Source organism: Hyaena hyaena, unplaced genomic scaffold, assembly GCF_003009895.1.
Source record: "Hyaena hyaena isolate Hyena2069 unplaced genomic scaffold, ASM300989v1 scaffold_539, whole genome shotgun sequence".
In the NCBI taxonomy this organism is placed as follows: Eukaryota; Metazoa; Chordata; class Mammalia; order Carnivora; family Hyaenidae; genus Hyaena; species Hyaena hyaena.
The window spans coordinates 654390-715337 of record NW_024081169.1 but is presented as its reverse complement, the minus strand read 5'-3'; the positions used below and the strand labels follow the sequence as shown (position 1 = coordinate 715337).

The window sequence follows — 60948 nt, the reverse complement described above, 5'->3', positions numbered from 1 at the left end:
GGAGGGGGAGCGGAGGATGCATGACCAGGGAGAAAGGAATGTCATTATGGCCTCTTCTCAGACTTTGCGGATCTTAGCTGGGAATGTGCAATTTATCCATTTCAATCTAGGCAATGATATGTAACAGGAATTGGCTAATTCAACAAGTATTTGTTGAATGCCTGATCTCTTATCCTTTCTCCCTCCTCTGTCTTCACCCTCTGCCTCTCCCCTAGACCTTTCCCATCAGCATTTAACCACCCCCAGGGAGCTCTCATCTTAAAAACCAAACAAAAAGCCCACAAACAGAAACTGCCTTCCCCTTAGACCCTACTTCCTTCTCAGCTACCACTCCTTCACAACCAAATTTCACACGCTAAGAGTCCCTACGTACTGTCTGCATTTCCTGGTCTCTCTTGTTCCCTCCTCTGGCCACTGCCTGATCTTGCTGGAACAAAAGAGTTTATGGAAAGAGCACCAATCTCTGAGAACAAAACCTCGGTGTTAGGGCTGTGTTATAGCACTAAAATACTATATGGTAATTGTGGGATGTCAACTGGAGTATGAACTTCTGGAGAGTTAAGACAGAGTTTGTTCTTAGTAAATATCTTATGGCTGAATGTTAACATACTATCTACTGTAGGTATGGTGACTAGCATGTAGTAAGTGTTACATAGATCTCTTTTGAAGTAATTAATTAACCTGGGTTGGCAACAAAAGACAGGGGCAGGCTTGATATGGGATGGAGAGGAGTGAGATTTAAGGTATCTTGAGCTAACTTAGAAATGTAGGGGGAGGGGCCCCTGGGTGGCTCAGACTGAGCCTTCGGCTCAGGTCATGATCTTACAGTCTGTGAGTTCGAGCCCCGCATCTTCAGCTCAGGTCATGATCTCACAGTCTGTGAGTTCGAACCCCACGACAGGCTCTGGGTTGACAGCTCAGAGCCTGGAGCCTGCTTTGGATTCTGTCTTCCTCTCTCTCTTCCCCTCCCCCACTCATGCTGTTTCTCTCTCAAAAATGAATAAATGTTAAACAAAAAAAGAAATGTAGGAGAATGAGGAGACTATGCTATATTAGAAGAAAGGCAGAAAATAGCTTCACTGAGGGCGTAGCAGGCAATGTTAAATGCTACAGGCAAGGGTTTCATCTTTTCAAACTGAACACTAAGATGGGTAGCTGGATTTGCCAAATGATGATCAATTATCTTTTTTTCCCCCTTGGCGGTAGTGAAGGGGGCAATTTTAAGAGAATGTTACCAGATTGCAAACCTATAGGAAGCTGTAATTTGTAGGGCCTGGCAAATGCCAGGCTCACAGTGACATATGTACCTCAGGGAGGTAGGTGACCCTATATGCACACTTCTCACCAATTCTACACCTTAAATGGCTTCAGCCCATGTTCTCCCTGTGGTCAAGTACTCGGAGAGAAAGAGAACTACAGCAGAAAAGAAAAGCGAATGCACTTTTCTTAAATGTACACTGAGTCCCCCGTGCCATTGTTCTAATTCACGTGCACATGAAATGTGAAAGGCCAAGTGGATACACAGGGCAATTATGACCTTCTGATTACCTTTCAAACACACTTCAGAGCGTGCTAGAACTCTTCCTTTCCTAGCTCGGTTTATCGCATGCTTCTCAGTCTCCTGAAGGGAGAATGCAACACTCCATCATTTAGTCTCCAAGTGGCCCTTCCTTGATTTCTCCCACAAGGGTCCCGGCTACACAGTTCCAGAACTAGGCGAGACTTTGTGGAGGATGCTGTAGACTCTGGACAGGCTGCAAGTGGAGTTCTCCGTCCCTAAGCCCCCTCTACAGAAGCCACACAGTGGCCATTGTGTCTGTTTGTAGGACCCAGGAAACTGAATCCTAAAGGTGAACGAGTAGACATTCCAGCACGCTCCTAATTCAGCAGCGGCACACGGGGTTTTTACGTGTCTTGGAGCTACTTCACATAATTTGTGTTCAATCGCTTAACTTAATTACTTTCTTTGAAAAGACGCCTGGGACCACGCCAGCATTGGAGGGAACAAGTCACCAGGTCGGGATCTGGAAACAATCAGCTCTTATGGTCTGAGGGATGCAGCGCCAAGATCTTAAGGAACCTGCATTCCTGGTGAGCAGTCAAGTTCTTTAATCCACTCCCAGCAGGATTCCGGCGGTTAAAAAAAGACCAGGAAAAAGAAAAAGAAAACGAAAACCTATTGGAAAGACAAGTCAACTCAAAGCGAACCCACCCGAAACTTCCTCCTTTCCGAAGAAAAGGCCGCTCCCACCGCAGGGTCCTCCCGCATATACCGCGGGGGCTCGGCTGCAGTCCCCCGGATCCGCGATCGCCGCCTCCGCCGCGGGCGCGGTCTGGGACGCGTGGACAGGCGCCCCGCCGGGTCGCACGGGGCGGGGCGCGGGGTGCAGAGCAAGACGGCCCCGCGGCTCCCGGCCCCCAAGCGCTGCGGGAAGGGGCGAGCGCCGCTGCCCGCGTGCCGGGTCCCCGTCCGGCCGCGGTGGCAGGAAGTCTCCGGGAACTACAAATCGAGGCATGCTGGGAACATTCCCCTGCTCCTCCCAGGAAATGTCCTTTGTCCAGCCCCACAGGAAACCCCAGCGAGGAGTCAGCCGGGCGGGCAGCCAGTGTGCCAGCCATCCCGCGGCCGCCGCCGCCGCAGCACAAGGGCTGACGCGCCGCGCCGCGGGGCTCCGGCCGGGACGCGCGCTGCCCTCGCTCCTCGCCGCGCAGGTAGGAGCGTGGCTGCGCCTGGGCTCACGGCCGCCGGGGGACGCGGCTGATCGCGACCCTAGCCGACCGCTGCGGGGGTGGGTTGTGAGCCCGCGAGCGGGTGGCGGAGCGGCTGGGCGAAGTTGTGCCGCGCAGACCGGACCGCTGTCCGCTCCCCCGGGGCGCAGGGGCCCCGCGCGCGTGGGGGGCTCTGGCCGTCCCCCGGAGCCGGGGCTCAGCTCCCTCCCGGGGTCCGTGGCAAGGGGCGGGGAGGAGGCGGCGCTGCGAGAGCTGGTGGGACCGTCCCGCCGACCACCGAAGGGGGCATCCGAGACCCTCGGAAAAACGAAGCCCAGGGAGGAGCTTGGAAGGCAAGGAGAAGGTGAAGGGCTTTGTGTGCAGCTGCGGACAGGGACCGAGCGTGCCTCCCTCCCCTTGTCTGTCTGCGCCCCCATCCCCACTCGAGGCTGGAGGGGTGGGGGTGGGGCATTCCAAGGAGGGGCAGCGGGTCATCTTGGGTCCTTGCGAAACGCGTTCCTTCCTTTCTCTCTGGGCTGCATTCTAGCCGACTCCCATCAGCGGCTTGGGCTGCCATCAGACTGGGCAAATGGCACAGTAAGGATTCAGTGGGTGGGGAGATGGGCAGTAGCTCGTCGCCCCGGAGGGTCGCCGTTTTGCCCTGGTAGGCTTCCCGAACCCAGATGTCCCCTTGTGCAGGTGGGTGGGCGGCGGGGCAAAGCTGACGGGCTCCCCCAAGGTTCATGGTGTGCGTGGAGGCATGGGGTGAGGCGCGCGTTCGGAGGACAGAACGAGGGAGAGGTGGAGTGGGGTGAGGGCAGCAGCGGCAGCAGGGGCGCCCAGTGTGCCTAAGGCCAAGTGCGCGTTATGGCCAGGCTTCAGAATCGGGTTACCACTTCCTCTGGGACTTTCCACGATTTTCCTTTTTGCTGACTGCCCCTCTCTCCCCAGTGATGAATCACCCACCCCTTGCAACAGGAGCGCCCGGCTAGATTCAGGGCGGTCGTGTGTCCCTGCCTTTATAGCGGGCCTGTGTGCCCTTTACCTGTGGGGTGGCGCTAGCACGCTGCAGCCCCTCTGGCGTTATCCTCGTCCCGGGGGGCTGCGGGTGTGGTAAAGGCGGTTGGATGATGGCTAGCAAGTTAATAGTCTTTGAGGAGCTGTGATGGATGAGGTGGGCAACTTTGAACACCGCCCAAGCGCTCCCGCAGCGTGGGAACTCACTTGCCTAAGGGACCTCGGTTTCTCCTTATCCCCCTTCCACTGTCTTTTTTTTTTTTTTTTTTTTAATGCTGTAGCCAGATGGTTCCCTCTGCTCTTAACACCAGCATATAGATATTAGTTAACGTGGAACATATTTTAAAAGCCCAATGAACCTTGGGCTTGGTGGCGAGGCCAGGGCTCCTGGTAAGAAGGATGTGGTGGTGAGGCACAGAGCGCCCCACCGCACCGTATGTAGATGGTTTGTAGGGGGAAACAAACTGTTGACACTGGTGTCTTGAAGGGAAGAGTGGAGGCGGGGTGGGGCGAGCGGGGGAGGGGGAGGGAACCAATTTGTCCAGGCCCAGGGCATGAGGATGGCGATATAAATGGGAAACGTATGTCCGTTTGGAAGATAATTTCGAGTTGGGACATTTTGGTGGTGTGTGTGTGCATGTGTGCCTTTGCACGCGTATGTGTGTGTGTTGTTAGGTGGAGGTTGTTGTTGGCAGAGAACTTGACGTCAGAAGTTCAGCCGGTCCCCCACACAGAATAATAAGATGGCACTGGAGTGAACCAAAGTCATAAGTGGGAAGTCAGGCCACCCTTTGCCTTACACAAAAAGGAGAGCGTCCATGGCCTTCAAAACACCACTGGGCTTAAGGAGGTGAATGGAAACACATCGGACCTGGGGGTAGCAGCTGATGCACCTGGAGTGGGGCGGTCAGGCTGACCTCACCCAGGGCTGTATGACTAAGGCTGATGCAGTTGCACTGCATTTCCTCTCCTTCCCCCCAGAGAGCTTTGGATTTCCTCAAAATCTACATGTTTGCCTAATTTCTAGCATCCATTTAAGGGAAGGAGGAAGGGTAAAAGTTGATTATAAAGATGATAAATTAAGACAAAGATACTCCCAGCTCCTATAGAGTTGGGGGGGGGGGAAGCCCTCAGCACACTGTGGTGACATTTAGGAGGTCTGGAGCCTGAGGCTGTGCCGGTGCTATGTAGGCTTTTTAATAATTAATTAATTAAATATTTTATGTAGGCTTCACACCCAGTGTGGAGCCCAATGTGGGGCTTGAACTCAAAACCCTGAGATCAACACCTGAGCTGAGCTCAGGATTCCAAGGCTGTACCGACTGAGCCACCCAGGTGCCCTTGTGGGCTTTACTTTGTGTCTAAGATCTTGCTTCTTTTCCTTCTTTTTTGCCCTTTCCTTTTAAGCCCCCTTAACAGATTGCCTAGCGCCATATACTATGTAGTGGTAATGTAATGATAAAGGTATCTCCTTAGTTTGGCATTCAAGACCCTTGACAAAGCTGTGCCAACTTACCTTGATTACCAGATTCCCTACCCATTCTTGCAGCAAACAGCTCCCCATTCCCAGATGCCACAGATACTCTTCTACCAGCTGAACTCCATGCTCCTTAGGCATCCCTGCACTGCCTCTGACTATTTTCTGCAAATCCTAGCCCAACTGATAGAGCACCCTTCTGGAAGCCTTCCCAGACTTCCCAGCCAGAATTCATCTCATCCCCATGGTACGTTGTGTCTTTTGGATGACTCACACTTCGGGTCTGTCTTGTGAGAGTTAGATGTTTGTCTTCCTCCCCTTCAGACTCTAAACCCCTTGAGGGCAATGGTCACTCTCGCCTGTGCTTTACCCAGCAGTGCACAACACACGTTTATTTGAAAAGCATGAGTAAGTGAGGAATGAGTGAAAGAATTGAAAGAATGCATGTCTTTTTTTTAAACATTTATTTATTTTTGAGAGAGAGAGAGGGGGAAAGGAAGGAGGGGAGGGGCAGAAACAGAAAGAAAGAGGCAGAGGATCTGAAGCAGGCTCTGCAGTGAGTGCAGAGCCCAATGCGGGGCTCGAACTCAGAATCAGGAGATCATGACCTGAGCTGAAATCTAGAGCCAGCCGCTTAACTGACTAGAGCCACCCAGGCTCTTTTCTACAAAAAGGGATGAAGGCTTTCTTATAGACCCGTGAGGATTCATTGCAATTGGGAATCTAAAGCATCTGGTGCATAATAGTCTGGAACTTTCCCTTTTGCTCCTGGATTAAGAGGCCCTGCAAGGATCTATGGCAGTGTCTCGTACAGACATTCATTAAGAGTTTGTTGAATAGGTTCGTTGCCAGCCCGCATTTTCAGACTCTTATAGACAGGGTACAAGTGCATTAATCAGTGATTTTTGGCCTGGCTCCTGGATGGAAGGAGGTGACTGTTCCCTCTCAGTTTTGTGAAGGTGAGATGTGCTTTCTAGAAAGCAGCACCACAGAGGCTGTCCTGATGTTTGGAGTGAAGGCACTGACATCTCTCATGTTGCTTTAATTTTTTAAAAATGTTTTTTAATGTTTATTCATTTTTGAGAGAGAGAGAGACAGTGTGAGCAGGGGAGGGGCAGAGAGAGAGGAGACCCAGAATCCGAAGCAGGCTCCAAGCCCTGAGCTGTCAGCACAGAGCCCAGCGCGGCGCTCGAACCCACAAACTGCAAGATCATGACCTGAGCCAAAGTCAGACACTTAACTGACTGAGCCACCCAGGCGCTCCCACGTTGCTTTGATTTTTACAGCCCAAGCCATCTATCAGGATTAAAATGTAGTATATGAAAGTACAAGGCAGATCAGACTCTCAGATGTCCCCCCCAAGACGCTGCAATTCTGTAGTCCCTCACTTAGCTCTAACTGGAAAGCTTTTCACGTTTCCTTTTTACTTGATCACAACAACGGTTACAGTTTATTAAACACCACGTATCAACTATTGAACTAGGTAATTTCCATGCTTGCCTATTATGATCTCCATTCAAAACTGGAGGAAATGGGGGATCCGAAGGAAGTTCAAGAAACTTGCTTCAAGTCCCAGATTCCGATCTGGAGACAGACTGGAATTTGGGTCTTTTGACTCCCAACCCTGGTCCGAAAGTGTGGCTCTTTCCTCGTTCTGGGAGAAAACTGCCAGATCTCTATTCCTTCTTCCTGCACTTTCCAGACTTCCTGCCAGCAACACTGGTTTTTCAGTTCATGCTAGTGGATCTCATTCTGAGAGGTACTGGGTTTTCATAAATTCATTACTTTTATGGCCTTACACTCCTAGGGCCATCGGTTGGGAAGCTCAAATTCAGAATCCCTAGTAAGGCCTTTTAGTAAAGAACTGTTTGCCTCGAATCCTTTTCCCATCTCTCCCAGCCTATCAGAATTCTTTCTGTTCCTCCCTCTGGGCCAAGTCTTACCCCTTCAAGCCTTTCTTGACACTCCAGGTCGCACTCAGCCTCTCCTCAAATTTTTTGCATTGTCCGAAATACTGGGAGCTCAGTGTCTTCCTAACGAAAGCGAACCTGAATCAGCCCCGCGGTGGAGGGAAGGTTTACGTATTCCCTGCACATGGCAGGAACTGTGTGGACCTTCAGGAACTGAGTTGAGTTGACAGTAAATTCGTAATGACTGAAAATGCAAAAATGGAGGCATGACACATTATTTGCACATTGACAGTTTGGGAGAGAGGTCAGAGGGGTCATTTCCTTGGTTAATTTTCATCCCTTTCACATGACTGCCACAAGAAATAAACACCTTCTGGAAATGTGCCAGAGCCGACCCGTGTATTGCTGAGTTTCATGAACTTGACGAACATCACTGATGAATGATTGTGGTGTTTTATGGATCATTGGGTAGCGTTGAGTGGGGCCATTGCTTCAGGACCTCCCGCCTGCCTCCATGTCATGACCACCTTCTCCGTTAATCTTATTAGGAAGGGCGTTTTTGTTGCAGGTCTGAGAAAATCAGAAGCGTCCCTGCTTCTACAGATATGTTTGGGCTGGGGGAGGTAAGGCAGGGGTGAGGAGGGAAGAGCATTCATTCCGTTTTTACCTCTGAGAGGAGCATCATCACTTGTGTGTGGGGTATGGATTTGGACTTTATTGCATCATGTATTAATGGCACTGGTGAAATAGATCAGCGGCCTCTCCTCTTCAGGTGGAAAAGGCTTTTACCCACCACAAGATTGAATCCATCTCCCGAGACCAACTACACTTCCTTTTTCCCCTGACCTCACGGCTGCACAGCACTTTGGAAGCCTGGGTATAAACACAGTGTGCTCTGGGGTCCTTTTAAGCACATGAGTCATTTTAAGGCAAATAGAGTTCTTGGGATTCCTGCATTTGTTCAGCAAGTCATTCACTGTTCATCCCTAGGTTAGCAACAGTTTTCCAGCTAGGTGTGTAGAAGGGCTCCATGCAAGTCTTCAAGTTTCCCTTCCTGCAAGGGGTAAAATAGGCATCCCGTATGTGCTCTAATTTGCGAAAAGATGCATAGTTACGGGGAAAGATCCTACCTGTTCCAGAAAGGTATTTTATTTTTTTTTTATTTATTAAACAAATTTTTTTCAATGTTTTATTTATTTCTGAGAGAGAGAGAGAGAGACAGCGTGAACAGGTCAGAGAGAGAGGGAGACAAAGAATCTGAAACAGGCTCCAGGCTCTGAGCTGGCTGTCAGCACAGAGCCCGACGTGGGGCCGGAACCCACGAACCGTGAGATCATGACCTGAGCCGAAATCCGACGCTTAACTGACCGAGCCACCCAGGAGCCCTCAGAGAGGCGTTTTAGATATATACTGTCTCCTGAGAACTTAATTAGGATCTTACCGTAAGTTAGAAAAGAGGAACCGTTCTTTTGGGTTTTATTAATCAGATATGTGTCACGTTTATCTCAGTGCTGTACATATTCATGTGGTTAGCATATCTCTGATGCTTGACAACACTCAGGCAAAGCTCTATTGGCACCTAGGACCCAACATCTAGGAACCTTTGTGTATGTGAAAGAAATACTCTTTTTTTTCTAGGCTTTTTTCTCTATTTTTTTAAAAAATTTATTTTGAGAGAGAGAGCAAGCAGAGGAGGGGCAGAGAGAGAGGGAGAGAGAATCTCAAGCAGGCTCTGCACTGTCAGAGTGGAACCCAATGTGGGGCTCAAATTCACAAACTATGAGATCGTGACGTGAGCTGAAACAGAGTTGACCGTTTAACCAACTAAGCTACCCAGGCACGTGTCCTTTTTTCTCTTTTTAAAACAATCTCTCAGGTAGGCATTGACAATAATTTCTGGTAGTAGCAGGTGGGTTTGAAAACAGTGGTTATTCCATTGGAATGTAACCTCCACAAAGTAGAACCCAGAATAACGGATAGCACATGGTAAGTGTTCAGGGAACTATTTGTTGAGTGAATGAATGTGTTCTATTTTAAAGTATTGTGATTCTTTCCTAATATGCTGGCATTGCCAATTCCTACAGTGTGATGAGACAAAGAGTCCGTGCTTAAGTGTTATGTAAGCAGAAGACATAGGTACCATTTTTTAAAAGATGGCCTTTATTTTTTATTTTATTTTTTGTTTTTGCTTTAATTTTTTAATGTTTTTTTTTTTTTTTTTTTTTTTTTTAAGAGACAGAGAGAGAGAGCGAGCAGGCAGGGGTGAGTCAGAGAGAAGGAGACACAGAATCCGAAGCAGGCTCCAGGCTCTGAGCTAGCTGTCAGCACAGAGCGCGACGTGGGTCTCGAACCCACAAACCGTGAGATCATGACCTGAGCCAAAGTCAGATGCTTAACCGACTGAGCCACCCAGGTGCCCCTTGACACCTCATTTCTTATTAGCTATGAATAATATTCTGTGTTCTGGACGTGCCACAGTTTATCCAACTGTTGAAGGACACCTTGGTTACTTCCAAGTTTGGATGATTATGATTAAAGCTGCTGTAAACCTTCATATGCAGGTTTTTATGTGTGGGTGGGAGTTTTTACCACATCTGCATAAATACCAAGGAGTGAGAATGTTGGATTGTATGGTATGAAAGGCTTAGTTTTGTAAGAAGTTGCCCATCTGTCTTCCCAAGTGACCACACTCATTTGCATTCTTATCATTCTTATCAAGGCTAAGAGAGAGTTCTTGTTCCTCCCCATCTTCACCAGCATTTGATGTTGTCGGTGTTCTGAGTTGTTTGTACCATTCTAATAAATGTGTAGTAGTGTGTTGTTGTTTTAATTTGTAGATCCCTAGTGACCTACTATGTTGAACACCTTTTCGTAGGCTTATTTGCCACGGGCAGATCTTTGGTGAGGCGTCTGTTTAGATCTGTTGCCCTTTTTAATTTTATTTATTTTAAAATTAAAAAAAAATTTAAAAGTTTTTATGTATGTATGTATTTATAGAAAACCCAAATGGAGGAGGAACAGAGAGAGAGGATCCCAAGCAGGCTCTGTATTGTCAGCGCAGAGCCCGATGCGAGGCTCGAACTCACGAACTGTGAGATCATGACCTGAGCTGAAGTTGGACGCTTAATGGGCTGAGCCACCCAGGCACTCCTGTTGCCCATTTTTAAATTAAGTAGTTAACTTTCTTACTGTTAAGTTTTAAGGCTTCTTTGTGTATTTTGGACAACAGTCTTGTATCGGATGTGTCTTTTGCAAATATTTTCTCCAAGTCTGTGGCTTGCCTTCTCATTCTCTTGATATATTTTTGTATATGTGAACTTTTCTTGTGTTTTTCTCCTTTTGGTGAGTGTAAGTGTGGCAGGTCTATTTTAATGTAAAACCAGCTTACCCCAGAAATGAGAAATCACGTGTAAAATAAACCTGAAGAAATGTTCCCTCACTTTTTTTCTTTTTTAATAAGGTAAATGTCAGTTGAATTTTACTAGACTGTGGCCTCAGCCTGGACTAGCTCGGAGCCAGCTGTTATAAGAACACCTTCTTTCTTCCCTGCTCCCTACTAGGTCCTCGTGTGTATTGATCGAATTGGTAGTTTGGTAAATATTTCTGGTCACCTACTTCCTGTAGAGCATGGACCCTTTTTATAAACTTCTTCAAGAGCCTATGTTTGTTCCATAGCTTAGTTCTGGACCCTTGAGGAAAAGGGAGTTTCTAGGCTGATGATTGTATGTAGGAGAGATAACAAGATATGCATGCCCTTCCTGTAGTAGTAAATGAAAACAAAACACAAAACTCTTGAACACTGCCAGAGAAGAAGCTTTGGTCTGAACAGACACTTACAACGTTAAATAGATGTTTTCTCCTGTATTTGATTGTGCTTCCTGATGTGCCTCCCGCCTCCCCCCTCCCCAACCAAGCAACTTCTAGAGGGTAATTGTGAGCCGTTTTTGTTCATCATTTGATTTCTGTCCATTCTGGTCCTGCCTTTCCTCCAGGGGTGAGCAGAGAAGCCGCGGTCCCTTCAGATTGGCAAGAGTCTGGTGGCACTTCCCACTGTGAACACAAACACAGCTCTGTGACACCTCTGTCCTTTGCAGAGCTGAACTGAGTGTCAGACACTTGGAGTGGCGGGGAGGACTCCAGCAGGACAAGTGGATGCAAACAAGGGGGGCTGGCATTTGGCCAAGGGATGAGGATTCTTTTTCTAGAACATTCTGTCTAATAGCTGAAGCTAATCACCACCTTCTATCATGTCTAGTTCTTTAGCAGGATAATTAAGCAGGCTTCGCTCTTGGTGCTGACAGGTTATTGGATTCCGTTAGGACAGCTAGGTAGTTGCTATAGCTCTGCCTTACCTGATGTGATCTTGGTCAGATCACTAGATTTCCCGGTCTTGTTAGTTCTTCCTTTGGGGACAGAGGGAGAGAAACAAGTACACCTAATTTTATGCATTTCGAGAAACAGTTGAGGGCTCATTATGTGGGGGGATAACCAAAGTGAGTAAATCAATATGTTCCCAATAGGAGCTGGCAGTTGGGAGGTGGGAGGGAGGGAGAGAAAACAAACAAGATGCAAATTAGAGTAATTTTAAAACTGACCGTGTTGTTAAAAACAAACAGGAGACAGAGTAAGATAAGGAAAAGTGCCTTAAAGAGTCATACAAAGTGAAACAATAATAATTCTGAGCACTTAACAGTAATCCTATAGAGTACATACACTTGTTATGCCCATTTTATAGGTGATGAAGCCAAGGCTCAAAGAGCTTGAGCAACTTGCTTAAGGTTATAGAGCTAGAGGCTGGATTCATACAGGTGGTGTAGCTTCAGAATCTGAGCTTTTAACGGTGGCAGGTATTACTTCATCCCAGCAAATGCATCATGCTGTTTCCTGAGGAGGAACAGCATGGCAGGAGAGGAAAAACACAGAGTGCCTCCTGGAGGCTTAAAGCATCACCGCTTTGCCTGGGGTTAGCTTTGCTTGGGGTTAGCCGGGTAGAGGTCAGGGAGAGTAAGAGAATCTTGGGCTACATTGTTGAGGCCTTGGAGAATGTGCTTCTCTGAAGACTATGGCAGAGTCCATCACTTTTCTGAGCAGGAAAAACATGGAGTGGCAGCTACATTTTAAGATTAAACCAGCAGCGGTATGTAGGGTGTAACTGGTAAGAGTGTCTATTGCAGTGATAGTGGCCACAGAAAAAAAGAGGAAAGAAATAAAAGGAAGGACTTGGAAACTGATTTGATTGAAAGGGGTGAAGAAGGGTCAGATTCCAGGGTTTGGAGCCTGATGAGTAACAACAGAGAGGGATGAACAGAAATGCATACTGTGGGGAGTGGATTTGTAACAAAGATTCCAGAGAAGAGCCCCTGTTTTTTGGTCTGCCTAGGGGCAGATACATTACAAGTGTAAATTCATTTAGTCTTCACAACAGCCTTTCAAGATCATTTGTTTTTCTCATTGCATAGACAAGGAAACTATGTCTCAAGGAGGTAAATAACTGTCCTGGGGGGTGCAATAGGTCAGAGGCAAACTGCTGTTTGAAACCAGGTCTGTCGATGCCTCCTGGCTGGTGTCCCATGTGACATTTAGAACTGGAAGTGGTATTAAGCTCTCAGGTGTGATGCTTGGTGCATCATTAGAAATGTGGACCTGGAGTGCATATCAGGGGTTGGGGTAAGAGGTTCAAATACCGAGGTCTCTGGGCAGATGCATTTGTTTAAAACTAGGGAAAGAGGTTAGATGATTGAGAGGTGAGAGGGAAGAAAGTGTAAACAAGCATCTGAAAGGCTGACTTGTTTGAGGCTTTAAGAAGAGGAGATGGGGTGGGGTGGGGTGAGCGCCTGGGTGGCTCAGTCCCTTAAGCGCCTGACTCTTGATCTCGGCTCAGGTCTTGCTTGATCTCATGGTTCATGAGATGGAGTCCCTGTCAGCCTCTTCACTGACAGCCAGAGCCTGCTTGGGATTCTTCTCTCCCTTTCTCTGCCCCTCCCCTGCTCTCTCTCCCAAAATAAATAAAATTTAAAAATATATAAGGAAGAGAAGCCAAGGTGATAAGTTATCACAGGGACTGGGACAGTGTAATATGAGAGGAAGGAGAGAATTTCCAAGGAAAATATCCCAACAGGATTTTTACAGTCATTTACTGAATCCCTCTTGTATATACCAAGCACTTTACAGTGTTGATGGCGTTAACCTTAAAAAAAGCCAGTTATTTTACCTGTAAAATGGTTTTATTTGGGAAAAACAGAACTGTAATCTGAGACACGCGAGCTATGGCAAAACCATAGGTAAGTCCAGCACGCAAAGGAGAGGAACGTTATTTTATGGAGAAGAAGGAGGAAGTGGAAAGAGGTTGTTTTTAATGCAAGTCCCCTGGAGACAACCCCGAGTGCAGGGTGATGACCACTGGCTTAGTTGCAGACTAGTTGATTTCTTGCAGGAGATGCAATGTACATCTTTTCCTATTGGGGTCTGTGATGGACAGTTCTTCTTTGAGTGTGTGGCTGATTCTTTTAGCCTCTCCCTCTACCAACCAGACTTCACTTTAGCGAGGCTTCCCTTTATTAACTTCCACAATGGCAAGAACAAAGGAGAAGAGACCACTCGATTTGGAAGCTCAGGAATTATAACTGGTACTGACGTGAGCCTGACTCTCTGAATGTTAGCAATTAATATGATCTGCTGAGATGGTTCCCACCTGGGAAGCCCACAGTTCACGGGGAAGCTGATGTGTGTGGTGATGAAGCACTTTATCAGGGCTCATTGGCACTGATCCCTCCTTGTCCCAGGAGCTTTTAAGACCTGTGGGCCAAAAAGTGGCACTGCAGAAGGGAATGGAATTTGATCGTTGGTTTGGGGCATTTAAAAAACAATAATGTGGGGCGCCTGGGTAGCTCAGTCGGTTAAGTGTCCGACTTTGGCTCAGGTCATGATCTTCCAGTTTGTGGGTTCGAGCCCCGCATCCAGCTCTGTGCTGACAGCTCAGAGCCTGGAGCCTGCTTCGGGTTCTGTGTCTCCCTCTCTCTCTGCCCCTCCCCCACTCATGCTCTGTTTCTCTCTGTCTCAAAAATAAATAAAACATAAAAAACTTTTTTAAACAGTAATGTGAAGAAAAAGTGTCCCTTCTTAGAGTTTCATAGTTTGGTAGAAAAATGTCTTTTAAAATTTCTTTTAAAGTGGCATAAAACCAGCGCTAATTCTTTAGGTTGATGCTTCCTGGGCTTTCTTTTCTCTCTAACTCTTTCTCTCTCTGATGACTTTTGTTTCTGATGGCGTATGTACCAAGTACTTGGAATAATTAACTGTTTACCATAACAGTCCATTAAGCCAACGCTAACTCAAATGACTGCTTTTTTTTCTAGCCAACAAGATGTCTGTTTTCCCTAAGAAAAACAGTTAAGTCAGGGACTATGTCTAAGCATCACATGAGGAGAAGTTTGAAGAACACTGAGAAAAAAGTAATGAAAATCAAAATAGAAAAAAAAAATAGCAGGAGTCTGGAAGAGAACAAGAAAAATAGGAAGACGGTAGCACCCATGACGTGCTGTACGGGTAAAGCCATAGCATTAAAGTCACAAATAGGAAGGAGCCGCAAAAAGGACAGAGCCGACTGAGAGCATGCGGAGGTGGGGGGAGGTGGGGGGAGTGGGGGGGTTTTGGGCTGGGGAGATGGGACCTAAAAGGAATCCCATAACCTGGAGGGCAGTCACATTTCTGCCACTGACTCGCCGCCTTTGTGAATTCAGACAAGCCCCTTTATTTTCCCTAGTCCTCATTTTCCGTATCAGTAAAAGGAGGGATTCTTTAAAGACATTTGCAGCCCCAAATATCATGTTACTGTCTCATTATCTGTGGATATCGTCTCTTCAGCAAACTTCAGTTTGTGGCTGGTCTGCTTCTGCACTACCTCCCATACAGGGCATGCAAAGCTATGCAGCAGGAGCGAGAAGACATAATAGAAAAGAGGGCGAATCTGAGAATTGGTGGTAATGGGCCGTGTCTGATGAGCATGCCCGGTACACTCTTTTACTCCCCAGGAAGTATGAGCCAGGACTCCTTCTGCGGGGTTCTGTGTCACTCCCAGAATCCTCTTTTTCACCCAGGTGTTTCCAAGTTATTATTTGCAGGCAGGATGACTTCACGAACACTTTGAAGATTTGTTAGGAACAAGTTGGCGACTTTGGCCTGATTTTAGTTCTTTTCCCTCTGAGAAAAGGAAGATTAGCTAACAAAGCATTTTGTGTCCTGAGTAGGTAATGGCTTGATTAATGTGCTTTGACTCGCTGCCCGAGTACACAGCTGATGGGAGCTGTAAACTCAGGGTCAGACTTGTATAAATTATAGCTACATCCGAGAGAGGCAGTGTGCCGGAGGCTTGAAGAGGGACTTAAGTCCCTCGTAGTGCACCTGCCGTGTAACGTACGTGATGAGGAAGGGAAAAGCAGGTGAGCTAAGATCCAGGGAGGCCCAGATCATCAGCATGAGTGTTTCATTCAAGCGGCATTGGCCATGTGGGGTTGCTAGCAGGGGCATTAGAACAAAAGTTGCGATGTCAGTGATCGAAGCTCGTGTCTGCCCTTAACTGGTACGTTTACAGGTAATTCACTTAGCCTTCCTGAGTCTGAGCCTTATGCATCTGCAAAATAGGGTGCTGAGCGAGGCCAGCAGACAAGTTCCCTTCCCACCGTGGCATGTAGGTGGTGCAGTGGGCTCTTATGCCCCTTCCCCCAAACCACTGTGGATTTCTGAGATACAATGATAGAGAATGTATCTGAGTCCTTGGTAGTAGTGGTTTATAACACTGGTTTGTTTTGTTTGCTGTGAATTCTTTCCAAGTCCAAGGGAGACCGAGCCATGGGCCTTCTTTCTCATCAGAAGAAAGTTGCTACAGACACATTCATGTAAGGTTGCAGGGAGTTCATGGACTCTGAAGGCTCTCAGGCTAAGCATCCATGCCCAGGAAAAACACCATTATTCTGTTTCCAAGCTTTTATTGGACTGCCACTCTCTCTAGGAAATGCCAGGGGCTGAAGGCATAGGGGACATTAGGAACTCCAAGCCTCATGATTGGCTTGGGAACTGTGGGATTGAAGCAGTGAATGAGCCTTGGATAGTACAGTCTCCTTTTTTTAAAAAATTTTTTTAAATGTTTTTTATTTATTTCCGAGAGAGAGAGAGGCAGCTTGAGCAGGGAAGGGTCAAAGAGAGAGGGAGACACAGAATCCAAAGCAGACTCCAGGCTCTGAGCTAGCTGTTAGCACAGAGCCTGACGCGGGGCCCAGACCCACAAACCGTGAGATCATGACCCGAGCCAAAGTCAGATGCTCAACCAACTGAGCCACCCAGGCGCCCCATCTTAAGACAAATGTACCACTTCCTGGATGGCAGCTATGTCCTGTGACCAGTTCTGTGTACCCTTTGCTGAAAGGGACAGTGTCTGTGAGCTTTTGGTTTCCACCCTAAAGTGGGAACATAATACTGTCTAGCTGCTATCTTTGTAATGCGGTATGGGTAAATTTGCATGGCATTTCTCTGAGAAGGACACTCTCTGAACGTAACAGTTCTCTGTTCCGGGCTAGTAAAGTAATTCTGCCCCTGCCAGAGTTCATCTGGAGATCACATTTCCATACATCACAAGTGTACTACCTGCCTTTCCACAGACATGCACCCTGACATTGTTCGTCCCCTTAGAAGATCGTTCTGGGGATGAACAGTTACCAATGTACTCAGTCTGTTGGATACTTGCATCATTTTGTCATTTTGGCTTTTCCTAGGGACAAAGCATTCCTCTGGCAGACTTGTCAGGACTGTGACCCCTCGTCAGGCTTGCCTCCTCTTGGTCTTGGGTGTGAAGTGGCTGAACTAATGGTGGAAATAATAAGCACTGGCTGCAGCAAGATTTTTTGAGTTCCTTGGAAATCTAAAAGTTGATGAAAGTGGAAGCAGTTTTTGGATGCTATTTTGCATATAATGGCTATTCTTCTGTCATAAGAAGAAAAAAAAGGCTCAAAAGCATCAAAGTTAAGTTGCTTTCATCTCTTTCCCCCACTGCCTCTTTCCCCAGTTCTCATGGGCTGTATTTAATATTAAGTATCATAACCAGTCCTGACTTGGCATACTTCGTAAAAGCAGGCTAATCTTTTTGTGGAAGTCACTGATTTTTTATTAGTCTGTTCAGCATTTAAATGAATACAATCAGCCTTCAATTTCAGAAACAAAAGCGTATGTTTTCCATTTTACAGCTTTTTATTAGTAACTTTCCTAGCACCCACAAAGTAAGCAGAGTGGTGTGATAAATATGCATACACCGCCCACCTTCAACAGTCAGCAGTGATCACTGAATGGTCATCTTATTTTGTCTGCATCCCTGCTCACTCCCCTTTGTCCTGGAATTCCAGACATTTCGTTTCAAGTGAAGCAAATTCCAGACATACCATTCCACCTGTAAATATTCCATTATGAATATCTTAACGATAGAAGAACTCTTTGTAAATTTATTCCCACTACCAACACCTTAAAGAAAAATGAATAGGTTTCTCACTATCAAATATCTAATCAGCATTCATGATGTCCCAGTTGTGTTATAATTTGTTTTTGTACTTTAGTTGACTTGGGACTCAACTAAGGTCTGTCCTTTGGGGTTGGTTGAGACATCTCAAGTCTTTTGACTTAAGGGTTTCCTTCCTGTGTATCACTCTTGCTATTTTTGTTATTGTTAAAGAAACTGGATCATATGCCTCCTATAGTTCCTATGATGTGGGCTTTGCTGATAATGTTTTTATTTATTTTTGAGCAAGCGAGAGAGAGAGAGAGAGAGAGAGAGAAAGCCTGAGTGGGGGAGGGGTGGAAGGCGAGGGAGACACAGAATTCGAAGCAGGCTCCAGGCTCTGAGCTGTCAGCACAGACCCTGATGTGGGGCTCAAACTCATGAACTGAGAGATCATGGCCTGAGCTGAAGTCGGATGCCCAGCCGACTGAGCCATCCAGGCTCCCCTGATGATGTTATTTTTAAGAAAATAAGAGTAACACAAGTGTGTGATTTTTTTAAAAGCCTGTTTTTCGGCATATGTAAACTCTATGCTAAAGACAGTATAGCTCTAGAGTTTATAGTTTAATTAAGCAGGAAAATGGAAGCATCAGATGTCTCTACATTTTTCATCCTGCCTTCTCTTTGGTGGAAGACGCCTTGGCAAAGAGGTGTCACTTGCCCACTGGTCTAGAATGCACCAGCCATTCTTCATCTGCAACGCCAAATGGTTATTTTGGGCAGAGGATGGGAAGAGCAGTTTTGCCTGTTGAATCTGTGGTGGGAAACTGGGGTGATTTAATGTACACATCAAACTCTTTGGTCCCAGCGCCCCTCTCTCCCTGTTTGCGTTCTCTTGAGGACTGCTCATTCCAGTAGAAATAGGATCACAGAATCCTCTGTGGTGGAAAAGACTTTGGGGTCACCTGGCCCCATCTGGTAACCCTAACCAGGATTCCAGCATCAACTCTCTAGGACAAAGTGGTTTATTAACAATGTCCACATCCCACATACAGCCACCGTGCATTCTAAGTCTGCCTTCTCTTGTCCTTCAGCAAAACAGATTATTACATTGCGTCTCTCTCTGCAGTGGGAGTGCGTGCCTGTACACGTAAGTGTGTCTGTGTAGCTCTTCAGTTAAGATTCGTTTTGATTCCTCCCCATTGTCCTACATGGTGCCTACACCCAGAGGCCCTGTTCAACTATCTGTAGATAGTGGTTTTATAAAAAAAGAACATGTTGGGGCGCCTGGGTGGCTCAATTGGTTAAGCAGCCGACTTCGGCTCAGGTCATGATCTCACAGTTCGTGGGTTCGAGCCCCGCGTCAGGCTCTGTGCTGACAGCTCAGAGCCTGGAGGCTACTTCAGATTCTGTGTCTCCCTCTCTCTCTGCCCCTCCCCTGCTCATGCTGTCTCTCTCTCTCTCTCTCAAAAAAAAAAAAAAAAAAGGAACATGTTTTTAATGGGTGAATTTTGACTTACAGTGGGATTATTGTGGACTTTTTGTAAAGCTGTTGTATGTCATGATTAATTTTATGCAAATTTAAATTAATTTTGCTGAACCAATAGATACAGAGATACTTGATCTAACATTCTAAGTGTTTCTGTGACAGAATTTAGGGATGAGATTAACATTTAAATCAGTAGGTTTCAGGCGCCTGGGTGGCTCAGTCAGTCAGGTGTCATGATCTTGCAGTTAGACTTCAAGCCCCATGTCGGACTCTTTGCTGACAGCTCAGAGCCTAGAGCCTGCTTTGAGTAAAGCAGATGGCCCTCCACAATATGGGTGGGCCTCATCCAATCAGTTGAAGGCCTGAACAGAACAAAAAGACTGATCTCCCTGAGTAAGGAGGACTTCTCCAGCAGATGAGCCTTTGGACCGGAACTCCAGGTTGCTGGCCCACCCTGTTGATTTTGGACTCAGGAGCCCCCATAATGGGCGAATCCCTTATAGTAACTTTCTTTCTGTATACATATCTTGTTGGTTTTGTTTCTCTGGAGAATGCTGACACGCGGTGTGGTGGGGGTGGTGATGGGGGGACAAGTAAGTCTATGCCCTGGATTTATCTGGGTGGCTGTTTTTGAAGTGGTGTCTTCTATCAAAGAGATGAGAAGCTCACTGGAGAGGCCAGCAGATCATTGAGATTCTTCTGGCAAACTGCCTTTCGATTTTTGACCTGGTCCGTTTCCCTTTCTGAGCCTCACTTTCCTGTCTGTGAAGGAGTTTGAGCTAAGGGGTTTCCAACTCTAGGACTCCATGAAACACAGATGTGGAACATTCGAGCTACTGAGAAGGTATCTGAAGACTGTTCTTTTGAGGACGGCCCAAGTGCACGATGAGAGAAGAGGCTGAGGCTGTATCCAGGTAGTGGTCGTGGTACAATGCCACGCAGCGTGGAGGAAAAAAAATCATGAACAGAGCGGATGCTGTGTGCATCAGGCAGGACCTTCCGATCAGTTAAATGTAAACCACGGCTGAGTAAATGCCTGCAGGAGATCTTCAGCCCGTGTGTCTTCTTTTTTTTTTTTTTTAATTTTTTTTAATGTTATATTTATTTCTAGGAGAGAGAGAGAGACAGCGTGAGCAGGGGAGGGTCAGAGAGAGAGGGAGTCACAGACTGAAGCAGGCTCCAGGCTCTGAGCTGGCAGTCCGCACAGAGCCCGACGCGGGGCTCGAACCCATGAACCGCGAGATCATGACCTAAGCGAAAGTCAGATGCTTAACCGACTAAGCCACCCAGGAGCCCCAGCCCCTGTGTCTTCTCATCTGAGGGCAGACGGTCTCATTTTGAGGGCACTTAGATCCTGTCTCTGAATTGCAGTCGTTCTTATTTTTTGCGGCAGGAGCAGGGTGTCGGGGGAGGCTTGACAGCTGTGACAAGCTGAGGCCCCTCTGGCCAAGCTGAGGGGCCCCAGCACAACCAACAGACAGGAAATGCCTGACCCCCGGGGCATCTGTGCTATTCTTGACCAAAGAGATTGGAAGGCTCTCAGACTAGCTCTGCCCACTGGGGTTGGGAACTGATTTCTCTGTGGCCTTGGGTTAAGCCTTTCTCTCTTTTTTTCAACCTGGGGTTTCCCCCCTGCAGGTAAAAAAGCAGTAATCACAAGGAGGACACCCTATTATTTTAACTTCTCCTGTCTGGCTAGTACTCAGTACTTGAGCCACAGCGATTTTTAGGCTTTCTGTGGGAAATGAATGTTCACCTCATGTGGCAGCCTGCCACTCGGGAGGGTTGGCATTTGGGGTTGGGCAGTCTGGGTGTGCGACTGGGGAGGAAGCCAGCTGCAGCCTGTGGGTACGGACACCTTGTCCTCAGTCACCGGAGGCATCTGCGCAAAGGCGGTGTGGTGGGTCTCTTTGCCCTTGGGTCCTTTCTGACCTCAGGCTCAGCGGCGAGGGGGCAGGACCCTGCTAGCCATGTCCCCTGAGAGGCCGCTGCTAGTTGCCTGTTTACTCAGTCGGTGCTGAGGACTGACAAATGATTAACCCCCCGGAATTCCGGGTTAGACCCCGGTTATGGTCATGAGTTCAGCCTTTTGAACCGCAGACTTAGCTTGTTTTTCCAGCATCCTCCCCAGTTGGGGCCCCGCCTCTGCTATGGAAGCCCTCCCCAGGGAGCGAGTGGTGCGGGGGTGGGGGGTTGTGGGGGGGGCGTGGGAAGTGAAGGCTGGGGGCCTCAGCCCGCTGCGGGGGAGGCCGGCCAGCCTGCGCGGGGCAAGGAAGGCACCCTCCAGAGGACTGGGAGACAGGAAAGGCAGTGCGGGCCGGAGGAGGCAGAGTGGGGGCCGCTCCTGGCCCTGCGCCCGGCCGCTTCCTTCCCCTGACATGACAGCCCCGCCGGCCTGGCTCCCGGCCACCTGGCAGTGGCCGTGGCACATGACTCCCCCGCCTGGCCGCCCCCCAGCCTGGACCTGGGAGGGGGAGGCCTGTGAGCAGGGCCACCCCTCTGCCTGCCCAGGTCCCCTGGTGGGCCGCGCACTCCCCCGGTTCCCGGGGCTCAGCACCTGCCAGCGCCCCTTCCCAAGCGCCGGTGCCAAGGCTGGGCCCACGACGCGCCTAGGAGCCGCGTCACCTGCAGCGCATCTGCTGAGCTTCGGTGTTTTATGTGTAGAACAGGGCTGGTGAGCCTCTGTGTTGGCGTCCCAGAATGACGGGATTATCGGGGTCCAATCGGCTGTATCGCCCAGTGGGAGACGTCTCACCGCAGGGGCACTGGGGGCACGTCGCTCCACCCCACTCACCCTGGCCAGAGGTGGCCAGACAAGTGCCGTCTGTGCCAGATACCCTGGAGAAAGACAGCCAGTGCTCTATCTTTTTATTTTTTTAATGTTTTGTTTATTTCTGAGAGAGAGAGAGAGAGACAGCGTGAGCAGGGGAGGGTCAGAGAGAGAGAGGGAGACACAGAATCTGAAGCAGGCTCCAGGCTCCGAGATAGCTGCCCGCACAGAGCCTGATGCGAGGCTCGAACTCAGAAACCGTGAGATCATGACCTGAGCCGAAGTCGGACGCTTAACCGACTGAGCCCCCCAGGCGCCCCAGCCAGTGCTCTATCTTTCAGGAGGGCGAGGGACAGGTGTGCGCTTGTCTGCCCCACGACGCTCCCGGAAGTTCCATTGATTCCATGAAGTGGTGGGGCTCTTGCTTTTGCAGAGGCCTGGATTTGTAGAGAACCCCACAGGGGGCCTCTGGGAAAAGGGGCCAGTAAACTCTGGTTAAATTCTCATCTCTGGCTCTGCTACTGCCTCACTTCCTCTTCCCCTACCTCATTCCATTTCCCTTCTTTCCTCCTTCAGACATCCTTTATACCCCCTGTAGCATTATCTTCAGTTAGATCTTTGAAATGGGGTGGAGTGTGTGTAGAAGGCCCTTGAGCATTTTCCTAGTGACTTCATAGGGTAATAACATTACTCATTTTTGAGTTGGGGGGTTTGGGGTACGAGGAGGGGACACGAAAATATCACAAGGTCTAAAAGCTAGGGTTTGAGCAGCCTTGGCCAAGTTGACTGACCCCACCCTGAGGTGATTTGCACCCACGAGAAAGGGGTGGGGGTGGGGGGTCGGCATTTGGGGAGTTAACCGCTTGCTGTGCTAATTGAGGAAACAAAAGTTGCCACCGAAAATGTCTAATGAAGCTGACAGTGGTGCCTCCTTGGATCAACTCTCAGGTACGTTCTGCCCCAGTGGGGGCAGATACTCAAAGTCACACAGCACAGTCTCTGTGCTGATCAAAAATCTGGGCTCTTTCCAATGGCTGCTAGTTCAGTGATTAGAAATAGACACAGAATTAATCTTGTCTGCCTGACTGCTCCCACCATTACCTGTTTGGTCCCCCCCCCCCCTTAAACTTCTGTCTCCTGCTTGGGAGGGGCTGTCCCTTACACATGCACCTCATTCAGCTTGCTTCTACTCACTGAATACAAGATGTGTTCTCAACATCTCCAAACCCATGTGGAACTCAAACTGCTTCTGTCACCCCAGCTCCCCCAGGCAGCTAGCCCCTCCCTGGTTCTTGTGTCCATAGGGTGGGCTGGTCATTAATAGAGCCTTGTACCTGCTAAAGGCCATTCTCGTTGAATATAGCTGTGACCTTCAGTTTAGGAGGTGTGTGTGTGTGTGTGTGTGTGTGTGTGTGTGTGTAAGTGTAATTTTTTATATCTAGAAGCTGGATTAAGTTTCATAACATTGTGTCTCTATTATACGCCTAGTGCTTTTACAAATCCTATAGGATATAAGGAACAAATCTTACAGGCTAGGCGGCAGCATACTTGTTTTCACGGGTACAGAATCTGAGGATGGGCAAGGTCAAGTAACTTGCACAAGGCACAGTAGTGGACAGGGAGGAGAGGATTTGAACGTCGGGCAGGCTAGCCACAGACCTGTCACGGGGCCCCGCCACCCATTCATTACCCCACCCTGGCCTTGCCCAAGAAAACATGTTGCTAGTTTTTATTTTGAGAATGAATTGGCAAGGAGTTGGACCAAGAAGTGCTTCCAGCACTCCTGACGGACATTTCAGTTATACCGCAGTGTTGAGATAACAGGTCTAAAGATGAAGTCCTGTCTAGATGCAGATAGACACTTCTGTGCTTGTCTTCTTCTTGTAGCCTTTCCTTTAATGTATCTTGTCACACTAGACAAAGTTGGCTTTTTTGCTGATAAAAAAAAATGTATCTTTATTGTAGAAAATACAGATGTTCACAAAAAGGAAGAGTGATCCCAAGCAACACCCTAGGCTTCTGGCTGAGAAGGTGGGCCCTGGAACTCTCTACTGCAGGGGTTTGAATCTCTGCGGTGCCACAGATGACCTGTATGACCTTGAACTAGTCACAGCTTCTGTGCCCGTGTCTTTGTCTCTGGAGCTGAAGGTCATACGCTTCATCATGGGGTTGTAAAGATTAAATGATGCACAATCCTTACAAGGAGCCAGGAGATGGTTTGATTAGCAGCTCAATAAATCGTGTTCTGGTTTTCCCCTCTGGACCTGTATGTATATGTGTAGATATACATATACTAGTATGTAAATACTAATAAACAAAATAAGATTTTTCTTTTTTAAAACCAGCTAGTTTTCATCTAACAATATATCATGACTGCCTTTCCTTACTTCTAAATAGCCTTCTCTAGGGGCGCCTGGGTGGCTCAGTCGGTTGGGCGGCTCAGGTCATGATCTCATGGTTCATGGGTTCCAGCCCCGCATCGGGCTCTGTGCTGACAGCTCAGAGCCTGGAGCCTGCTTCAGATTCTGTGTCTTCCTCTCTCTCTCTGACCTCCCCCTTCTCACGCTGTCTCTCTCTCTCTCAGAAATAAATAAAAAATGTTAAAAAAAAATTTTTTTAAGTAGCCTTCTCTGTTACTTGATAGCCGCCTGGGACCCCATGATGTGCTGGTGTGAATGGCACCGAATCCACACTGGGGGCACGCAGATTTCCAGGTTTGCTGTAACATGAATGCACTTTGAAGAAATCCCAGTAGATGTGGCACCATGAATGGTGTCCCTCTAGGTGCCAGGAGCTCCCCACTCTTTTTAGAGCATACCTAATCTTCCCTCTCGTGGTGCGAAGGAGGACCCGGCCATGTTTCCTTTGGGAGCTTGTAACCTTCTTCATTCTGAGTGTGGCAGCCATGAACTTCCATATCCCAGCCCCATCTGGGGGACTCAGCCTCTGCCTCTTTTCCTTTTTCCTGCTTACATCTATAAAAACTGTTTTCTTTGCTTACTGCCTCTGGTATAAATTATCTCTTGGTTCCTGAGAGATCATAAATCAGAAAGTACTCTCATTCTGTTTCTGCTCTGAGGTACTAAGAAGGTCTTGTGTCCTCTTTAAAAGGTTTAGAGGTGAAACGCCAAGCTTCAGCTCAGCGTGGAGCCTGATGTGGGGCTCGATCCCACAACCCTGGGGGACAAAATCAAGGGTCAGACACTCAACTGACTGAACTACCCAGGCGCCCCAGAACCTGCATTTTAAACTATATATTCCGAAGGAGCTCAGCTACATTGCTGGACACTGCTGCCTGAACATTCTCAGACACAGCCATTTTCTTATGATGTTCAAGGGACAGGCTTGAGTTTTCACTCTACTCTAGGGAGTATATCCTTATCTTTGAGAAAGGATATAATATGCTAGTTAGGACAGTGAATCTGTCAAAATTATGGTGGTGCCAGTGTGTCTGAGCTGAGCTGGAACAGAATCAGGACTTAAAAAAAGAGAAATAATCTGTGTATTTCATATTAAAAAGAGAAGTGACATGTATATTCTCATGGGGATCAATTTGTAAAACTCAAGAGTTATCAGTCCTCTCTACAGTGTTTTCCAAAGTGCTTTTTAAAAATTTTTTTAAACATTTATTTTTGAGAGACAGAGTATGGGGTGGGGGGGAAGGGGCAGAGAGAGTGAGACACAGAATCTGAAGGAGGCTTCAGGCTCTGATGTCAGCACAGAGCCCGTTGCGGAGCTTGAACTCACAAACCTTGAGATCATGACCCGAGACACAGTTGGATGCTTAACCAACTGAGTCACCCAGGCACTCCCAAAAGCGCTTTTTTTTTTAATGTTTCCTTCTTTAAAAAATTTTTTAATGTTTATTTATTTTTGAGAGAGAGGGAGTGGGAGTGTGGAAGGGAGCAGCGAGAGAGGGAGACACGGAATCCGAAGCAGGCTCCAGGCTCTGAGCTGTCAGCACAGAGCCTGACGTGGGGCTCATGCTGTGAGAACGCATGCCGTGAGATCACCTGAGCGGAAGTCAGACACTCAACCGCCTGAGCCACCCAGGTGCCCCTAATGTTTCCTTCTGACATCTTCCCTGCGAGAAGGGCTAAGTAGTGTCCTCCTTGCACTGATGAGGACACTAAGACCGTTAAGAGGTGAACTGACTTGCCGTGGGCTTTGGGGCAAGACTGTCAAGAGTCTGCAGAGCAAGGGCTGCCTTAGGGAAGTCCTCTCTATAAGGGCGGGAAAAGCTCCCAGCTGAGGAGAGAACATCTTGCTCAGCCATCTGCTTGCGAGTCCTGTTTGGGGGCTGCTGAGGCACAGAAAACGCTGGACACTTCAAAGTCTCAGTTCCAGATCTTTGCTGCCTGGAGATGAGCTGTAGGAGTGACGGATGGCAGGAGCCGATTATTTTTGGCTCAAGTGCTCAGTCTTGGCGAGGGGCCTTTAAATGTAAACCTGACATCTACAAAAGGTTTAGGAATCTGATGTCATTTTCTTCCTGCAGTTCACCTGTTCTGTAGAGGGGTTCCCAACTGTGTGAGGGTCATGTTCCTGTTAAGGGCTCTCTACAATTAAAGTATATTAAATAAGGCAAAATAGGTAATAGGGCTATAGAGATGGCTTCTAATATAGAGGGACCCTGCATCCTTTTCCACCCCTTGCCGACCTGCTAAAGCTTGAACTATCTCAACTCACTGCTTGTCGGAAAGCGGCAGGTCCTCATTGGTTTAACGAGGTTTTCCTGCTTAGAAGTTCGTCGGAGGCTAACAGGGCCTTCTTTCTGAGCTTTATGTTTTCTCAGCTGAAAAATGGGAGCAGCCACTGTTAAGGCTAAAAAGCCGTGTTGACAGAATAATCGGCTTCAGAGATGGAAGCAGATTAACTTGTATCCAGTGGGAGTTGGCATGGAGTCTCAGAGTAAGCCGCCACTCTTCTGTGCCCCCCTGACCAGCTTCCTTCGCACTCGGTTCTGTGCATCTTAAAATGAGAGGTGGGGCAGAGATTTGCCACATGGGGCATGGACCTCTACATGCTTTCTTGGACCATGCCACTGATTTTCACGGGAATCCAAGCCAGAAACGGTGAGGGCAGGAGGCCAGACTGACGTGACCTTTATCTGTGTTTTGTCTGGAACAGGGGTCCCTGGTCCCATCCCTTGTCCCGTCCTTCCTGGATGGAACAAGAAGATAAACGGGGCGTGTGTGAAGCCCAGGACTCGGAAGACAAAGAGATGGGCTCTGATTTTGAGAACTCGGAAGACAGGGAACGGGACCCAGAAGAAACAATGGGCTCTAATCCAGAGGACGCAGACAAGAGAGAAAACCGCCTGGAGCAGGAGATGGGCTCCAATCCCCAGGATGCGGCTCAAGGAAGGGACCTGAAGGACAGGGAACTGGTGTCTGACATCTGCCCAGGTGAGGAGGAAGCTGGCGTTTCCCTGGAAGTTGCCCCACTCACAGTTATTTGTAGCTTCTCCAGAGTTAGAAGCAGGGGCGGCACTCTTTGTGGGAGAGTCCTCTAGCGGGCACCGTTGAACAGATTCGGTTCCACTGGAAGCCTGAGGAGCAGCCTTTTCTTCAGTCTGAGGTGGGCAGTACTGGCTAACGTGTGAAGAGGGGACCTCACTGGCACAGCACTTTACAGCATACAGAACACTGCTATCAACGAACCCTTGCAGCCACACGAGAGGGAATATAGCTAGGATCAGAACCTCCCTCATCAGATTGTTGGGAGAGTGTAGAGGTGCTGTGTAGAGAAACTTAGCACAGCACTGAGCAAGCAGAGCATGCAGGTGTTCACAGTTACAGTCTTCATCTTTGTTTGCAGACAAGCAAACTCAGTGGTAAGTGACTGCCCGGGGTCACGTGGAGAATGCCCAAAGTGCTCAAGGCCTCTGCTAAGTCCCTTGCTGTTCCTGACCTGGAGAGAGTAAGCGCTGACCCTCCATCCACCTCCTTGGTTCTGCCTTTGGGCATCCACTGCTTTATACTGCCCTGGGCATGCCTGGGGGACAGGAATGAACTGAAATACCTTATGGCTGAGACTGTAAAGTTACATTCTTTCCCCTGTGACACATCCTCCACTTCCTGCCACCCTCCCCTGCAGTGCATACAGGCATGTGGTCTTTTCATATCTTAGTAAGTTTCTGGAATGCCCTCGGCTTGGAGATGACCGCCAGAGGCGGAGGGGTGTGTGTTCTGAATCAGTCTCTAGGCCCCCGCGGTCACTTCCCGTGCCCGGCTTACAGAGTAAAGCCCTTAAGGTGTGGTGGTTTGTTGTTCTGGCCCAACAAATATTTTAAAAACCAGCCCATTACTTGCTTAGGACAGGTGGCCTTTCCTTGTGGTTGGCTGCAGCGGTCCTGTGTTTGGAGGCCAGGGCCTCGACATGCATTGGGAGCTGTTAGACCTTATCTCTTCTGAGGTCCCACAGAGTCCCACCTGGCCCGGACAGTGACCATTTCAAGCAGACTGTCAGGCCTTCAGACCGCTCTGCAGAGCAGAACCTAAGTTCTGCTTAGGTGGGTGAGCTCTCCCCAGGTTTCAGAGCACACTATCCGGTAGGCCTTCCCCGGGACTCACCAGGTGGGAAAGAGGCTAGAATCGTGGGCGCCTTGGAGAGAGGCTGAGAGTGCCCGGGGGAAGGGATAAATCCGTGGCCCTCACTCTTAGCACCTTTTGAGCATCACGTATAGTTACCCCATTGCCCCCCTTTCTGTTGCAGACGGGCTGCTGAGTGAGGAAGAAGGGGCTGCTCTCCGCGAGGAAGATTACCCGACTGGTGTCGCTGAGATGGCGATGTTCCCGGGACTGTCTGAGTCCGATAGCATCTCTCGCAGCCCCCGGGAAGAGGAGGGGGAGGAGGAGGAGGAGAGCGCCGGGGAGAACCGGCTCGACGAAGAGGAGCAGCCGCCCCCTCCCATGCTGCCCTGGCGGCGGCACCTCTCCCTGGGGAGCCGGCACCACGGCGACAAGCCGGCCCAGCGCCGCTTCCGCCGGCTCCACCATCCCGTGGCCTTGGACCTCGGTGAGCTCGACAGCCTGATGGCCAGCATCATGGACGCGCCCACCATCTGCCCCGACTGCGGGGAGAGCTTCAGCCCCGGCGCCGCCTTCCTGCAGCACCAGCGCATCCACCGCCTGGCGCAGGCCGCAGCCGCCGCCAGCCTGGAGCCCTTCGGCTTCGCGGGCGAGTGCGGCGCAGCCGTAGTGGGCATGGTGGGCGTGGGCGGCAGCTTTGGGGCGGGGCCCGCGCTGGCCCGGCCCCCGCGCGAGAAGCCCTTCCGCTGTGGCGAGTGCGGCAAGGGCTTCAGCCGCAACACCTACCTGACCAACCACCTGCGGCTGCACACGGGCGAGCGGCCCAACCTGTGCGCCGACTGCGGCAAGAGCTTCAGCTGGCGCGCCGACCTGCTCAAGCACCGGCGCCTGCACACGGGCGAGAAGCCCTACCCGTGCCCCGAGTGCGGCGAGGCCTTCAGCCTCAGCTCGCACCTGCTGAGCCACCGGCGCGCGCACGCTGCGGCCGGCGGCGCGGGGGCGGCGGCGCTGCGGCCCTTCGCGTGCGGCGAGTGCGGCAAGGGCTTCGTGCGCCGCTCGCACCTGGCCAACCACCAGCGCATCCACACTGGCGAGAAGCCGCACGGCTGCGGCGAGTGCGGCAAGCGCTTCAGCTGGCGCTCAGACCTGGTGAAGCACCAGCGCGTGCACACGGGCGAGAAGCCCTACATGTGCTCCGAGTGCGGCGAGACCTTCAGCGTCAGCTCACACCTGTTCACGCACAAGCGCACGCACTCGGGCGAGCGGCCCTACGTGTGCCGCGAGTGCGGCAAGGGCTTCGGGCGCAACTCGCACCTGGTGAACCACCTGCGCGTGCACACGGGCGAAAAGCCCTTCCGCTGCGGCCAGTGCGAGAAGCGTTTCAGCGACTTCTCGACGCTCACGCAGCACCAGCGCACGCACACGGGCGAGAAGCCCTACACGTGCATCGAGTGCGGCAAGAGCTTCATCCAGAGCTCGCACCTGATCCGCCACCGCCGCATCCACACCGGCAACAAGCCGCACAAGTGCGCGGGCTGCGGCAAGGGCTTCCGCTACAAAACGCACCTCGCGCAGCACCAGAAGCTGCACCTGTGCTAGGGCCAGGCCGCGGGGAGGCCGCTGGGCGGGGCGGGGGGGGGGCGCATGTGGGGAGTAGGTGTTCCGGGAATAGACCGTGTAGAAGGACGTGGGAAGGGGCGGGAGGGACAATCCGAGGGTGACTGGGGAGTCTTTGGGTGTTAGGGGGTCTTGAAGGGGAGGGTCGAGTAAACTCTTGTTTGGGGGTGTTTTATGTTGCCTGCCTCCTCCCCCAGGGGAACGTGCTTGAACGCGAGGACTTGTTCAGATGCACGGAGTAGGGGGCAAAGAGCACTTTGAGGACCTTGAAGAAGGGGTGTTAGGGGGCGTGGGGGAGTGAACAGGATGGCAGGCAATAGAGTAGGTAGGGTTGTGATGACCTGTGAGAATCGGGAGACGGTGTGGTTAGAGCGAGGGTTATGGGATAAAATAAAAGGCGGGTATGAATAATTCTAACCTGGTCACACCAGGCATTAAGCCAGTGTTCGAACCCTGCCCCCCCTCCCCATCAGCTGTAGTCCGGTGAAAAGTAGAGGAACCTTGTCGATCCTATGGGAGAGGATATTTTATATATTCTTCCCTTCCTTTCTCTGAGCCAGTTAGCTGCTATTTTGAGCATCCAGGGGAAACTCGGCAGGAAAGCTACACACTCTGGTTTCAAGGTCAATACTGAGGTGTAGAAATTCGTTCATAACAGGTTTTAAGATCACCTGGGTAATCTTGGTCCTGCCCCTGGTTATTTACTACTTCCTTTAAAATAGTCTAGCTTCATGCTAGGACAAGGTGATCCACGTGGAAGTCAGGTGTGTGCCAAGCCCAGTATTTCAGGTCTCACTTGTGATCTTCTAAGTGCAGGGAAATGAAACTGTCCCCACTATGTGTGACTTTCCCTTTCCCAGGTCAGCATGATGCTTGTTTCAGACCTGTGACAGCTGCCTCAGCGACCTGCTACGAAAGTCAACCTGTTCAGAGTTTTGCTAGCCTTATGTGAGAAATCCAGGAAAGCAAATGTTCACATGTTGGGGTACAAGGCTTCTTTGTCTCATTTGCCTTCACTCTGTATCCAGTGCACCCTTCCCCCTTGGTTGTAATGGAGGAGATAATAGAACAGCCTCTCCATCCATATTGACATGGGCTTTTGGTCTGAGTAGAAATTTCTTTTTCCTACACAGGGAGGCACAGTAGAAAGCTCAAGGCTTTACACCAGGAGGGCACAAGCGGGGAGAGGTGTAAATGCAACATTGCCAAATAGCACAAGCAATGAATGTTTTCTGGTTGTTATATGAATGCCAAAACAGCACTTTTATATTTGTAAAGTGCTTTATGATTTTTAATGATTGTTAGTTGTTTCTCACATCTTTGTGAGGTAGATCAGTATTATGACCCCTGTCGTAGGGAAGGCCTGGGGACAAGAGTACAGCAGGCTGTTCTGAAGAGAGGCTGATGACCGTGTGAATAGGTACAGCCTGACCTTTTGTGCTCTCCAGCTCAGCTGCTAGAAAGACTTACCCGTCCTGATTTATGTAGTAAAATAAAGACACTGAAAAATTTCTGCCTCATGGAAAACTTAAGGCTAGTCTAGAAGGGCCAAAGATGTCCTTTTTGACAGAGCTGGACTTTGTCACACGATTAGGGTGTCTTAGGTTGGTTGTATTTCTAGTAGGGGGCTGTAGTTAGATGACTGTTGTACAGATTTTGGTTACCTATGGTGAAAATTCCTCCCCTGGCTTAGCCTCTAGAAGTTAGAGTTGTGGAAAGCAGTATTGTTTTCTTCACCAGTGATCGTTAGTTGCCCTGTAGTTTTCATGGAAGCATCTTCACAGACCGTTGGACACACTTGAAGGAGAAGAAAGACTGCAAGATTGTTTTTATGGTTTTAGCAACCTTTCCGTGGGTGCTGGTAATTTGTACTTGATGAGTTGTGTTTTAGCAAAGAACCTCGTTGGGGACTGTAGGAAAGCATGTTTCTGTCCTTATGAAAACACCTTCTTTAAAAAAAATCCTGAGAATTCTGGGCTTATGTGATGCCTGTTGATCTTGTCCCCTGCATCAGTTTACTGCTATTTACAAATGCAAATAATACAGGTTTTCAAAAGATAGAGAATTTTGGAAGACACTAATTCTTTATTTCTTTTTAGTTGAGTACGATGAGCAAAGTAAATGTCCATTATTTATTCTGACTCTTTAGACTGAATACTAAGTGTATAGGACTCTTCTGAAAATAATATAGCCTGTTTGTAGATAATCTTATTCCTTTGTGTGCGTGCGTGGTTTGTTTTTTTGTTTTTTTTGTTTTTTTTTTTTATCATGTACATCTACCTCTTCCAGCCATTTTAAGTTCTCTCAAGTTTGTGCCTCTGAACTCTCATCCAACTTTTGATTATTCATGGATTGATCTCCACTTTATGGGTTATTTGGTGTTTTGCTGCCATTGCACAGTCTTAGCTATGTTACGTATGGGCATCTCTCAAGAAAGAGTTCAACAGGGAAAGGAGATTGAAGCTAATATAAAATAACTTAGTGGCAGTGGAAATCTTTGGATTTCATTGACCTGTCTGGGGTACCATGGGTAAGAAAGTCAGCTACTACTTTGGTATCCCTTTTGTGAGCAAATCCCTCAGCAGAAGAAAACAGGCCAGCCATGAACACCTCCACTCTCATGGTGCATTTAAAATGTGATTCCACTTTTCTTAAGATTCTTCAGGGAACAGAGCTGCATTACATGAGTCTAAATGCAATCAGAAGGCTGTTGCTCATGTTTAGTCTAAGAATTGTGTTTCTTCAGCCAGCCCCATTGACTGTGGTTCTCCCTTAAAAATGTTCATTTGAAGATTCCTCCCATGAACTCATTAATGATGGTGGAGGCAAGTGTATCATTTGTTTCCTGGGGAGTTTGGTCAAGTGCAGGCTGCCCTTTACTTTGCCAAGCCTGAGGCGGTTAAATTGGTTAAATGGCTTGATTAAATCTTGAGCTCTGAGTTGGAAAGAAAAGGTGAAAAGTTAACCCCTTGAGCCATGTGGTCTCTTCAGGATCAAGAGGCTGTACATATGTGAAAAAGTACAGATTGAGAACCTGTGTTCATAGACAGTCTGAACTGTGTTTCTGAAGTGTGTGCACATTTTCTTCCACTGTAACATTATTTTACAGCCATTTGTTAAAATAGTGAATAATTTAATGAATCTAAAAGTAATTGTGTGTGTGCACTTGTATATGTGGGAATTGCCTTATTTGCAGGGTGTTTTATTTAATGATGGTTCCTTGGACAGCTTTCTGGTGTTCAGCAACCAATATGGAATATTTGTCATTAAATCCATATCAGTCTTTTTCCATGTCATTCTTTTTTGTCATCCATTAAATGTCACTCGGGTCAGTATATGGAAGCTACGTTGGCAGAGCAGGGGTCAGCAAACTACGAAACCTGGGCTGCCTCTTTTTGCAAGTCGGATTTTTGGGATGACGGTCCTATCCATTCAGCCTTGCTTACAGATTGTGGGTGTTTCCTCTTGGCAACAGCAAGGTTGAGTCTTTGTGACAGAGGCTACGTGGCCCACAGTCCTGAAATATTTACTCTCAGGATGTTTACAAAGACTTGGCTGACTCCTGTGTTACTAGAATGTTCAGGTGGATCCTAAATTGTCCTGGGAACTAGCTGATGTCTAAATACTCTGCCCGTCTTGACCAATAATTCAGCAGGGCGCTTCTGTACCTGTGGGACTTGGGGTTGGGAATGTGTTAATGCTATGCCACTGGTATCGATACCCAAAAATCTGTGTCTTCCTTCCTTGTATGAACAAATCTGGGGCATTTAGGCAGCGGGCAGGGGAAAGTCGGTGTGGGGAGGTGGAAGCAATTTTAGGCCTTACCTCTAATCTATTAAAAAATGTATTCCTGAATCACCTAAGAAAGTATTTTCTTCCCCGCAGCTCTCAGAAATGTAACTTAATGGCTACTGGTAATTCAGAACGGAACTTGCCAGCTAGACTGGACTTTTACATAAAATCTTTTTTAGCTGGTCTCTGCCCAACCTCATGGAAACAATGTGACAGCTGTCTTTAAGGAAGAGATTCACAAGAAATAGAAAAGAGGAAGCGTGAAAAACACCTTATTTTCTTGTAATGATCACAACTACCTCCTTGTGTGTCTGCCAGTCCCTTCCCTGCCAGGTCCAGTGAATGCCGGGTCCTGGTTGTGGAAGGAGGCTCTCAGATTGTGGGTGCTTCCGCTCGGTTCTGAGATTGCAACATTCCTCCCTAGGCCTGACTGTTCTGGCTTGAACCAACCACCAGTCTAGCCCCTGGTCCCTAGGAAAACTACGAAGCTGAATATTTGAAGTTATTTGCCTGGTGCTCTGTGGCGACATAGCAGGAACCTGGTCTTCTGGGCTATCCTGGGAAGGGATACTGAGCCTGAACTTGCTGTTAGAACAGGGCTCAGTCCGCCGCCCAGGTGGAGAAAATGTATCCAGTCAGTTTGGAATTCTTTGGGCTTCATTAGTTTAAGATCACGATTTTCTGAATTTAACCTTAACTACACAGTAGAATTACCTGGAGAGCTTTAAAAACAACCAACCTCCTCCACTCCCCCCCCCAAAAAAAACCCACCCAAAATAACCCAAAAAAAAAACTGGTCCAGAGATTGATTGATTGATTGGTGTGGGGTGAAGTCCAAGTACCTGTAATTTTATAAAGGCTCCCTAGGCAACTTTAAGTTTCAACCAGGATCAAGCACGTCTGTAGGACCCTTTAGGCATCTCCTTTCTTTCTTGGGGATTACAGTTAAGTAAAACCAATGAGCCTCACATCTCTCCTCTGCCAAGGGGTATAGAGGCAAAGGGCATTGTCAGATGCCGCAGGCTTTGCTGCCTGTCATTCCTGTTAAACTCACCTTTCACATGCACCAAGTAGATAAGGAAGGGTCAGGAGAGTGCCCGCAGTCACCCTTCATCAGATAACACGGGCTTTCCTTTGTCTTTGCCTATCATAGGCACCAGCCTCCCCTTCTTTCTGATCTTCATTCCGCCTCAGCTCACTTAACAAAGCAAAATTCCATTCATTACTCCTTTTCTGAGCTGCCCTTGGCAATCCAGCTGTTTCCAGAGTTTTGCTACTGGAGAGAAAGGGGAGGAACTCACCCATCGGGTCTCCAGCTTGAACAGACTAGTGTTGGGCTCTTTGTCCTGGTCGGAGCCTCAAGGGTCTGCAGACTATAGTCCCCTGCTGCCCCGCCTGTGCTTTCAAGGTCACCTCTGCTCATCCGAAGCACACTCGAGCAGTTTTCGTTTTCCAACCACCCCAATGGGATCCAGGCGGCTGTTCGCAGACTTGTCTGTACCCACCTGCCTCGCAGCAGCCACGGATGCTCAGCTCGGGAAACCAAAGAGCTGGGTTGTTAGAGGTTTCTTGTACCAAGCTGCCCTGTACTTAGGAAAGATTTAAAACATGTGTCCATCGGCAGCGCTCCAGCTGGCCTTCCACGCAGACATTAGGATGGGTTTCATGCCAAGTGAAAGAGCTGAAAGGTTCCAGGCTTCTCCTGTTGCTAGAAACTAGGGACTCACTGAAAGTAGTTGGATATGGTCATTTATTCACAGACGGTGCTCCCCTGAGATGCCTACCCTGACCCATGAGGGCTGGAGTGGTTCTGCAGAGACGTGCCCATAATGTCCTGTACATGTTCCCTGCAGATGGTGGCCTACCTGGTGCCCCAAGTCTGTGGCTTATTAAGAGCAGAGACCCTGAGAAGCTCAGTCCATAAGCCTGCTGAGTGGCCTTATGCTGGGGTGGTGCTTGATGCTGGGGGTACAGGTATGAAAGAGAGAAGCTCACATGTTCTAACACTCCAGAGGCTGATTTTGTCCTTTGCCTAACAGCAAACCCAACTTCCTGGTGCTGAATTATTTTGCATACGGTAAGTGTGACTTGGGATTTGGCCCCTGGTGGGGGAAGGAAGAACTCCCTAATACCAAGGCTTCAAGTATGATACTTGGGTAAGATGGTACCTCTAGCAAAGGCTCAGGGTGAAACGGACTCTGCCCAAGACTGGTGCCAGGGTCACTGCTGCTGCAGATCAGGCAGTGTCCACTTTATCCGGCTTTGGTGGGTGGAGGAAAGAGGCAGTGTGACCTTGGAGAGGCTAATGAAGCAAGGGGCTGCTAAGGGACCTGGCTAGACACTTCTTTTGTTAGTCCAGTGTTAGAAAGTGTCTGAGGAAAGCCAGAACTTTGACACACAAGGACCACCTCAAGACTTCCGCTGAAATAGCTCTGCTGCTCTTGGTTAACGTCAACAGACATAGGAGGGGTCATGGACTTGACTTTGTAATGTTACAGCCTAGCCTGGGCACCACAGAGAGACTTGATCTTGGCCTCGTCTGCCCAGTGGAAAGATGCAGATGTGAGGTGTGGGGAGAAGATCAAAACCACAAACATGAAGCTTCTTGGAAGGTTTAGGAGCTGTATGAATGTTAGGAGACAAGATAGTCTCAGCGTGGTTGTCTCGTCGATGGCTCCTGGGAGCCTAGCAGGAGGAGAAAAGCAGTAGCTTGCATGCAGGACTGTCTCTTCTCAGATTTCCAACTCCTGAGGCAGAGGGATGAGGGGATGGGAGACCATGGCCTTCACTCCTTTCCCGAGGACTGAGGAAGAAAGGAGGAACCTGTTCTACTGTCCCTTTGAGGGACAAGCAAAGGACAGGACTCTGGTGTTGGTTGTGAGCAAGGCTCAGACTTCTCTGGGCCTGCTTCCTTGTTGAGAGACTCCACGTCTCTGGACTCTGCCCACTCTAGGGTCTAGTGGTTGTCAGGAGGCTTGAACCCTACTTGGGAAGCATCCATAACTCCACCCAAGAATGACATGAGAGCTTGTCTAAGTCCATGTTAGGTTCTGTGGCTCAGGAGGGAGGGGCTCTCTGGTGGGCTCCTGCTTGGCCCGGCCTTGGTGGTCCACATCGGGAGGGGTGGTGTGCCCTGTGCAGATGAGGACCCAGACGCCAACAGAACTGGGGCAGAGCTAGGGAGCTGCTCCGTCAGCTCTGGCTTTGCACAGATAAAAAATGTGCAGCCAGAGGACCGTGTTCTGGTGAAGGTTAGCTGTAGAAACATGGCGGTGCTAGAGATGGTGCGACCACTTATGATTGCCCAGTGTCACTGGGACGGACCTGAGAAATGGGCCACAACCTTTATTTTGCAGGTAAAGAAACAGACCCAGGGAAGTAAAGAGAGCTGCCTAATTCTGAAAAGGGCCAAAGTGAAAGAGAACTCAGGTGTTCACCCTTGTTTGCAGACATGGAAGGTTTTTTTTTGTTTTTTTTTTAATGTTTATTTATTTTTGAGAGAGAGAGACAGAGGGGGAAGGGCAGAGAGAGAGGGAGACACAGAATCCAAAGCAGGCTTCCGGCTCTGAGCCGTCAGCAGAGCTAGACGTGGGGCTTGAACCCAATCATGACCTGAGACCAAGTTGAACGCATAACTGACTGAGCCACCCAGGCACCTCTGGAAATGGAAATTTCTGAAGAGAGAGAATGACCTCTTTTTCCCTCCTCTTTCTCCTTCCTCAACCCCCCCCCTCCCCTTGCCCCGGCAACTTTGGTCCTGTCCTATGAAGCACCTGCTGTCTCTGTTTGTGTAAGAGACACAAGCCGGTGTGGGCTGTATGAGCTCCACAGAAGGCTTGGCAGCTGGCGTGTGGGTTAAGCCTACCCTCTGCCCCCTTTCCAAATGTTCTCTCTTATCCCTATTTCTTTTCCTTTAGCAAATAGGCTTGTAGGACAGCCTCCTGGCTCTGGGCCTTCTTCGCCTCCAGGAGACTGTGTCTCTCCTACCCATTCCACGCACAGTGCTCACAAGCCAAACTCGGCAGTAGAGATCAGGTCCCCAGGACAGGTGGGTATGGAGTCCAGCCTTGTCCTGCTTAGGGGAGCTCCTGCTTGGACAGCCTTCCTTCCACTCCCTGAAATCCCATTTCTTCTGGTCCAGAGTCCCTTTCTTTAAGAGCACTGGCTTCCTTCCTTCCTCCACTCCGTAAGTATTGACTAAATGGGCTGGACGTGGGTGGTCCATGCAGGGTCCTCATGGTGCCTTCCAGGCTCCGCAGCCTAGTTAGGGAGGCGGACAAGTTAATAAGCAACCAGCTGGACTGTGACAAGCGCCTAGCGGAGGGACACGCTTCACCCTCCCCGGAAGGCTGGAGACTTTCCGGGGGGGGGGGCACAGCCTGAAGCGTGAGGGCCAGGTGGTTGAACCAGGGAAGGGTGCCAGGGAGCAGGAAGGTGTTGCTGGCCCGAGCGGCTGTGACAGAAGTGTAGTGTGGTTGGATTACGTTCAGGTGGTGGTTCGAGACGTGTCAGAGGCTATAAAGTTTACCCCCCCACCCCGATGTGCTATGCTTCTCAAACTCTGTATGTTGCCTGGCCCCAGGTGCCCCCGCTATAAACCTTCCTCTTTTCTTTACCATGGGGATTCTAGTGTGTTCTTGATGGGCAGAATGGAGAGAGACCTGCACTCAGCCCAGTTCTGTTACTGATTTGTTGGTGACTGTGGGAAAGTCGCTCTACTTCTCAGGCCTGTCTTCTCATTTGTGAAATGAGGAAGAGGGCACCCAAAGCTGAAAGTTGGAGCCTCTAGGGCCGAGTTGAGCTCTAAAATTTGGATGCCACAAGCTCTTCAATCTCTCCTGGAGGGGACAGGGAGTCCTCCAGGTTGACCTGTGATTAGGAAGGAGTTGTTTTGCCTTCTGATGAAAGAAATTCTCATTAACAGGATAGGCTGCTTCATTCCTAAGGCTCAGTGCAAAATCAGATGTGGGGGCCCCCATGGGAGAGTGGTAAGCCAAGCACAGGGCCCTCGTGACTCCACAGGCCGGGTGCCCATGAAGCGCCCTGCTCACAGTTGAGCCAGTGACTTTACAGGCTCCAGCTGATGCAAGGAATTTAGATCCTGGCATATGAAAAGGATATTCCTACCTCAACTAGGCCAGGGTCCATGCTAAGAAGACGCCAGGGCGGGGAGCCCACTGTGCCCACCCCGTCACCAGCACCTGCTTTGAAAGAAGGGCCGACTTCGCTTCCCCAGGTTCTGTTTCTCCAGGAAAATCTTAATTAGCAGGGAGCTTCAGGTCTCTGGAACAGATTAGTGACTGTTTCGGAGTTTGCCACTGACCCCAGGGTTCCCTACCCTTGGGGACAGAGTGGCCAATCCACTTTTGTTAGTCTTCCCCTCCCCCTCCACTGCTACAAAATGAGCCTCTTTCATGCCCTGAAACACCAACTCTGTTCCCTGCTCCTTACCTTTGTGCGGGGTCCATCCCATGATAAAGGAGGAAGACTCCCTGCAAACTTCCTTCAGAAGGTGCTTTCAGAAGCACTGTAAGTAACCACCGTAAGAAATCATTTAAGGAATGGGAGATTTCTTGAGGTCACCTTTGAACTCTTTTTTGCTTTGTTATTCCTTCTGCTTCCCTGACTCCCTTCCCTCCCTATCTCAGCAATTCAGTTTACTTGTGTTTTTTGTCTGTCTGTCTATCCACCCATCCATCTAGCCATCCAACCACCCATCCATCCATTCATCTGTCCATCTGTGTGTCTGCTTCGTGTCAGACATAGGTCCCGGCTCTACGAACACAGATGGAATGGTGAGTGGCTGCCCTCAAGGACATGACAGTGTAGTGAGGGTGACAGGACATAGAAATAATTAGCATGTGATGAGATATACACAAGATGCAGAGATGATACAACGGAAGCTTTGGATAGTGAATAAGGACTTGACAAGGATGTGCTGGCAGGAGCCACGGACAAGGCGTGAGCAAGAGGGACACAGCTTTAGAACGGGAGTCTGTGAAAGCACAACGTATGCAGGAAGTCTTGGTCTGTTGTTGGCACGTAAAGTTGGACAATCTAGAGACAGGGCAGGAATTGGTGACAATTGCATCTGGAGCAGCGGGCAGGAGCTAATCCTGAAGGGCCTTGTCTGTTATCCTAAGGCACTCAGGGTCATCCTAAGGGTCCCGAGGCTCCCCTGAATGGGAGGGAGGGTGAGGGAAGGACATTCAGGCTCTGGCTTGAGAGAGTGGGTGCAGAGGGCTGCTGTGACCCTACCCAGGCATTTCCTAAAGGAGTGTGTGTTCTGCCTCAGGCTGGCTTCAGTTGCCCCCTGCATCCCATTTTGTTTCTTGCTCAGACGTTATTTCTTGCTCAGAGTCTTGAGGTATCCTCTTAGTCTCTTCCAGTCCATCCTACACGCTGGCGCCCAAGTTCTCTTCCAGGGACAGCTCAGCAAGAATCCTCGCTGGCTGCACACTGAATAATCTCCAAGTTCTTTCGCCTGACTGTCAATATTCGTTGCTAGTGGGGACATGGAGACATGGCCTTTGCCCTTAAAGAGTATAATTTTCCACAGAAGGGGAGGCGTATTACATGTAAAGTAGCTAAATGTCACATGGGCTTTAGAAGGGGAAGAGAATTCATGCTCTGAGGGGAAAGAAGGAAGGAAGCAGTGTTTCTCCTAGAGGTGAAACAAGGTCACCTTGGTCTTTTCCCATCAGGTCTTTCCAGGTGTGTCTTCCATTCTCCCCTGCACCTGTCTGGTCTGTCCACCGTGGTCTCATCATTGTCTGAAAATGGCTCCCTTTTCCCACCTCTGTGTCTTGGCAGACTCCCTGGGATACATCCCTGCCTGGGGTACATCCCTCCCCCATTTCTGCCTGTTAGATTCCCACCATCTTTCAGTATTCAGCCCAAATGCAAGTGCTTTATTGAGTCCCCTGCCCAGATGGGATCCTCCCAAGGCACATTACCTTTCTAATGGCCTTTGTACATTTCACTGTGCACAGTACCTACCATGTCTCATATTTTACTGCCCCCACCAGCCTGGGAACAGAGATGAAACACACTGGGAGCCTCAGTTGTGGATCTAGCCCAGAGATGCGTTTCATTAGTTTTCATTCTTTTTTAAAATTCATAATTCCTTCGGTCCAAGAATCACAACCAATATCAAACATACAGAAAAGTACAGAATACGCTGTAACGTATACTCAGGACCGATCACCAAGAATGAACAGATTGCCTGTAACACTCGCTGCCCACTTTTTAAGCACTAAAATATAACGCATACAATTTCGGCACTAGCCCACACATTCCCGGAGCTGGTCTTCACACTGTTGGCAAAATTTAGAATTGGGTGCCAATATTTAGAAATCAAGAGAGTTCATGTAAAGATTGGGAAGGTTTGCTTTCCTCAAAGAAGATCTGGGAACTTGGGATGCATCCCAAACCCGAATCAGCTGCTGGCTCCCCGAAGCAGAGTGTGGCCTCCTGCACACCACACTGCCCCCCTCCCCAAAATCCCTGGGGTCTCTCAGCTCCAGCCTGCCTTACTTATAATGTGGGTGACTGGCTCCTGCAGGCATGGGGGTCTGATATCCTCATGTAGACCCCTAGAAGTCAAAACGCTTTTTTTAAATTACTGGAACTGAATCACCAGCGAGCTGGATGACCTCCATCAAATTATGTATCTCTCTGTGCTTCCATTTCCTCATATGTCAAATTAGGATAACAGGAGTGCTTGCTTTGAGTATTGTTTGAGGATTATTATAGAAAATGTGTAAAGCAATCCCTGGCACCTGATTCTGCTGCTAGCAGTCCACGATCTTTGGTCCAAAATCCTAGGGGCTACATGTGTGTTGAAATTCATCTTTCTTTTAGATTTTTAAAACTTTTTTTAGTGTCTTAATTTTATTTTTGGAAGAGAGAGAGACAGAGCACAAGTGGGGGAGGGGCAGAGAGAGAGGGAGACACAGAATCTGAAGCAGGCTCCAGGCTCGGAGCTGTCAGCACAAAGCCTGAGGAGGGGCTCAAACTCACAAACCGTGAGATCACGACCTGAGCTGAAGTTGAAGGCTCAACCAACTATGCTATCCAGGTGCCCCTCTTTTAGGTGTTAATAAGGTAATAAAGTAATATCATAATTACATACCCCCTCCCAAGAGGCTCTGGGCCAGCACTTTGTACATGAACATGAATGAATGAATGAATGAGTGAAGGAGATTTCCCACTGAAATCTCTTTGGGAAAAAAAAAAGCATGGATATTTACATGAAGTAAGATACGTACTTGCCTTACATGCTCATGGAAGCTTCCCGGGTGTAATCTGGATCTGGTTCCTACCCTCAGAGGACAGGGAGAGACCTAAGAAAGAGGCAGCCCAGGTTGGTAGGGGGCAGTCGTAATAAGTAAAGGGAACTTACTTATAAGGCCTGCCTTGGGCGGCCCCAAGACAAATGGATCTCTGCATCCGCCTGCCAGATCTTAAAGATTTATAAAGAAGGCTTCGCTGGGTTCAGTCACGTATACTGTGCAGGTGTTCTCAACACCACATCATTATTCAAGGTCATGTCCTTGGAGCAGCCTCTGGGAGTAGGGAAAACAAGCAGAGCCCATATTCCAAGAGACAGGAGAGAGGGTGAGGAGCCTCCGAGTGCCCTGGTCCAGCTTCGGGGTCCAATCGGCAATCATGTCTTTTTTTTTCATCATTTTTAAAGTGTATTTATTTATTTTGAGAGAAAGAGAGAGGGCAGAAGCAGAGGAGGGGGGCAGAGAGAGAGAGGGAGAGAGAAAAATCCCAAGCAAGCTCCATGCTGTCAGAGCAGAGCCCAAGGTGGGACTAGATCCCATGAACTGTGAGATCATGACCTGAGCCGAAATCAAGAGCTGGAAGTGCAGACAACAGAGCCATCCAGGTGACCCAATTTTTAAAAATTTATTTTGAGAGAGAGAGAGAGAGAATAGAGGTAAGGGCAGAGAGAGAGTGAGAGAGAATCTCAAGCATGTTCTGCACTCTCAGCACAGAGCCCGCCGTGGGGCTCTACCCCACGAACAGTGAGATCATGACCTGAGCTGAAATCAAGAGTCAGACGCTTAACCAACTGAGCTACCCAGGAGCCCTGACAGCCATGTGTTTCTGATGACCCCCTCTAATAGCTTCATCCATTTCTGGGGGTGGGGGGAGGGTGGGCTGCCTGGAGCAGTTGAGACGTCAGGGATGTGAAGCCCCATCCTAACCCCAGAGCTGCCCTGCCCTGGTCCCAGTCTTCAGCTCTTTCTTGGGTGTTTGCACTTACTACTGAGAGGAGAAGCCACGAGGTTGGTTTTTGTTATTGGTCTTGGTCTGTTTGTTAATAAAATAATTGAGAATTTTAGACTTGGGGTGAAACACAGAATGTCCACACTTCTAAAGCAGCTGGTCCAGCTGGCCTTCTTGTCCAGCTCACCCCCTCTCACCCCTGCCACCTTCCTGCTGGCCCTCCGCTGGGCCATTCACCCACCTGCTCACTCAACCTCACCCCGAGGCCAGCCTTATGAAGTTCACTGTCCCATCTGACACCGTAAGCTATCTAATCTCCCTGGGGAGAACCCTTCTCCACGTGGCAGCCCAGCCTTCCTCGCTCCTCTTCACCCTCCTCAACTCCCCACCTCCACCCTTCCTTAGCACCACTGCTCAAGCTCCTCCCCTGCCTGGACCACCTCATTCTCCTACCCAAGTCCCCTTTATCCTTCAAGGCCTAGCTGAGGCCCCTCTGCTGTGTGTGGGGGGGTTCACCAAAAGTTGAGATGAGCTCTGGTCCCTGGACTCACACTTAGCACTTAACCTGGTGGCTAAATGTGTACCTGCACCTTCCTTCACTCATTCACCCGACTCTGTGCTGCACCCAGCGGGGGTGGGAGCAGGCAAGGGAAGAGGAGAGGAGCGAGTGGAGAGAGAACAGAGAGGAGGGAGGCGGAGGGAGGGAGACAGAGAGGAGAGAGAGCTCTTATGCATTAACTCAAAAGGCCCAGAGCCCTCAGCTCTGTGCCCAGTATAAGAATGGCCAACTTCACGGGCCCAGACATTCGAAGGCTTTTATGCTTACTCAGCTGGGACCACCAGCTGGTCAGAGCCCGTCTCCGCTGCCTCTGCTCACATGGAGGCCCTCTGGCCCTATAGCCACGATGCCCCTTCCCTTCTCTGTGAGAATTGCCCTGCTGGGTTCATAGATGTGGGATTTCACTAGGCTAAAAACACACCTGAGGGCCCTTGTCCCAGAGCCAACCATCCTTTCCCTGCCTCGCCTGGGGACATACACATAAAGGTGTGCACCTTACAAGAGCTTGCAGGGGTGCTGTCTCTTGTGTTGTGGGCAGTGCAGCAAGGCAGGACAGAATGTTCCATTTCTCACCTAACCCCGCCGCCTCTCCACTCAGCCTCATGCTGATCCTTTGCCCTTGGGGTTTTGAAGGCACTAGGAACCTGCATCCGGGCCAGATTTTTTTCCCCCTCTGTCCTTAGAATGAAGGCATAGACTGTCTTCCTTGTGGTAATCAAGGTCAACTGCAATCATAATCTGTACATTCTCTACGTAAGAAAGGAGTCACTGGGTGTTGGGTGTGACTCTGGCTCATAAAGACAAGCAACAGCTGGGTCTGGAGAGAGGCAGCTCTCCCCACCCCGACTCCAAGCCCCATGGTCACCTCCTCACCTGTCCCAGGTAGTATGGTCCTCGCTGGCCCTGACAGTGCTTCTTTTGACTCTTGGTCCTCTGTTTAGTTCATGACTGTGTCGTCATTCAAGTCCCCAAGCCTGCCTTGAGTGACCTCCGCTGCTGAGGAAGAAGGCTGCATGGGCCAGGGCAGATGGGGAGAAAGGAGAGAGACCAAGGACACAGAGGTATAAGCCTCCTTCCCAGCAGGCAGTGTGAGGGAGAGACAGGGAGAGGGAGAAAGGAGGGGGGGGGGGAGTTAAATCTGGATGTGTGGGGCAGTAGACCTCTACCTCTTGGGCTGGGTAGGAGATACAGTTTTAGGAGAGTTTATACCTGTTCCCTTTACTTTCCTAGAACCCGTGGTGTGATTTCATTGCACGATTTGAAAGGTTAGAGAGTGGCTATGAATTGCCAGGGTGGCCCTCGTGCATCCGGGGGGGCCTCCAAGGAAACTGGCATTGGCAGCAGAGGCTGGCTGCGTCTCAGCTTCCCCTTTCCCTGCTCAGGCCATCTGGCAAGGGCTTGTGAACCCTCCCAGATACCCCTCAAGGGTTCTCCTGGGTCCTAGGGAGTCTCCTGCACAGAGCTGGGCAAGAAGGAGGCGACCCAGAGGGGCCGGGCTCTCCCAAGGAGGAGTGCAGCACACACTCCAGGCCTCCGTGGCACCGCTGACAAACCCCTCCACCCCACCCCCGTTTGGCTGTAATTTTAGGCAGTTCAGGCTGCATGAGTCGGTGGACAGGGGCTTTCAAATGAGTCTATCTGGGTTAAATGGATTGGTCACTTAGCAGTTGGTGGTAATGATGATCAGGTTTCCTTATCAATAAAAAGAAGTACTAATCCCTACCCCATAGGTTTCCGGAGAAGGATTAGTGCATTGATATACGTCTGAAACATAGTAGGTGCTTTGTCGATCTTAATTGCCCCCTTTCCGAAAACTTTTGCCCACCTCAGTTCCATGCTACTTTTCTAAATAGGAGGTGATGATACCCGGAAACAGAAGGGAAAGGAGGAAGGTGTGTGTTCATGTCAACCACAGCGTCCCCCAGATTAGGCATTAAAGCATTTATTACTCTTTTCATTGGGCAGTGTGTAGGAATAAGAATTTTTAAAAGGTAAGAAATGTCTCACACAGGACAAAGGAAATGAAACTGGTAGGGAAAGCTCTTCAGTTAAAGAGGCCAGAATAGCTCAGAGTCGGCAGTGGAGACTTGAGTACCAGCAGCTATGGTAGATCTGGTCTGTCCTCTGCAGTGTGAGTAGGACAGAAACTTCTGGTTGGGCCGGGGACTTTACCATCTTGTAAAGGAAGGTGAGCATCATGTAAACGAGAGGCAGTAGGCCCTGGGCTTGTGCCCTTGTTTCTTTCTGTGTGAAGCCAGAGGGGGAGAACCTGATAGACATCTCCCAATAACACCTACATCTCCATCCCTGGCACCCCCAAATCAGTGAGTCTTTGTTTTTAGGGTCTCCTTATACTCTTTCACTATGGACCCAATCCACTCCGCGGTTTTCTGTTTGGCTTCCTCCCAGCTGAAGAGTGGCTCATACCCTAGATCCCGCTGAGCTTTCTTATAGGAGAAGGTGAACACACTATTTAACAACGTCACTATGTGGCGGTTGAAGGGGGGTTCGTATTTGTAAATTGGACTGAGCAGGAAGCTCACTATTTCCAGCAAGAAGGCAAGCCAGTACTTCAGACATAGAGGAAGGCTCATTCTGGATTCAAGGGCCAAGCCCCATTCTTTGCTAAGATTGTAATTGAGGTTATCGTAGCTTTGATGAGGCGTGTCATCCGAGATATAATAGAACTGCCCTCCAATGCTGGAGGCCTTCTTGGGGTCCTGGAGGGCCCTCAAGGCCAGAATGTGAGCCCAGGCCACATTGCCAACGTAGACCGGGTTGGCTACGGAGAACTTGCTGCTCTGTTTCAGGATGCCGTTGTTCTTCAGGGCCTTGTATACGTGGCCATAAAGGAATACACTTCCTTCCCCATAGATATACATGGGCCTTAAGGCACAAGTGTGCAAGGTGCCACCATTTTTAAGAGCCCACCCATTAGCAGCCAGCACAGCCTTCTCTGCAAGCTTTTTGCTGTATGGATATGAAGTGGTCCATCTGGATTCGAGATGCTCGTCTTCGTGGCCATTCTGGATGATCTCACTGTAGGAGTTGGGCCCGGCCACCTCCATGGTGCTGGTATAGATGAAGATCGGCACACTAGCCTGGGCACAGGCTTCCAAAAGGAGCTGGGTACCTGCCCATGGGGAACACTCAGTCAGTGTCAACAACTAACCCAAAGGGCCGGCTGTGCCCACAGACCGTGTCCACCCCTTAACCCACAAGTGAGGTAGTGGTGGTAGATCAGAAGTGCATTCCTCTGTGTCTCTGGTGAAGATCTGACCATGCTACAGCCATAGATAAAATGCAAAAATGAAGAAAACAGAAGCAAACAACATTTGGGTTCTGGACAGCAAGAATTTCTAGGCTTTTGGATTTCCTGGACCTATGTGTATACTTTTTTAATTTTGGAAAAGGACAGAAGGTTGCCATTTTATATTTTGCTGCATAAAGACATTACAAAAATTGTCACTCATCCCTCCCACCCCATTAAAACCAGGTTATTTTAAATATAATATTATTAGGAGGCCATACTCTCAGAATATGGACTAGAATTTTACCTAACCTTGACTGAGTGCTCCTTCCAAAGGCCACTCCTAATTTTACCCAGGTCTGAAAAGTGGACGTGATAAACCTTCCTTTTACTTAGCATTCCTGAGGCGGCACAGGCTTTCTCTGGTCAGCCTAGTGGAGAACCGGAAAGAGGAGTGTGCCCTCTGGTGGTTAGTACCTATAACGTGTGGATCTTGCAAAATCCCTTTGGCTGGGGGAGGTGATGCGGAGCACCATCCCCATAAGGAAGGAATTTTTCCTGGCAAAGCATTGTTTTGATTTTTCACTTTTTTTGATATAAAAAAAATCCTTTTTAAGGCCTTAGTGCAGTTTAATTTTCTAGAGACACAGCCTCATTACAAAAATCAACTCTAGAGGCTGAGAAAATTGGGGGCAAATTTATCTGTAGAGAGTGAAATGACCATTCCTGTGAAGTATTTTCTAAACTTGGAAATGACATTGGTTTTAATCCACTGATATCTCTAACACTTCTCGGGGATTTCAAACCACTCTTGTTGGAAGCCCTGGGGAGCAGGAGTTAGGAGAGAAGGGCTAAAAAGAGCAAGTTGGTTAATCTAGCACCCTCTTTGCAGTGTGGGAGTGGTGAGGCTGTGGCTAAGTAGAAGAGAAAGGGTCTTTTTTGAGATTGTGCTACTCTACAGCAATGGGTTGCTTTAGAAAAAAGAGCCTCTGAATAGACTAACGCCTAACTTTGTAGAGCAGGGCATGGAGGCCAGATAGGACTGAGGATTGGGGTGCTGTGGCCCTAGAGAGACTGCTTCCGGGGTCAGAAGGATAATATTACATGCCAGGCTAATAAGGGATTTAAGCTAATCCCTTAAATAAGTGTGTCTAGATTTAAAGTAGATTGGAAAGCCACAATTCAGAAAGAGCTACCAGCCAGGCATTTAGGGGATGGGGAATCTGAGGAAGGTGTACTTTGGGGACCTGGCTAGAAACTACTCTTCAACAGGACACCCAGCCGTGAGCTGAAGAAGTACCATTATGGATAAGAGGAAGCTGTTCCCGTTAAGACAGTGCTGGGTAATTCTGTCCTGCCAGACTGCTGTGAATTTGCTTTGTTAGGTCTCTTGAGTGGTGAGCAAGACGGTGCTAGATATTCTCATTACGCTTGGCCATCCCGCACAGGAGTCCCGCCGGAAGGAAACTGGCCCAGAGCTATGGCCCATCGCTCATAATGGACATGTTGGGGGGGGGCTTCATATCACAGAGCTCTTAGTTCTCGGCCTTACTGGATGACCACCAGCTTAGAGGCACACAGAAAGGCGGCACTGGTAAGGTCTGATTCTAGCCCAGGGGGGGCAGGATGTGGTTGGATAGCATGAGTTGAAGGTTGGAACAGAGCCAATGCTTGATTAGAGCTGCGGTGAAAAGAGCTTTTGTGGCCTTTGGAGATGCCCAGGTGTGGTTTAGATTCTAGCTCTCCAACTCAGGGGGACGTGACGAGTTACTCAGCCCTTCTCAGCCTGAACTTCCTCCTCTAGAAGACTGGGGATACCAGCCTCGCATCTCTCAGCGGTAATGAGAAAAAGCAGCTGGCACAGGATTAGCAGGTGCTCAGGGATGGGGGCTTCTCCTCCCTTCCTCTTCTGTTTTATGAGTCTCATTTGCCCACCTCATCCCACATCCCCCTGGGGTACTGTACCCTTCAGGTTGACATTCATGATGGTTTCTCGGTTAATGACACCGATGATGTCAATGACAGAGGCGGTGTGAATGACAACTGAGGTGCCCTGGCAGGCTCTCTTCAGGCACTGCTCATCCAGAATGTCTCCTTCCAGCATGGTCAGCTTGATCTTGCTCTGGAGCTCTGCGTGGACATGAGTCAGGTCATTGGAAGGTTTTCTGGATCTGAAAATTTCCTGATAAAGGTGGTATTTACCCAGGCCTTCAAGGACAGGGACAGTGAAGGCAGGGTGGGGATAGGGGCAAATCCACGGAAGGAACAAGTAAAAAAAGGCAAGGGAATCAGGATGTGTAGCATTTATTGGGAAAGAGCAAAGTCTGTTTCCACCCCATTTTAGTAAAAAAAAAAAAAAAATCATTTGATCAGCGAGGGGTCAAGTGTGCAAGTGTGCCTGGGAGAAAAATTATTAAAGAGATTCATAAAATTTATTAAGTGGGAATAGGGTGATTATTGAGAATGGATTTACATCCACTCCGCCTCTTATGAGGAGAGAATTTGAATTTAACTCTGTAGGGAATAAGGAATCACCTATGGGCTTGGAACAAGAAGAGAAACAAACAGAATTGTGGTGCAGGAAGGTAACCCCGGCTGCCGTATATAACATGGATGGATGTGGTGCATCTAAAAGAGAACAGGCCAGTCGAGAGATTAATCAGAATGTGTGCACCAAACTTCAGATGAGATGGACCAGAACCAGGGCTCCCTCAGAGGGAGTAGAGACAGGGAAAGATACGCAGGCTTGACTTCCCAGACCTTACCTAGACGGGTCCTGGTTCTTACTGGAGATAGGTTAAGAGGAAGAGGTTTTGGTAGAGTCAATGTTAGCCTGAGTATTTCCTGCTTTGGTTGACCAGAAGGATAGTGGAGCCACTGACAGGAAGGAGTGCCTTGTCTGATACCATCTAAAGCAGATGTTGTTGCTGAAAATGAGTCAGCCTCAAGGGACTAGGATTCCGACCATTGAGCCAAGGGCAGTGGATACAACCTCCAGGTCCCCAGATCCTCTGAAATCCACGGGAGGTGGCATTACCAGTAACATCATCACCTCACCTAGCCCATGGAATAAACATGGCGCTACATACAGTTTAGGGAAATTCCCTACACTTACTTTGTGTTTTCTCCTTTGTACACAGCTTGCACAGTTGTCTGATCTTTTCCTTACCAGCTCTCTCATGACATAGGTATTCTGATGTCCACTATACAGGCAGGGAAACTGAGGCTGAGACAGGTTAAGGGGCAGGTCTAGGTAGTGAAGACTCAAGCCTGCCCCCTGCCTTCGAGCTTTGCTGTCTTTCCCCTGTCACCCACGGGCAGGATTCGCACGTTTCTTTTCTGAGGCAGATTAAGGATAAGTCTATGTATGTATGTATGTATGTATGTATGTATGTATGTATGTACGTACGTATTTAAAGGATAAGGCAATTTAACTGAAATTGGCAATGGAGACCAGAGAACAGCGAGAGAAATCCAGAGTGAGAAATTCGGGGCTGAGAAATTTCCTTCCTGGGTAACAACTTGGAAAAACCATCTGCTCTGCTTAAGCCTCTGCCAAATTTGCTCTGCACCCGTCCCACCTCCTTCTCCCCCCCCACCCCCCCCTCCCCTGCGCCCCCGCCCCAAGCCCCTTTTCAGGCAACTCCAAGGTGCCCGGAAGTGGAAGAAAGGCAGAGGAAAAGCTGCTGGCGATCAGTAGGAATTTTGTGCCCTCACCTCTGCCTTTCCCCCTCCTTTCCTCTGCCTCCTCTTTGCTGCTGACTTCAGCCAACTGGCTTGGAGGAACTGATATGCTGAGGGAGCAGAAGCCCAAAGCCAGGAGAGGAAAGGGCATTACCCTATAGCTTGGTGGGGCGCGGAGAGACCAGCAGAGGGCGCTGCCGCTGTGCGGGTGGTAGCGGCACAGCTCCGCCCCCTCTGAGGCTCTGTGAACTTGAGAAATATTTTGCGTAGCCTGAATAGACATTTGCTTACGCGGTGTGGTCTGGGTTGTAGAGAGGCCCAAAGAGAAGCTACTAGACAAACTAGCGGTTAAAAGCACAGTCGCTCCAGCTAGACCTCCTGGGTTCCGTTTCAGCATTGCCGTTTTTCAGCTGTGGGACCTTGAACACCTTAGCCTTTGCTGTGGTCTGAATGTTTATGTCTCCTACATTCATGTGTTGATAACATTAATGTCACTGTGTTGCTGTTAGGAGATGGGGTCTTTGGAAGGCGATCAGGTCATGAGGGTTTAACTCGCATGAACGGGATCAATATCCCTATAAAAGAGATCCCAGAGAGAGCCCTCACCCTTTGAACCATGTGATAATGCGGCAAGATGAGACAGACTATGAGCCAGGAAGAGAGCGCCCACCAGAACATGACCTTGCTTTGCTCTTGGACTTCTAGCCCCAGAACTGGGGGTTTTCTGATGGGTTTAAACCACCCAGCCTGTGGTATATTGTGGTATATTATTGCTGCCTTGACACACACAGATGCCTTTCTGTGCCTACTTTCTCATTTTTTTAAAAGCTTATTTATTGATTCTGAGAGAGACAGAGTGAGTGGGGAGGAGCAAAGAGAGAGGGGGTGAGAGACAGTCCCAAACAGGCTCCGTGCTGGCAGCACAGAGTACAGTGTGGAGCCTCAAACCCATGAAACCGTGGGATCATGACCTGAGTTGAAGCCAGAGTCGGAAGCTCAATGAGGAGCAAGCAAGTGGAGGCATGTAGAAGCCTGAGCACAATGCCTGGCATGGAAAAACCGCTGTAGGGCTTCTGCACCGGGATCTGCACGGAGGCCCCCGGCTGTCCCTGATGCCACCTGCCTTGTCACACTGGAAACCCGCTTTGCCTGCTTGGGGCATCAGCTGTCAGACTGTAAATATTGCTGAGACATGAAGGTCACAGACGGTCGACGTTGACCATGTATGTTTATGTGTGTGCATTAGACACGCCGTCGAAACCGAGGGTAGAGGAAATAGGACATTTGAGACATTCAGAGCACAGCAGAGACAGGAGAGTGACACGCACGGTCTGGGAGGGCGGGGAGGGGGACAGGGTCTCTGTGTGGGGAGTCTTCTGGGCAGCGGGGCTGCATTTTGACACCCAGTCCGCAGGGGCTGGGGAGGGGGACAGGGAATTGGTTTGGGCGCACACAGTGGGGAAATGGGAGAGATCAAACTCCCACTTTGCCCAGAGGCAGCCCCGGAGCCATAGGCCTGGGGCCTCTGCAATGAGGCCCTACCCTGAGCGCTGCCATTCATTAATCAGAGGGCCTTGGCAAGTCTCTCTGCGTTTGTGCACCTTAATTTCCTCATCGTCTTGTTGGGTGACACCCCTTTCCTACCTTCCTCACAGGGATGTTTTGAGGATCTGGGGGTGGGGGTGGGGTGAAACAGGTCTTATACACCTAGCTTTTGCATCCGCACCAGGGGCAGCAGTCTGGGAAAAGAGCAGAGCAGCGAGTACTCTAGCAAATTCTGCAGCCCCTTTTCTCGTGATGATGAGGAGAGACAAATGGTAGAAAGAGATATACAGGGAGTCCGCACTCTGGAGCCTGGCAGTCTGTCTCTGGCTCCCTCACTCTATGCTGTGTATCCTCCCCACGTCTCTCCCTCTCTGTCTGACTGTCTGTCTGTCTGTCTGTCTCATACAGACACACAGACACACACACACACTCAGCTTCACCTTCACTTACTTTTACTTCACCTTCACTGGAGATGCTAAATGAAGCCAGAGAAAGACCAAGATAATCTGCCCTTTGTAGATGTTGCAAAGTCTGAAATCTTCAGAACATCAAAGAGTTGTTGATAAGGGAGAGAACTGATCTGTGATTTTATAAATGAGAAGAAAAGAGACCTGGAGGCCAAAGTGGCTGACCTATGGTCATCATCTCTAGCTCCGGATCAGGGTCAGACCCAGTCTCCCCATACCCTTATATGTCTTATACTACATATACTACAGATTTCCCTTCTGATGACTTTGGACCCGGGATTAGCCTTGATTTGGCTACAACCACCTTCGATTTGCCAGACAACTACCCTCTCCCTATACCTACCCAGGGGTCAAGATGGAGCTACTCACCCTCGAACTCAAGTTTACTTACTAGAAAATTCCTCCCGCAATTCTGGTCTAAAGACTTTGTCCAGTGCCCGGATCTCCTGTAGCTCCTTCTCCTCCAACAACAAGCGAATGATCCTGTGACCCAGAAACCCTCCTGCCCCCGTGACAAGGCAGCTCCACCCAGCCATGGTCAAACCTGGGTACCAAGAAGCACTCTCCAAGAATCAGAAGAACTGGGGAGCAGATAAGAGGACAGCGTGACCCTAGAGAAAGTCAAAAAGAGAAGTCAAGTAGTTACAGGTTTACGAAAACCATTTTGTTCCCTCCACTTTATTTCTGCAAAACCTCTGTGCCCGGCAATAGTTGAAAGAAAACGAGAAAGCTCTAACCTGTTAGATTGTTGGAAGCCAGTTGAAAGAGGCTGGGTTCTGGTCTCCTTATGTCCCAAAGGCAGGATTGGAGTTTTATGCACTCTTGTTTCTGGCTCAGCCTCTTCACCTTGAACTCTTACCACATACCCATTGCTCATGCCTCCTGCAGGGTCCCTCCTCCCTAAAAACTGTGTGACCTTTAACATAGCTCTCATTCTTCCAAGGCACAGGAAGCAAGCTTCAGGGCCACAGTGTGATAAAGGCTTGGTCTTCCCTCTAACAAGAGATTCAGCACTCCATGCCAGCTGTCTGGGATCCACAAGCTGTAGATTTAAATGCAGAGAAGAAATCTCCAGCACAATGGGCATTTTTGCCTTGTGCAGCAAATACACAGGGAGAGAAAATCTACTGTAGGCCGTTGTCTCCTCTCTCAGAGTGCAAAGTGTAGACATTTGCATTGGTGGCAGCACCAGACACTGAGTTCTATGGGAAATGACTTTCTTTCCACTCCCACATATCCAGAACCTCAAGTTTGATTTCCCCTTGAAGGGATCGAGGTTTATGGAGGAAGATCACCATGGAAGGGTAGCCATCTGGTGATAACTGTCCAGTTCTGTGGTCTGGATCATGAGAGTAGGGATCTGTAGCTGCGGCCACAGTGGATCTTAGGGACGTTAGCCGTCATCCCACATTTTGGTCACAAAACCAGTCTCGGCAGAGTCCTAAACTCAGGACACCATGGCTGCTTTTGAAACCTGTGCCTCAGAGGTGGCCAACTACCCCTACCATAAGCTCCTCAACACATTGCCTTTTCTCTACTTTAAAAAGTTGAGGTGTTAAAAACATTACATGCATGAAAATGTCCAGATCTTAAGTGTGAGTTCAATAAAGCTTGACAGTTATGTACACCGCTATAACCACTACCCAAGAAAACCTACAGAACATTTCCTTCACCTCAAAAAGTTGTTTCTTGCCCCTTTCTAGTCAATTCCCACCTTCCACCCTGCCCACAATCTACCCCAGAAGCAATGACTTTCTGATTTTTAGTTTCAATAGATGCCCTCCTATTTCTTCTCCTAAGGTCTTTATGGTTCTGGATATACACTTACATATAGAATCCATGTGAAACTTAAATTTCTGTGTGGATTTCAGAAAACTTTATTGTTGTATTTCCCTATTATTTGTCGCTTTTCTATTTCATCAGCTTATTTTACTTATTTGCTTCATTTTGTTTGCTTGGATTCAATTTACTCTTGCTTTTCAAGGTTCTTAAGGTCTTTTTTAAATTTAAAAAAAATTTTTTTTAATGTTTTTTATTTATTTCTAGGAGAGAGAGAGAGAGACAGCGTGAGCAGGGGAGGGTCAGAGAGAGAGGGAGTCACAGACTGAAACAGGCTCCAGGCTCTGAGCTGGCAGTCAGCACAGAGCCCGACGCGGGGCTCGAACCCACGAACCGTGAGATCATGACCTAAGCTAAAGTCGGACACTTAACCGACTAAGCCAACCAGGCGCCCCTCAAGGTTCTTAAGGTCTTAAGGTCAAAGCTTGTATTATTGATTTTATCCCTTTTTTCATGTGTGACTTTTCACTTAAAGCAGTAAATTTCTCTGTTAAGTACTGTGCTAGCCACATACAACAATTTTGATGGATTAGACTTTTATCATCATTCAGGGAAAAATATTTTCTAATTTATCTCTGATTTCCTCTTTAACACGTGAGTTGTTCCAAAGTATGTTGTTTAATTTCTAAAACTGGGGATTTTCTAAATATCTTGTTTTTATTGACTTCTAATTTAATACTACTGTGGTATGATTTTCATTCTTAGATATTTATGGAAATGTCTTTTGAAGTCCAACGAATGGTCCTGGTGAAAACACCACATGCACTTTAAAAGAATGTTTTCTTAAGTTGTTGGGAGAAATGTGGGGTGCATGGGTGGCTCAGTTGTTTGTCTGACTTCAGCTCCAACTTCTGCTCAGGTCACGATCTCACAATTTGTGAGTTCAAGCCCTACATTGGACTCTGTGCTGACAGCTCGGAGCCTGGAACCTGCTTTGGATTCTGTGTCTCCCTCTCTGTCCCTCTCCTGCTTGTGCTCTGTGTGTGTGTTTCTCTCTCTCAAAAATATGAAAAATGTTAAAAAAAAAAAAAGATGTTGGGGAACCTGGGTGGCTCAGTCGGGTAATCATCTGACTTCGGCTCAGGTCATGATCTCACAGTTCGTGGGTTTGAGCCCCACGTTGGGCTCTGTGCTGACAGCTAGCTCAGAGTCTGGAGCCTGTTTCAGATTCTGTATCTCCCTCTCTCTCTGACCCTCCCCTACTCATGTTGTCTCTCTCTTTCTCAAAAACAAATAAAACATTTAAAAAATAAATAAAAAATTAAAAAAAGATGTTGGGAGTAAAACATCTACAAAGATTGGGTTTGACACCCTCTTCTGAGTCTCTCTTTTTCCTTGTGTTGTGGACTTTCTCCTCTTCTCACTCAGTCTTGAGACCTGACTCCTTCCAAATGTGCTGGAAACACATTTGCCTATGGAAGTTTGACTGTAGTCACTGAGTTGTAGCAGCTTATTCCCTGAAGCTGCCAGCACTAGCTAAAAGCCCTTGGTCTTGCTGTAACCTGTGGAGCCCTACTTGAGGCCACCAAGGTGCATCATACCACTTTGCCTGCCAGAGTGATGCTCTAAGTGAACCACATGCATCCCCATCCCCTTCAGGACTGGGGATTCATTCCCCCACCTGCTGGGAGGCCTGGAGGCTGGCAGGATTCAGCTAGTGTCCTCTGGAAATTTGCCTTCAGCTGAAGAGCCAATAGGGCAAGAGTTTAGAGTCTCTGAGTGGAACCAATATAACTTGTATAGAAAATGAGAAATAAATAAAGGGCAAGGCAGGTGGGGGCCACAATATCACGTTTCTTTTATTTCCCAACAGCTTTATTGAGATATAATTTACAAGCCATAAAATCCACTTGTTTTAAGTGTATAATTCAACTATTTTAAATAAAATTACGGGCTTGTGTAACTATCACCTTCGTCCCATTTTGGAACATTTCTATCACCCCAGAAGATCTCTTGTGTCCATTAGCAGCCATGCCCCATTCCCACTCCTCAGCTCAAAGAAACTTGTAATTAACTTTCTGACTCTATAAATTCGCCTTTTCAGGACATCATATGAATGGAGTCATTGCAATATATGGTCTTTTGCATCTGGCTTATTTTAACTTAGCATAATATACTTTTGAGATTCATCTCTTTTGTAGCGTGTATCAGTCTTTCATTCTTTTCAGGTGCTGAATACGATTCCACTGTATAGATATACCACATTTTGTTTATTAATTAACCAGTTGATGGATAATTAGAGTTTTCCCACTTTTTGGGCTATTACAGAAAAAGCAGGTATGAACATAAAGGGTTTGTGTAGACCTATGTTTTCATTTCTGTTGAGTGTTAGGAGTGAAATTACTGAGACATATGTAAATTTATCTTTAACTTAAGAAGGTGCCAAACTGTTTTTCAAAATGGCTGCACTTCCTGACGGTATTGAGTGAATGTTTTTTTTTTCCACATTGTTCCTTTATATCTCCAATTGTTATTGTGCACATTTTTTATTATAGCCATCTTAGTGGGTAAGAAGTGGTGTCTCATAATACTTTTGATTTGCTTTCCCTAATGACTAATGATACTGGTCATCTTTTCACATGCGTATTGGACATTTCTATACCTTCTGGGTGAAATATCTATTAAAATCTTTTGCTCATTTTAAATTGGGTTATTTATCTCCTTATTGGTGAATTGTAGGAGTATTTCATATTCTGGATACAAGTTCTTTAATAGATAAGTTAACCTAAAAAATAAAACTGACAGTTTTGTTTGTTTGTTTTTGTTCTTTTTTTTTTTAACCAGCAAAAATGGGCTTATTCAGGAACAGTAGAGAATTGGAATCCTGGACAGGCAAGCTGTGACAGAGCCACAGGCAAGGGCACAGAATAAAGAATAGGAACGCTTTTTTATAGAGGAAAAGGGGAAGTTGGGATGGCTGTTATAAACAAAAAGTCCATTGGAATGAACTGCCATTTTGAAGGAGAGTAAATTTTCATTGGCTGAGTTGTGACAGTCTCTCATTAGCTGGGCTGTTGGTGTGGAAGGAAGAAAGCCTTTGGGGTAGTAAAGTCATATCTACCTGCAAGGTGCATCTCTTCCTGTTGGGTCTGCAATTGACAATGAGTGGTAGGGTGTAGGAGCTCCCCCGCTGGCCTACCCGCTCTATCGCAAACAAAATTTCTTTTTCTTAAATTTCACAGATAAATGATTTGAAAATATTTCATCCAGTCTGTGGCTTATCCTTTCATTTTCTTAGTAATGTTCTATGAACATTTTTCATTTTATTAAAATCCCATTAAAATTTTTTTCCTTTTGTCACTCACGTTTTTGTCCAACCTAAGATTGTAAAGATTTCACCTATGGTTTCTTCCAAGAGCTGTATAGTTTTAGCCTTTACATTTAGGTCTATGATCCATTTTGAGGGAATCTTTGCATGTGGTGTGAGTTCACAGGTTAAATTCGAATGGCCAATTGATTTCGACAAAGATGCCGAGTAAATTCAATGAAGGGCAAAAAAAATTTTTTAAGCATATGGCATTAGGACACTTGGAAAGTCTACATGCTCAGGGAAGATCAGGTCACTACCAGTTGACATCAGAGTTTGACAAGAATTCCTCAATATGACATAGCATGGGTTAACTAGTATGCTATCTTAGGAAAACTCACAAAGGCCAAAGGTTGGCAAAGAAACAGAAGGCATAATTTCCCCATCCTACCATCCTATACTGATGCATAAGAGGTGCACACTGGTTACACTCCTTATTTCATCTACAGAGGTAAATTTGGGAAATGGAAGCATCAGGTAGTTTTTGGAGTCACAGGATTAGATGAAATATAGGAAGAGAGTGTACTCATGGATAAAAGGGGAAGCCGCAGGACTGAATCCTGGGACAGAGACGTAACAACATTTAGAGGTTGAACAGAAAAGGAGCCAGCTAAGGAGACTGAACAAGAGGGGTGTGAAGCAGGAAGAGAATTTGAAGAGTATGCCACTATGAAAATCAAGTGTAGAACGTATTTCAAGAAGGAAAGTGTGGTCCATTATATTGGATGTTGCTATGGCATCAAATGCAATAATGAAAAGAATTGACCTTTGGTTTTGGCAACATAGAGTTCATAATTAACTTGGTAAGAGGAATTTCTATGAAGAGTTGTGTTGAAAGTCCAATTGAAGTGCATTGAGTCCAAAAGGAGTTTTTGGGCTGCTTAAAAATGGGCTGCTCCCTTCATTGCTGAATCTTAACACCTAGCACAGTGTATGGTACATAGCAAATGTTCAAAAATTGTTGAGTGTTTGAACTGAATAAAGTATCTATGCCTTTTACATCTTTGTGTTCCCATAAGAAATAGCACAATATCCAACACATGATAGCTTAATTTATGTTTGCTGAATGAATGAATGAATGGAAGGATACATGAACAATCAGGGACTCTGAAATGTCTTCATGCTTTTGAAAACCTTACGGACTAGCAGGTAAAAGGAGATAGAAGAGAGCAGTGACCACAGAAATAAATGTACTAGAAAGCTTCCCATATTAATGTGATCCCCTGTATTTGCTTGTCTGTCTCTCCAATGTCAGAGGTAACAATTTGCCCTGCATGCTCCCCTTCTTACAGATCCAAGTAGAGTTATTGATGTTTCAGTCTGTTCAGCTTTTTCACCTGTTGTTAGGATGGAGTTGTGCTTTCCAAACTCCTTATATGTGGAACCTACATGTGCCAGAGTGGCATATTTGTTTCAATCAATGAAGCTGCATATTGTGTTAACATGTAAAGCCCACAATTCACATTAGAGTTCACTCTTGACATTGTCCATTCTATGGCTTATGACAAATGCATAGTGACATGCTTCTACTATTATAATATCATATAGAACAGTTTCACTGTCCTAAAAGTTCTTTATGCTCCACCTAGTTATCCTTTCCTCTCCCCTAATGCTTGGCAATCACTGATTTTTTTCTACTGTGTTTATAGTTTTGCCTTTCCCAGAATGTCATGTTGTTGGAATAATACAGGCACCTTTTTGGATTGGCTTCTTTCATTTAGTAACATGCACTTAAGATTTCTCCATGTCTTTTCATGGCTTGATAAGTCATTTCTTTTTAGCTCTGAACAACATTCCATTGTGTGGATGTACCTCTTTTTACCCATTCACCAAGAAAGAACATCTTGGTTGCTCCCAAATTTTGTCAATTATTAATAAAGCTCCTGCAGATATTCACATGCAGGTTTTTTTTGTGTGGATGTAAGTTTTCTACTTATCTGGGCACAAACCAAGGAGCACAATTGCTGAGTTTCATGATAAGAGTATGTTTGGTTTTATAAGAAACTGCCAAACTCCCTTTCAATTGGTAGTACCATTTTGCATTCCTACCACTAGTGATGAGCATTCCTGTTGCTCTACATCCTCATCAACATTTGGTGTTGTCAGTGTTTGGGATTTTTTGCCATCTAATTAGTATGAAGTAGTATGTCTTTGTTTTGATTGGGAGCTCCCTAATGATGTATGATGTGGAGCATCCTTTCATATGTTTATTTGCTATCCCTATGTCTTCTTTGGTTAAGTGTCTGTTCAGATCTTTTGCTCATTTTAAATTCAGGTTATTCATGTTCTTCTCGTTCAGTTTTAACAGTTCTTTGTGGAGTGCCTGGGTGGTTCAGTCAGTTAAACATCCAACTCTTGGTTTCATCTCTGGTCATGATCTCATGGTTCCTGAGTTTGAGCTTCACACTGGGCTCTGTGCTGAGAGCACGGAGCCTACTCATTCTCTCTCCCTCTTTCTCTGCCTCTCCCCTACTCATACTCTCTCTCTCTCAAAAGTAAAATAAATAAACATTAAAAAATATGAGTTCTTTGTAAATTTTGGAAAACATTCCTTATCAGATATGGATTTTGTAAAGTTTTCTCCCCTGTGACTTGTCTTCTCATTCTTTCTTGACAATTTCTTTCTCAGAGAAGAAGTTTTTAATTTTAATGAAGTCTACATTATCAATTATTTCTTTCATGGATTGTGCCTTTGGTGTTGTACCTCAAAATCATTTCTATACCCAAAGTCACCTGGGTTTTCTCCTATATTATGTTCTAAGAATTTTTTAGTTTTGTATTTTAGGTCTATGATCCATTTTTAATTAACATTTCTGTGAAAGGTGTAAAGTCAGTGTCTAGATTCCTTTTTTTTTTGTTGTTTTGCATGTGGATATCAAATTGTTATGTCACTATTTGTTTAAAAGATGATCTTTGCTCCTTTGTCAAAGGTCAGTTGACTTTAGTTAAGTGGGTTTATATCTAGGATCTTTATTCGGTTTCATGATAATCTATTTACTTATTCTTTTGCCCCTGTACACTGTCTTGATTATTATAGACTTATAGTAAGTCTTGAAGTTGGAGAGTGAAAATCCTACAACTTTTTTCTTCTCCTCTTCTCCATTAATGTTGTGTTGGCTATTCTGGGTCTTTTGACTCTCCATATAAACTTTAGTATATGTGCTGCCGAAGCGAGCACTCCATATAAACTTTAGAATCAGTTTATCAATATCCACAAAATAACTTTCTGGGATTTTTATTGGTGTTGTATTGAATCTGTAAAT

At 47.8% G+C, this 60948-nt stretch overlaps 2 protein-coding genes across 5 annotated transcripts; one reads left to right on the top strand and one right to left on the bottom strand.

The window, feature by feature from the left end:
• Positions 1-2218: 2218 nt before the first annotated feature.
• Positions 2219-30038, top strand: ZNF697 (zinc finger protein 697). 4 transcript variants are annotated; one of them, XM_039255678.1, is made up of 3 exons: positions 2219-2712; positions 26983-27260; positions 28570-30038. In XM_039255678.1, exons 2-3 carry the CDS (start codon positions 27020-27022, stop codon positions 29982-29984), a joined length of 1656 nt encoding a protein of 551 aa, XP_039111609.1. In that variant the 5' UTR covers positions 2219-2712; positions 26983-27019; the 3' UTR covers positions 29985-30038. The 4 variants fall into 4 exon arrangements, with proteins under 4 accessions (XP_039111609.1, XP_039111611.1, XP_039111607.1 ...); XM_039255680.1 differs by lacking the exon at positions 2219-2712 and adding an exon at positions 2742-3073; XM_039255676.1 differs by lacking the exon at positions 2219-2712 and adding an exon at positions 3288-3373.
• Positions 30039-45519: 15481 nt separating this feature from the next.
• Positions 45520-53368, bottom strand: LOC120247640 (3 beta-hydroxysteroid dehydrogenase/Delta 5-->4-isomerase). The gene is made up of 4 exons (XM_039255664.1): positions 53277-53368; positions 52931-53150; positions 48809-48973; positions 45520-46726 (listed from the first exon to the last, which is right to left on the bottom strand). The coding sequence occupies exons 2-4, from the start codon at positions 53073-53075 to the stop codon at positions 45915-45917; spliced, it is 1122 nt and encodes a 373-aa protein (XP_039111595.1). The 5' UTR covers positions 53076-53150; positions 53277-53368; the 3' UTR covers positions 45520-45914.
• Between the last annotated feature and the right edge of the window lie 7580 nt (positions 53369-60948).

What these genes read in the sequence shown, in the direction of transcription:
- ZNF697 (XM_039255676.1), top strand. Translation starts at nt 3,330, where the DNA reads ATGGGCAGTAGCTCGTCGCCCCGGAGGGTCGCCGTTTTGCCCTG. An exon ending in AGGGTCGCCGTTTTGCCCTG is followed by an intron (nt 3,374 to 26,982) that starts GTAGGCTTCCCG and finishes TGTCTGGAACAG; the next exon opens with GGGTCCCTGGTCCCATCCCT. An exon ending in GGTGTCTGACATCTGCCCAG is followed by an intron (nt 27,261 to 28,569) that starts GTGAGGAGGAAG and finishes TTTCTGTTGCAG; the next exon opens with ACGGGCTGCTGAGTGAGGAA.
- LOC120247640 (XM_039255664.1), bottom strand. Translation starts at nt 53,075, where the DNA reads ATGGCTGGGTGGAGCTGCCTTGTCACGGGGGCAGGAGGGTTTCTGGGT. An exon ending in ATTGCGGGAGGAATTTTCTA is followed by an intron (nt 48,974 to 52,930) that starts GTAAGTAAACTT and finishes ATGTCCACGCAG; the next exon opens with AGCTCCAGAGCAAGATCAAG. An exon ending in CATGAATGTCAACCTGAAGG is followed by an intron (nt 46,727 to 48,808) that starts GTACAGTACCCC and finishes CCCCATGGGCAG; the next exon opens with GTACCCAGCTCCTTTTGGAA.